General features: G+C 34.9%; 2 long non-coding RNA genes and 4 pseudogenes across 19 annotated transcripts; 5 read left to right on the plus strand and 1 right to left on the minus strand.

The window, feature by feature from the left end:
• The first annotated feature begins 8,389 nt into the window (after positions 1 to 8,389).
• Positions 8,390 to 10,519, plus strand: LOC132637349 (receptor-like protein Cf-9 homolog; annotated as a pseudogene).
• Positions 10,520 to 11,744: 1,225 nt separating this feature from the next.
• Positions 11,745 to 14,536, plus strand: LOC132637350 (receptor-like protein Cf-9; annotated as a pseudogene).
• A 484-nt stretch (positions 14,537 to 15,020) lies between these two features.
• On the plus strand, positions 15,021 to 17,854 carry LOC132635730 (receptor-like protein Cf-9; annotated as a pseudogene).
• Positions 17,855 to 24,134: 6,280 nt separating this feature from the next.
• On the minus strand, positions 24,135 to 29,965 carry LOC132635731 (uncharacterized). 2 transcript variants are annotated; one of them, XR_009580705.1, is made up of 4 exons: positions 29,778 to 29,965; positions 25,499 to 27,289; positions 24,582 to 24,654; positions 24,135 to 24,365 (listed from the first exon to the last, which is right to left on the minus strand). It is a non-coding gene; the product is annotated as an uncharacterized LOC132635731 (long non-coding RNA). The 2 variants fall into 2 exon arrangements; XR_009580704.1 differs by lacking the exon at positions 24,582 to 24,654.
• A 4,468-nt stretch (positions 29,966 to 34,433) lies between these two features.
• LOC132635732 (uncharacterized) lies at positions 34,434 to 44,148 on the plus strand. 17 transcript variants are annotated; one of them, XR_009580721.1, is made up of 7 exons: positions 34,434 to 34,600; positions 35,230 to 36,494; positions 36,587 to 36,637; positions 37,044 to 37,597; positions 38,220 to 41,078; positions 41,759 to 41,874; positions 43,637 to 44,148. It is a non-coding gene; the product is annotated as an uncharacterized LOC132635732 (long non-coding RNA). The 17 variants fall into 17 exon arrangements; XR_009580712.1 differs by adding an exon at positions 41,544 to 41,674 and having other exon boundaries at positions 34,438 to 34,600; positions 37,044 to 41,078; XR_009580718.1 differs by adding an exon at positions 41,544 to 41,674 and having other exon boundaries at positions 34,438 to 34,600; positions 37,044 to 41,078; positions 41,759 to 41,870.
• Positions 44,149 to 50,744: 6,596 nt separating this feature from the next.
• Positions 50,745 to 54,464, plus strand: LOC132635734 (receptor-like protein Cf-9; annotated as a pseudogene).
• The last annotated feature ends 17,625 nt before the right edge of the window (positions 54,465 to 72,089 follow it).

A 72,089-nucleotide genomic window follows, 5' to 3' on the forward strand; every position in this document is an offset into this window, starting at 1 on the left:
GAAGAGTTGCAGGAGTTGTTTGCGGGCTATGCATTGAGGATTTTGTTATTATCGGTATTCAATAGGAACAATTACAATGACATTAGCTATTTAATTTAAACATCTAATTTTATCTTTTAGTTCATTTGAAGGGCAAACCGTGCAATTAAAAGACAAGAAACAAGCTGGAAACAATATTTGACTAAGTCAACAGACCCAAATACAGAAGGTGGAAACTTTAACCAAAAGCAGTAAAACAAAAGCTTAACCCATCTCAAAAAAACAAGTTGAAGGGTAAAAATCAAAGTCCAGCCCATTTGAAGGGTAAAAATCAAAATCCAACCGATTTGAAGGGCAAACCGTGCAATTAAATGAAAATAATGTTAAACATCTGCCCACAGGGTAACTTTGACCCATACCCGTAAAAAAAGGGATCTAAGAATTTTCTTTGTTTAGAAGGGAAAAGCATAGACGAAGTACGTTCTCTCTTCTCTTTGTTTGTTTCAATTCTCCCCAGAATTTTCTTTGTTTATAGATATGCTTGTGGCTCTGAAAAAATCTTGGATAGAGCTTCAAAAAAATCTTAGAAATTTTTCTTAGAAATAATAGTCTCCTTTTTTTGTTTGGTTCTGAAATAATAGTCTTCATGGAATAGTCTAAAATTTTACCGAAAATGACTAGGTGACCTTGGAATTGACTACTCCAAAGCTATAGTAGTAAATTTTTCTTTGCTTTCTGCTATATATAACTCAATGTTATTGAATAGAGGAGCACAGAGCAAAAAATTCTTGATTTCTTCTCTACCAACTTAATTTTTATAATTTTAGTACAGAAATGGGTTATCAAAAACTTGCATTGTTTCTGCTATATACAGCCTTTCTCAGTCAAGTTGTTTCCATCCTTACCTCATTTGATACAATAATCAAAATGAAAATGAAGAAAAAAGGACAAGAAAGTAAAGGATAGATAATTTGACACAACTAAAGACCCAAATTAGCAACCAAAGTTCTTAGATTAACTTGACCTCTAATTTAGGAACTCAAGAGCACCAAACTCTTAGGATGACCAATAGGGATTTGACACCCTAATAATCAATCCTCTCACAAGTTCACAATCTCAAGCTTAGCAAGCTCTCAACACTCAAAAGAGTTTTACAACTTCAAAATATGAATCATCCAAATAGTCTAAGTCTTCCATGAAGAAGAAGAGAACTATTTATACTATGCTAGAAATAAAAGATAGTAAAAATGACATAAACACCCTTAATGAGACAAGGGCCTTGTTTGGCTATTCTCCTTTCTTCAAAATCTTGAATTCTCCTTTGCAAGAATAGCCAACTCTTCATCTTTTATCCATTGTGGTAACTCCCCATTTCCTCTTCTTCTCCCCAAGCAATCTTCATTAACAAATGGACTTGGGATCCAAGGTGCTCATCAAAAGTATACTCAAGAGCCTCCCGCTTCATGAATAGGCTTTGCAAGTGTTGTAGTTCCCGGGCTTGGCTTCTTGTAAATGGCCTTGAGGCAAGTGGGCTTGCATCATTCTCCCCATCTTGAAGAGAATTTGTCCTCAAATTTGATGGCTCGTCACTTTTCATTACCATAGGAGATAGGTCACAAATGTTGAAGGTGCTGTGAACTTGATATTCCGGAGGGAGATCAATTTTGTAGGCATTATCATTAATCCTCACAAGGACTTCAAAGGGACCATCCCCACGCGGCATCAACTTTGTCTTCCTCTTGTTTGGGAATCTTTCTTTTCGAAAGTGCACCCACACCCAATCTCCCGGTTCAAGGACCACCCTTTTTCTCCCTTGGTTTGCCCTTTTCGCCACCTTTTGATTCTTCTTTTCAAGTTGGAACCTTGTCTTTTCATGGATCTTCTTCATAGCTTCAGCTCTCTTGTTACCATCTAAACTCAATACCACATCTTGAGACAAAGGCGTTAGATCCAAGGGGGTTAAAACCATACAACACCTCAAATGGTGACATGCCAATAGTGCTATGAATAACTCTATTATATGCAAATTCTACTAAAGGCAATTGGTCTTCCCAAGAGGCTAGCTTCCATTTTACCATGGCCCGAAGCATAGAACCTAAAGTCCTATTGACAACTTCGGTTTGGCCATCGATTTGTGGGTGGCAAGAGGTGGAAAACAACAACTTCGTTCCAAGCCTACCCCACAATTCTTTCCAAAAGTGGCTAAGGAACTTGGGATCCCTATCGCTTACAATTGTCTTGGGAATGCCATGCAATTTAACCACATTTTCAACAAACAAGGAAGCAATATGGGGAGCATCATCAACCTTATGGCAAGCAATGAAATGGGCCATTTTTTAAAAACGATCAACAACAACAAAGATGCTATTTTTCCCCCTTTTTGTCCTAGGCAATCCCATCACAAAGTCCATGGAAATGTCAAACCAAGGTTGTTGAGGGATGGGGAGGGGAGTGTACAAGCCATGGGGTTGAAGCCTAGATTTAGCTTTTCGGCATTCAAGGCATTGGCCACAAATTCGGGCCACATCCCGCCGTATGTGGGGCCAATAGAATTGCTCCTCAAGAATCCCCATTGTCTTGTCAATCCCAAAGTGTCCCATCAATCCCCCATTGTATGCCTCCCTCACAAATAACTCCCTCCAAGAGCTCATGGGCACACATAGTCGCTTGTTCTTGAACAAGAAACCATCAAACTTAGAATAGGGAGTAGAAGATCTATCCCTAAGCCACCTTTCCCTTTCCCATTCTTCCCATTCTAGAAAGATTTGTGCAAAGAAGAGGTCCTCGGGATACAATGTCTTCAAGCTCTCAAAACCCATCAATTTGGAAGACAAAGTATTGATCAAAACATGTTTCCTTGATAAGGCATCTGCCACTACGTTATCCTTTCCCTTTTTGTATTGGATTACATAAGGGAAGGATTCAAGGAATTCAACCCATTTGGCATGCCTTTTGTTCAACTTACCTTGGGCCTTAAGATGCTTTAATGACTCATGGTCGGTCTGAATTACAAACTCTTTAGGCCACAAGTAGTGTTGCCAATTTCCCAAAGCACGAATTAAGGCATACAACTCAAGATCATAGGTAGTATAATTCAAAGTCGCTCACTTGAGTTTTTCACTAAAATAGGCTATGGGCTTTTGGTCTTGCATTAAAACGGCTCCAATACCCACTTTGCTTGCATCACATTCAATCTCAAATATTTTGTCAAAGTCGGGTAATTGCAACAATGGTGCGGAGCTAAGCATTTGTTTCAAAGTTTCAAAGGCATTAGCTTGCTCCACACCCCAAGAAAAAGGTTTGTCCTTTCGGATTATCTCGATCAAAGGAGCGGCTATGGTACTAAATCCTTTAACAAAACGCCTATAGAAACTAGCCAAGCCATGAAAGCTTCTTACATCTCCAATGGATTTTGGAGTGGGCCAATTTATTATGGCTTCTATTTTGGATTCATCAACCTCAACCCCCCTTGAGCTCACAACAAATCCCAAGAAAACAACTTCATCCACACAAAAGGAACATTTATCAACATTGGCATAAAGTTGTTCTTGTCTAAGCACTTCAAACACACATTTCAAATGAATAACATGCTCATCCATGGTTTTGCTATACACCAAAATATCATCAAAGTAAACAACCACGAATTTGCCAATAAAAGGTTTCATCACATGATTCATCAAACGCATGAAAGTACTAGGAGCGTTAGTGAGACCAAAAGGCATCACCAGCCATTCATATAGACCAAACTTGGTCTTGAATGCGGTTTTCCACTCATCTCCGGGTTTCATCCGGATTTGATGATACCCACTCCTAAGATCTACCTTAGAGAATATGCATGAACCATTCAACTCATCAAGCATGTCATCAAGACGAGGTATGGGATGGCGATACTTTACCATTATCTTGTTGATGGCCCGGAAATCAACACACATACGCCATGATCCATCTTTCTTTGGCACCAAGATCACGGGCACGGCACAAGGACTCATGCTTTCTCTCACAACTCCCTTTTCAAGGAGCTCATCCACTTGCCTTTGAAGCTCCTTAGTGTCATCCGGGTTGGCTCTATAAGTCGGTTTGTTTGGCAATTAAGACCCCGGAACAAAGTCAATTTGGTGTTCAATTCCCCTCAAGGGTGGTAACCCCTTTGGGAGTTCCGTTGGGAACACATCATCAAATTCCTGCAAAAGAGAAGAAATAGAACTAGGAAAAGAAGGGGTTAGTTCATTAGTGTGCAATGCATAGTCCCTATGTATGAGGAGAATCACCGGTTGACGCTCCCCCAATTCCTCCCTAATTTCCCCACAATTCGCCAAAAGCGACACCTTGGTTTTTCCCCTAAGCTCTCCTTTCTTTCCAATCACCTCTTGAGAACTACTCTCCTCTACTCCCTCTTCCCCCACATTCTTCTTTTGTAATGCACTATGACCCTTCTCCTTTAACTCCCTCATTTTGTTATAAATCTCACCCACTTGGGAGGGGGTCATGGGATTCAAGACACGTTTGACACCATTGTGGACAAGGTTGTATTGGTTAGTTCTCCCATTATGGTTGACGGACCTATCATATTGCCATGGTCGGCCAAGTAGAAGATGACACGCTTGCATGGGAACAACATCACACAACACCTCATCGTGATACTTCCCAACCGTGAATTTGATGATAGCTTGCCGAGTCACCTTCAATTCACTACATTCATTAAGCCATTGAAGTTTGTAAGGGTTTGCATGGTGGGTGGTGGGAAGTTTCAAGAAATCAACAAAGGTGGTCCTAGCAACATTGGCACAACTCCCACTATCAATGATCATGATGCTAGTGTTTTGGTTAATGATGCACTTGGAATGGAAGAGATTTTCCCATTGGCTTGGGTCATCCATTGCTTTTCTTATCATGGTCCTTCACACCACATAGAGAGGTACAATAGGCTCACTATCACCTTCAACACCATCCCCTTCACTATCATGATGTTCATTCTCATGATTGCCCTCATCATCCCCTTCCTCACATTCTTCCTCATCCTCACTATAAGTGTCTTTCAAAATAAACGCTCTACGATTAGGGCACTCGCTTGCTCTATGACCGAAGCCATGACATTTAAAGCATTGAATAGGAGTTTTTGTACCTCCTTCTTTTGGAGCAAACTTCGGAGGTTGTTTGTCAACTTGCTTCTCAACTTGAGAATTCTTCACAAATGGTTTCTTGGCTTCTTGCATAGGGCCCTTATTCTTTTGCCAATTGGAGGAGAAAGTTCCTCGTTCTTTGGTATTGTTCCATGAACTCACATAGCCCCTTGATTTATTAATTTTGTCTTTCTTGAGACCCTCCTCTATTTCAATAGCCGCTTGAAGGGTTTCTTCAATGCTCCCATAGTTATGGAGCCTCATTTGTGAGACAATGTCACCATTTAACCCGGCTCGAAACCGAGTCATAGCATTTAACTCATCCTCGGCAAAGTCAATTCTCATCTTGACAATTTGGAACTCATCATAGTATTCTTCCACACTCTTCTTGTTTTGCCTTAAGGTATACACCTTCTTGAGTTGTTCTTGTTTGTAGCGTTCGGTGACATACTTACACCGCATGGCCTTCTTCAACTCATCCCAAGTAGGTGTGGGCGGGAGTCCAATAACTCTTCTTGCTTTCACTTGAGTTTCCCACCATGTGGAGGCATACCTTTCGAATTGAGCAATGGCGTAAGAAGCCTTTTTCACCTCGGACATGTCATTCGTCAAGAAGATTCTATCACAATGCATCACCCAATCAAGGAATGTATTGGGATCACTACTTCCTTTGAAGGTTGGGAGAGTAACCTTTATGGAATTGAGACTCGTGTCTCGCCCTCCGCCATAACCGTGATTCCCATTAAAATCTCCATCGTCGTCATAACCTTGATGGTCACGACCTTGGTACCCTTCACGAGCTTGGTACCCTCTTTGCCCACCCATGTGAGGGTTAGGACCATGCCTTCCACCCCTTCCTCGATAACCTCCTTGGGGTTGCCCTCGTGGCCTCCAACCTTGGTCACCATAACGTTCGTGCTCAAGTATAGCTTCCTCTATCTCTTCCTCATTTGGTTGTTGGATGTTTGGTCGGTTTTGGGGTGGCATTGGTGCATTTGGGTGTGGGTCATTTAGGGGTGGGTCATTTGGAGTTTGATCTTGTTGGGGTGGGTTGTTCCGTTGACCTATAGGAATGTTGTTTGGTGGGGTGAGAGTCGTGTTTTGAGGGGTGTTTTGGGGAGTGTTTTGGGGAGTGGGGTTATATAGATGATGGAAGGTGCCGGGTGACAATGTAAGTGAAGTGCTTCGAGTAGCTCCACTTATGCCACCTTGGTATTGCACTCGGGGCGAATACGAGACCTCCCTACTACCTCCTTCAATTGCTTCCACCCTACTTCCCAAGTTTTCCATTCGACCACCCATACTATTCACCTTATCGTTCAAGGCTTGTAAGGCCCTCATTACATCAACTAGTGTGAGTTCCCCGGTGGGAACTTGTGTTTCATCCTCCGTAGCCATGGTACCTATTAAGACACTCAAAAAAGCAAGCAAACACGTTACATTAGTAAAAGCAACTCACAATCGCTCAAGTATGCGCACCTTTAGTTGCCTCACAAATTGCTTCCGCCAAAGATTGTGTGCTTGTTAATACCGTCTAGTCACAAGGGTTCAAATTCTACTCTTGGTCGGAATAGATTCTTGTTAGACAAAGAAAGATGGACGACTCAATTCAATCTAACGGACTTGAACCAAGAAATTAACAACTAAGCAAAAACGAAGAAAAGCACGAAAGAATTGGCACGAAAGAAATGCGGACACAAGAACTAGCAAACACAAGTAGGAACAACTACTAAATGGCTACTAGTTGAGAGACACAAGAAAATGGAATGCTAAAAATCGGGAAATAAATAAAATTTCGGGCCCGGGTAGGTGATAATTTTGAAACCACGGTCTTGAAGCCCCAATTGATCCAAGGTATCAATTTGAAGTAACGAAAATTTAAAAATTTCTATACTCTGTTTTTTTTTTTTTTTTTTTTGTTCCCTACCAAAGGATTAGGGACACAAGACCACAACTAAGGGATCAAGAAATTTTTTGAGAAATGGAAGTGGGATGAAATGAAATTTGGAATTGAAAATGTACCTCAAATTCACGGATTGGATTGTGGAATTTATATGGTCCGTATATAATTCACGGACCGTAAAAGGTGTCCGTAGAATAGGGACAGAATCTACGAATTTGGACTTCAGATTCACAGAAGGGACTTCTTCAATTATACGGTCCGTATAAAATGTACGGTCCGTATATGGTCACCGTAAATCAGCAACAGTAGCGTAGCAAATTTCACTCCAACCTACGGTTGGGAACTGCTCTCAAATCTATGGACCGTATCTTATTTACGGTCCGTATGTTGCAACCGTAGATCTCCAACAGTGTTTAAATTTTCAAAACATCAATTTGACGTACTGGATTTACGGTCCGTACTTCTTTTACGGTCCGTGAAATTGGACCGTATCTTTGCTTCAGTGACGATGTATTGCACGTATTTTCTTGGATCTTGGGCTAGGTTTGTTGACTTTTTTTGACACAATGGACCCACTCAACCTAGGACCATTCCATTTGGGGCAAAAAAAACACTTTTCCAAAACTTGGGGTATAAACTTTTTGGATCTAACTTTTCTTTTAAGTCTTCTTCTCCACTTGAATCTATGAAGATAGCTCAAGAACACATGAACATTCAAATTTCTAGCTACCTTCAAATCAACTCATTTTATGCCCAAATTTCGGATTTAGGCTCCCTCAACCTAGTAGAACAAAGCCCAATGGTTATCAACTCCCAATTTCGTCACAAATCAAACCCCACCAAGTTGTTCTTCAACTTTTTCTAAAGCTTCAACCCAACAATGGTAGATTCTTCAATATTGACCCGAATGACACGAAATTTGAAGATTTGAAACCCTAACGTACTAAGGAACAAGAATCTAACAACAACACAACAAAACAAACACAAAATTTTTAGGGTTTTTGGTGGAAAATTTCCAGATTTTTGTTTTTGCAACAAACCCTCGGCTAGATTTGATAGAACAAGTCTAATCCAAGCTCTGATACCAATTGATACAATAATCAAAACGAAAATGAAGAAAAAAGGACAAGAAAGTAAAGGATAGATAATTTGACACAACAAAAGACCCAAATTGGCAACCAAAGTTCTTAGATTAACTGACCTCTAATTTAGGAACTCAAGAGCATCAAACTCTTAGGATGACCAATAAGGATTTGACACCCTAATAACCAATCCTCTCACAAGTTTACAATCTCAAGCTTAGCAAGCTCTCAACACTCAAAAGAGTTTTACAACTTCAAAATATAAATCATCCACATAGTCTAAGTCTTCCATGAAGAAGAAGAGAATGTGCCCCAATGATCAAGCCCTTGCTCTTCTTAAATTCAAGCACATGTTTACTATAAATGCTTCTGGTAATTCTGATTGTTTCGACAGTACATTAGGACAATGGATTAATTCATATCCGAAAACACTATCATGGAACAAGAGCACAAATTGTTGCTCATGGGATGGAGTTCGTTGTGAGAAGACGACTGGACAAGTGATTGAGCTTAACCTCACTTGCAGCCAACTTCAAGGCAAGTTTGATTCTAACAGTAGCCTCTTTCAACTCTCCAATCTCAAAAGGCTTGATTTGTCTTTTAATAATTTTTCTGGGTCGTTCATTTCGCCTAAATTTGGGGAGTTTTCTAGTTTGACGCATCTTGATTTGTCAAATTCAAGTTTTTCTGGTCTAATCCCTTCTGAAATCTCTCATCTTTCCAAATTATACGTTCTTCGTATCTGGAATGTTTTCCCATATGAGCTTAGAATTGAACCTCACAATTTTGAACTGCTCCTTAAGAACTTGACCCAATTAAGAGAGCTTGACCTTATCTCTGTGAACATCTCCTCCACCATTCCTCTAAATTTCTCTTCTTTTTTAACAACTCTATGGCTTTCTAACACACAGTTATTTGATATATTTCCCGAAAGAGTTTTCCACCTTTCCAACTTGGAATCTCTTCATTTAGCAGCCAATCCCCAGCTCACTGTTGGGTTTCCCACAACCAAATGGAATAGCAGTGCATCTCTCGTGGAGTTAGCTCTCAGTGGTGTGAATGTTACTGGTTAGATACCTGAATCATTTTGCAATCTAACTTCACTGCTAACATTGTCCATGAGTTTTTCCAATCCCACAGGGCCTTTTCCTAAACCTATATGGAATCTCACTAGCATAGAGTACTTAGATCTTAGCGAAAACAATTTGAATGGCTAAATTGAGTGATTATCTTGTAATCAAAGCTGGACACAACCTGAGATTCTATATCTTTCATCCAATTCCCTAACTGGTCTAATACCTTCTTGTATATTCTCCCTTCATTCACTAATTGATTTAGACTTGAGCAATAACAGGTTCAGTGGCAAAATTCAGGATTCCAAGTCCAAAACATTGGGTATAGTTGTTTTAAAACACAATTAGCTAGAAGGTCCTATTCCAAAGTCACTCCTAAACCAGCAGAGCCTAAAATATCTTCTCCTTTCTCAAAATAATCTCAGGACAGATTGATTCAACTATCTGCAAACCGAAAATAGTGAAAGTGCTAGATTTAGGAAGTAATCATTTAGAGGGAACAATCCCCCAATGTTGGGGTGAGATGAGTGAGCTTTCGATTTTGGATTTAAGCAACAATAGTCTAAGTGGGACAATTAATACAACTTTTAGTATTGAAAACACACTCATGATCATTAAATTGGATGGGAATAAGCTACAGGGGAAAGTGCCACGATCTTTGATCAATTGCAAGTATTTGGAACTCCTTCATTTAGGTAACAATGAGTTGAATGACACATTTCCAAATTGGTTGGGAACCCTACCTGATTTGAAGATTTTAAGTTTGAGATCAAATAAGTTGCATGGCCCTATAAAGATTCAAGGGCTGAAAACTTGTTTGCTCAAATTCGAATAATAGATCTCTCATCCAATGCATTTAGTGGAGAATTACCGGTGAGCCTTTTTGACAATTTCCAAGCTATGAAAATAATTTATGAGAACAGTGGAACCCGAGAGTATGTAGCAGATGCTTCTTATAACACAAGTTCTTTGATAGTGACAACAAAGGGATTGGATTTTGAAGTTCCATATATTTTGACAACAAACATCGTTATCGATCTCTCTAACAATAGATTTGGAGGTTGTATTCGAAGTATTATTGGAGATCTCATTGGGCTTCGTACGTTGAACTTATCTCACAATGGCTTGGAAAGTCATATACCAGCATCACTACAACAACTATCTGTACTTGAATCACTGGATCTCTCATCTAACAAGATTGGCGGAGAAATTCCGCAACAGCTTGCATCCCTCACATCACTTGCAGTCTTAAATCTCTCTCACAATCATCTTGTTGGATGCAACCCCAAAGGAAAACAATTTGATACATTTGAGACGATATATATATATTTATTTATTTATTTTCCTTTTTGTCCTAACTAATCAAAACTTCTAGGAATTTTTGGCTTGTAAGTCAAGGTCTACACCATATAACACTCTTATGCTAACCAATCAAGATTTTAATGGAAATTTTTACTTGAAGTCAAGATACACCAATCACTATTTTTTTTTTAATTTTTGACTTCAAATGTTTTACTCAAGGTCATTACCTAGTGGGTTGTCTCATTCGTTTAAAAAATATATATTTGTTTGGATTTTGTTTTTTTAAAAAAAAGTCTACCCATTTTTTTAAAGGAACCAAACCCGACCACTAGAAAAAAATTACGTCGTGGCAAAAAAAAAAGTCTACTAAAAAAATAGGTAGACTTATCTTTTTAAAGTCGTGTGACATTTTTTAATTAAAAAACAAGTTCTTTAAAAAAATTGTGAGCAAAAAAGGTACATTTGCACTATTTCTGTTGTGGCAAGGGTATATATATGTACTATTTTTTTAACGAGGGACATATCTGCTAGTTGAGGTGTACATTTGCATCTGTTCCATAAATTAAAAATCAACCCATTTCAAGGGCAAAAATCAAAATCCAGCCCATTTGAAGGGCAAACCGTGCAATTAAAAGACAAGAAACAAGCTGGAAACAATATTTGACTAAGTCAACAAACCCAAATAAAGAAGGTGGAAACTTTAACCAAAAGCAGTAAAACAAAAGCTTAACTCATCTCAAAAAAACAACTTGAAGGGTAAAAATCAAAGTCCAACCCATTTGAAGGGTAAAAATCAAAATCTAGCCCATTTGAAGGGCAAACCGTGCAATTAAATGAAAATAATGTTAAACATCTGCCCACAGGGTAACTTTGACCCATACCCGTAAAAAAAGGGATCTAAGAATTTTCTTTGTTTAGAAGGGAAAAGCATAGACGAGACGTTCTCTCTTCTCTTTGTTTGTTTCAATTCTCCCCAGAATTTTCTTTGTTTATAGATATGCTTGTGGCTCTGAAAAAATCTTGGATAGAGCTTCAAAAAAATCTTAGAAATAATAGTCTCCTTTTTTTGTTTGGTTCTGAAATAATAGTCTTCATGAAATAGTCTAAAATTCTACCGAAAATGACTAGGTGACCTTCTTGGAATTGACTACTCCAAAGCTATAGTAGTAACTTTTTCTTTGCTTTATGCTATATATAACTCAATGTTATTGAATAGAGGAGCACAGAGCAAAAAAAATTTGATTTCTTCTCTACCAACTTAATTTTTATAATTTTTAGTATAGAAATGGGTTATCAAAAACTTGCATTGTTTCTGCTATATACACCCTTTCTCAGTCAAGTTGTTTCCTCTTCATCCTTACCTCATTTTGCCCCAATCATCAAGCCCTTGCTCTTCTTCAATTCAAGCACATGTTTACTATAAATGCTTCTGCTAATTCTGACTGTTTCGACAGTACAATAGGCCAATGGATTAATTCATATCCGAAAGCACTATCATGGAACAAGAGCACAGATTGTTGCTCATGGGATGGAGTTCGCTGTGAGAAGACGACTGGACAAGTGATTGAGCTTAACCTCACTTGCAGCCAACTTCAAGGCAAGTTTGATTATAACAGTAGCCTCTTTCAACTCTCCAATCTCAAAAGGCTTGATTTTTCTTTTAATAATTTTTTTGGGTCGTTCATTTCGCCTAAATTTGGTGAGTTTTCTAGTTTGACGCATCTTGATTTGTCAAATTCAAGTTTTTCTGGTCTAATCCCTTCTGAAATCTCTCATCTTTCCAAATTATACGTTCTTCGTATCTGGAATGTTTTCCCATATGAGCTTAGAATTGAACCTCACAATTTTGAACTGCTCCTTAAGAACTTGACCCAATTAAGAGAGCTTGACCTTATCTCTGTGAACATCTCCTCCACCATTCCTCTAAATTTCTCTTCTTTTTTAACAACTCTATGGCTTTCTAACACACAGTTATTTGATATATTTCCCGAAAGAGTTTTCCACCTTTCCAACTTGGAATCTCTTCATTTAGCAGCCAATCCCAGCTCACTGTTGGGTTTCCCACAACCAAATGGAATAGCAGTGCATCTCTCGTGGAGTTAGCTCTCAGTGGTGTGAATGTTACTAGTGAGATACCTGAATCATTTAGCTATCTAACTTCACTGCAAACATTGTCCATGAGTTTTTCCAATCCCACGGGGCCCTTTCCTAAACCTATATGGAATCTCACTAGCATAGAGTACTTAGATCTTAGCGAAAACAACTTGAATGGCCAAATTGAATGATTATCTTGTAATCAAAGCTGGACACAACTTGAGATTCTATATCTTTCATCCAATTCCCTAACTGGTCTAATACCTTCTTCTATATTCTCCCTTCCTTCACTAATTGATTTAGACTTGAGCAATAACAGTTTCAGTGGCAAAATTCAGGATTTCAAGTCCAAAACATTGGGTATAGTTGTTTTAAAACACAATCAGCTGGAAGGTCCTATTCCAAAGTCCCTCCTAAACCAGCAGAGCCTAAAATATCTTCTCCTTTCTCAAAATAATCTCAGGACAGATTGATTCAACTATCTGCAAACTGAAAACAGTGAAAGTGCTAGATTTGGGAAGTAATCATTTGGAGGGAACAATCCCCCAATGTTGGGGTGAGATGAGTGAGCTTTCGATTTTGGATTTAAGCAACAATAGTCTAAGTGGGACAATTAATACAACTTTTAGTATTGAAAACACACTCATGATCATTAAATTGGATGGGAATAAGCTACAGGGGAAAGTGCCACGATCTTTGATCAATTGCAAGTATTTGGAACTCCTTCATTTAGGTAACAATGAGTTGAATGACACATTTCCAAATTGGTTGGGAACCCTACCTGATTTGAAGATTTTAAGTTTGAGATCAAATAAGTTGCATGGCCCTATAAAAGATTCAAGGGCTGAAAACTTGTTTGCTCAAATTCGAATAATACATCTCCCATCCAATGGATTTAGTGGAGAATTACCGGTGAGCCTTTTTGAGAATTTCCAAGCTATGAAAATAATTTATGAGAACTGTGGAACCCGAGAGTATGTAGGAGATGCTTCCTATTACACAAATTCTTTCATAGTGGCAACAAAGGGATTGGATTTTGAACTTCCTTATATTTTGACAACAAATATAGTTATCGATCTCTCTAACAATAGATTTGGAGGTTGTATTCGAAGTATTATTGGAGATCTCATTGGGCTTCGTACGTTGAACTTATCTCACAATGGCTTGGAAGGTCATATACCAGCATCACTACAACAACTATCTGTACATGAATCACTGGATCTCTCATCTAACAAAATTGGCGGAGAAATTCCGCAACAGCTTGCATCCCTCATATCACTTGCAGTCTTAGATCTCTCTCACAATCATCTTGTTGGATGCATCCCAAAAGGAAAACAATTTGATACATTTGAGACGATATATATATATATTTATTTATTTATTTTCCTTTTTGTTCTAACTAATCAAAACTTCTATGAATTTGTGGCTTGTAAGTCAAGGTCTACACCATATCACACTCTTATGCTAACCAATCAAGATTTTAATGGAAATTTTTACTTGAAGTCAAGATACACCAATCACTATTTTTTTTTTTAATTTTTGACTTCAAATGTTTTACTCAAGGTCATTACCTAGTGGGTTGTCTCATTCATTTAAAAATATATATATTTGTTTGGATTTTTTTTTTTAAAAAAAAAAAAAGTCAACCCATTTTTTTAAACGAACCAAACCCGACCATTAGAAAAAAATTACATCGTGGCAAAAAAAAAAGTCTACTAAAAAAATAGGTAGACTTATCTTTTTAAAGTCATGTGACATTTTTTAATTAAAAAACAAGTTCTTTAAAAAAATTGTGAGCAAAAAGGGTACATTTGCACTATTTCTGTTGTGGCAAGGGTATATATATGTACTATTTTTTTAACGAGGGATATATCTGCTAGTTGAGGTGTACATTTGCATCTGTTCCATAAATTAAAAATCAACCCATTTGAAGGGCAAACCGTGCAATTAAAAGACAAGAAACAAGCTGGAAACAATATTTGACTAAGTCAAAAGACCCAAATAAAGAAGGTGGAAATTTAACCAAAAGCAGTAAAACAAAAGCTTAACCCATCTCAAAAAAACAAGTTGAAGGGTAAAAATCAAAGTCCAACCCATTTGAAGGGTAAAAATCAAAATCCAGCCCATTTGAAGGGCAAACCGTGCAATTAAATGAAAATAATGTTAAACATCTGCCCACAGGGTAACTTTGACCCATACCCGTAAAAAAAAGGGATCTAAGAATTTTCCTTATTTAGAAGGGAAAAGCATAGACGAAGTACGTTCTCTCTTCTCTTTGTTTGTTTCAATTCTCCCCAGAATTTTCTTTGTTTATAGATATGCTTGTGGCTCTGAAAAAATCTTGGATAGAGCTTCAAAAAAATCTTAGAAATAATAGTCTCCTTTTTTTGTTTGGTTCTGAAATAATAGTCTTCATGAAATAGTCTAAAATTTTACCGAAAATGACTAGGTGACCTTCTTGGAATTGACTACTCCAAAGCTATAGTAGTAACTTTTTCTTTGCTTTATGCTATATATAACTCAATGTTATTGAATAGAGGAGCACAGAGCAAAAAAAATTTGATTTCTTCTCTACCAACTTAATTTTTATAATTTTTAGTATAGAAATGGGTTATCAAAAACTTGCATTGTTTCTGCTATATACACCCTTTCTCAGTCAAGTTGTTTCCTCTTCATCCTTACCTCATTTTGCCCCAATCATCAAGCCCTTGCTCTTCTTCAATTCAAGCACATGTTTACTATAAATGCTTCTGCTAATTCTGACTGTTTCGACAGTACAATAGGCCAATGGATTAATTCATATCCGAAAGCACTATCATGGAACAAGAGCACAGATTGTTGCTCATGGGATGGAGTTCGCTGTGAGAAGACGACTGGACAAGTGATTGAGCTTAACCTCTCTTGCAGCCAACTTCAAGGCAAGTTTGATTATAACAGTAGCCTCTTTCAACTCTCCAATCTCAAAAGGCTTGATTTGTCTTTTAATAATTTTTCTGGGTCGTTCATTTCGCCTAAATTTGGTGAGTTTTCTAGTTTGACGCATCTTGATTTGTCAAATTCAAATTTTTCTGGTCTAATCCCTTCTGAAATCTCTCATCTTTCCAAATTATACGTTCTTCGTATCTGGAATGTTTTCCCATATGAGCTTAGAATTGAACCTCACAATTTTGAACTGCTCCTTAAGAACTTGACCCAATTAAGAGAGCTTGACCTTATCTCTGTGAACATCTCCTCCACCATTCCTCTAAATTTCTCTTCTTTTTTAACAACTCTATGGCTTTCTAACACACAGTTATTTGATATATTTCCCGAAAGAGTTTTCCACCTTTCCAACTTGGAATCTCTTCATTTAGCAGCCAATCCCCAGCTCAATGTTGGGTTTCCCACAACCAAATGGAATAGCAATGCATCTCTCGTGGAGTTAGCTCTCAATGGTGTGAATGTTACTAGTGAGATACCTGAATCATTTAGCTATCTAACTTCACTGCAAACATTGTCCATGAGTTTTTCCAATCCCACGGGGCCCTTTCCTAAACCTATATGGAATCTCACTAGCATAGAGTACTTAGATCTTAGCGAAAACAACTTGAATGGCCAAATTGAATGATTATCTTATAATCAAAGCTGGACACAACTTGAGATTCTATATCTTTCATCCAATTCCCTAACTGGTCTAATACCTTCTTCTATATTCTCCCTTCCTTCACTAATTGATTTAGACTTGAGCAATAACAGTTTCAGTGGCAAAATTCAAGATTTCAAGTCCAAAACATTGGGTATAGTTGTTTTAAAACACAATCAGCTGGAAGGTCCTATTCCAAAGTCACTCCTAAACCAGCAGAGCCTAAAATATCTTTTCCTTTCTCAAAATAATCTCAGGACAGATTGATTCAACTATCTGCAAACTGAAAACAGTGAAAGTGCTAGATTTAGGAAGTAATCATTTGGAGGGAACAATCCCCCAATGTTGGGGTGAGATGAGTGAGCTTTCAATTTTGGATTTAAGCAACAATAGTCTAAGTGGGACAATTAATACAACTTTTAGTATTGAAAACACACTCATGATCATTAAATTGGATGGGAATAAGCTACAGGGGAAAGTGCCACGATCTTTGATCAATTGCAAGTATTTGGAACTCCTTCATTTAGGTAACAATGAGTTGAATGACACATTTCCAAATTGATTGGGAACCCTACCTGATTTGAAGATTTTAAGTTTGAGATCAAATAAGTTGCATGGCCCTATAAAGATTCAAGGGCTGAAAACTTGTTTGCTCAAATTCGAATAATAGATCTCCCATCCAATGGATTTAGTGGAGAATTACCGGTGAGCCTTTTTGAGAATTTCCAAGCTATGAAAATAATTTATGAGAACAGTGGAACCCGAGAGTATGTAGCAGATGCTTCGTATTACACAAGTTCTTTGATAGTGGCAACAAAGGGATTGGATTTTGAACTTCCTTATATTTTGACAACAAATATAGTTATCGATCTCTCTAACAACAGATTTGGAGGTTGTATTCGAAGTATTATTGGAGATCTCATTGGGCTTCGTACGTTGAACTTATCTCACAATGGCTTGGAAGGTCATATACCAGCATCACTACAACAACTATCTATATTTGAATCACTGGATCTCTCATCTAACAAGATTGGCGGAGAAATTCCGCAACAGCTTGCATCCCTCACATCACTTGCAGTCTTAGATCTCTCTCACAATCATCTTGTTGGATGCATCCCAAAAGGAAAACAATTTGATACATTTGAGTTCATACCAAGGGAATGATGGATTACATGGATTTCCACTCTCAAAATATTGTTGCGGTGATGATGGGGTACCACAAGCGACAACTCCAGTTGAGCTAGATCAAGGAGAAGGAGATTCAGCCATGATCAGTTGGCAAGCGTTTCTCATGGGTTATGGTTGTGGTCTAATTATTTTATTGTCTATAATATACATAATGTTGGCAACCCAAATTCTAGCATGGTTTTCGAGGATGGTTGAAGAATTGGAACATAGAATTATTACGAGAATGAAAAGACACAAGAAAAGAAATTAGTGTGTAACATCCAGGTATTCAACTTGATTTCTATCCTTCAAATATTATTTTTTATTTATCGGTGTGTTTTCTACCTCCTTCATCCTTAAAGCTCTTAATTAACTTTAATTCTCCATTTTTGAAAATTGCAGGATTCAAGTCTAATATATTGCTGGTGATGCAAATATAAGCCTTAATCTTCATAGTTAGTGATTTTTCTGAAGTGTTTGTTACCCTATGAATAAAGACATTTGTTTTCTTCCTTTGAGACTCAAAAAAAATTGTTTTCATTTATTTAAAGTGTTAGATTATTACTAGAGTTAATGGCCTCAACTTGTACAATTCATCCTCATTATAATTAGTTTAGTAATTGGGCTCAAGCATAAAGCCAGTTAATAAATACTTGAGGTTATCTTGACCTTTGGTATTTCTATCTATATATTATAAGCCACAGTTTGGTGGGACGAACACAACACTCAAAAATTGTACAACAAGCAATACAAATTGTACTATAGGGTTGGGCCTAACTCAACACGTGTATCTTTCTTCTGTAATTCAGTCTGCTCAACTTTTGAATACACAATGCGCCCATTCACTCGAAGACACATCTCTGTCTGTGAGTATCTCAGCTTCCTTCTTTTGTTTTCTTTGTACTTCAATCTTTCACTTTGAAATTCTTTTGTTGATGGGTATGTAATTTTTTATCTTTGTTGTACTTGTGATGTCTGGTGAGTTTTACTTATTCTCTTTCTTTCTTCTTTGTTGTACCCCATTTCTTGGTGATGGCATTTTCACCAATCTGATTTAATTTTCTTCATATCTTGGATTTTCTTTTGGTGAATTCTTACATGCAGGTCGGTATTTCTGCTCCTTTTGCTTAGGATTTTTCGGAAAGATACTTGATGTGTGTACTAGAATACATTTCTGTTTTCTGATTGATATCTGGGTGAAAGGTTGCAAGTGAGTTAAATAGAGGAAGAAGAAACCACGTAATGACTTCCTCTCTCAGATTACTTGAAATGAATAATCCAGTTAAAGCCTGAAGCATCTCCATTATGTAATTGGAAATTAAGTTCTCATTCTAATCAGAATCAAGTTACTTAAATTTCTTCCTGAGGCTGCATTGGTGATGAATCATGAATGTTGTTTAGCCCATACATGGAATAAATCTGGTTTAGCTAGAGAATAGTGCATTTATGATCTATTTATATCTACTATATCCATTAAAACACGACAATGTCGTTGCAAATTGAATGTTGAGATGACAGAAAAATACAGAGCTTGGACAGCAAAGACTTTCTATGTCTATGAACTAATTTACATGCCTTTTTTAGCAGCTGGTGACATATAAACTCTGCAATACTTTTGATTCCTAAACTGGCACCTAGAAAGGTACTGCCTAGTTTCTAGGCTCTTTTATTTTTCTTCAAAATCTGCTTAGTTTTCTATTCCTTCTCCAGGTGTTCTGTGTTTTCTGGCATTAGTTTCGAGCTTCTCATAAGTTATGTCAATGCGATCGGAATAGGGATATGGAACTAAGCAAATCATGGTCACACGTAAATAGAATGGAGACTATGTAAACCAGTGATTTCAGAATATATCGGTGAACAGTATGATCTATTGCTGGTAAATGTTTAGCAGCTGCAACTCCATTGCTTCTTTCGGGCACACACGCAGTATGCTTGGTAGAACTTGATATAGTTGAGGTATACACTATGTACTACATTGAATACGTTCATAATGAGAATGTTGAATTACTCTTTAAGTGATTAAATGCTTAATAAATTGCCCACTGCAATCAATATAGTGTGGCCTTTCTTGGTTTGTGTTTCCTAAAGAAGAGTCCAGCAGTAACCGACTTTGATCATATTACTGGAGAATGTCACATCTGAATATATGTAAATGGATATAACCTCATAAGTTGATGAATACTTGGAACATTCAGCAAAAAAGTGGTTCCAGAAGCTTCAGGTTGATAGGGTTCAGATAATGATTAACCAATAACTACAAGGCATTATTTTATCAATTCTCGCATGTGAGCTGGAAAAGTGGTTTCTGCAAGTTATGTCTAGCTTTAAACATTTAGTGCAGCGTCCGTGCTCCAAATTGATGTGGAATATATTTTAGGTTCATTTCCAGTGAAGCAAGATTCATTTCCTTAGGTATTGGAAGGACATGCCTATAATAGTGCTATAAGCTCAGCATGTGTAAGTAGCTTTTGTATGCCTCATGAAAGATTCCACGAAACTGTCCATGTCTATTCCCTTTTGATGTTTTATTGTTTCACTCTCTCCGAAGTAGCATAAAATTCTTATAGATTTTCTGTAGTCGGTATCCTTATATTATTTCCATATTGGGCATTTGTCATTTTGCAGTGTACGAGTATGGCAGAGAATGATGTTCCATGTACAGAGAATGCTAAAAACCCACTCTCCCTGTTCTTTAGAGATATAATCATATAAGGTAGTTGTAAAGTTTTTGCTTTTCCTTTTTCTCTTCTTGGTCATCAATTTACATTCTGGTATGACCGTACGAGCAAGAATTTTAAGGTTTGTCATTTCTTTCCGAGAAGAAATGCGGGATTCTTTATTGCCATAGTAAACAAGATTTTGCTTCTTTTCTTCTCCTTTGAGCGGATTAATTTTTAAATTGAATGAGCTTGGCCAAGAATAGGAAGGATTGCCCTAAATGCTGCTTTAGCTTTAACAGCAGATCCTATTGCACCTCTGTCACCTTTGTTTGATACGACATACAACTACTTTTGTAGTAAAAAGATTCAAAATCTGGAATATCTTGATCTATATTTAGGTGTCAAAGTCTTTAGCTTCTACTTAATACAAGATACGATTTTAAAAGTATTAGCATGTCCTCTTTATGTACCAAAAAATTAACCGCTCAATCTTATACTTCAGAATTTCAAAATGCCACAAACAGTTGGATATATCCAAGAGCTCTTCTCTGCTTTCCATATTTCAACTCATGTATCTGTATGTTCATAGTTGATTAGCGTTTACTTGCTATTGAAAGTCATATAAAACTTATTAGTGTTTACTTGCTATCGAAGGCAATATAAAACTTCCCTAAAGCTGCTGAATTGTTCACCTATGCTGTTGTTTTTGGATGCATGAGTGACTGATGAGGTCGCACTGTAGCTGATATTCATAAAAGAATGATTGGTTAAATAATGCACTTAAAGACACATATGGTGAATCTTTCTAAATCCTCTTTGCAGCTATATCATACAGAAAATTATCCTGCAAGATTGTTGTACTTATCATCATAATGTGTGTTATTCTTGTAGCAACAAGGTGACTTAACAATGTTAAATTTTATTTTATTTTTCCAGTCTTTATTTAGGTTTTGCAAATCTACGGTCTTCGACCGTTTATCAAACAAGCAAATTCTATCTCTTTTCTCCTTTAATTATAACTAAAATGATGATTAAATACATTTTGTTTCGTTGATATTATAATGCAATGATGATCAGAATGTTATTACCCTTTACGGAAACTATAGCTAAACCAGAATGATGTTCCTGTGCACTGCACGGGCATTCCATGCTAGTTCTACTATATTAGAAATGAAATTTGGGGTGGGACGAACACGGTACGAACAAGGTATACAGGTAATATTGCATTTTTAAGTAGGGGCAAATCAGTAATTCCATCATTTCCATAGAGACATATGTACTCACAAAAGTAACACACGTGTACCTCCATCTGTTTTCATCATATAATGGTCTTATTCTCACACTCTTTCATTCCATTCCATTGTCCGCTCTTCAGCTTCTCACATTTCTTCTTCTCCTCCTCTGCTCTCAAATCTCAATGAAGCTCTTCTTTTTGGTGAGTTTTTCTGCAATATCACTGTTGTTCTTGCACTTTTCTGTTTGTAGTTGGAATATGGGTATTCACTCTTCAAATTTTATCCATTTTATTCTATTTATTTTCTGGTTTGACCACTGTTTTGGGGATATTTCTTCGTTTTATTGCAGCTTCTTTTCTGGCAATTTAAATTTGGTGGGTATATGATAGTTTCTATCTTTTGAATGAAATTTCTAGCAAGAAATTGTTCTTGTGTGTCACTTATTATACCTAATTTATTTTACCTTATATTTTCATCAAGGAATTTGGAAATTTACCTAGGGAACATGTGTTGGCGGCTCATTAAAAAAATATTTTATTTGAAAGATAAGGGATGAACTTCATACTACCTAGGTAAAATATAAGAAGTTTTTGTGGTTTAAATTAATTTTACTTATGGAGTTAAGGATAGCTATGATATTTTGTTGATTGGAAGAATAAAGTTATAGTGTATGAAAATATTTTGGTAGATACTTTCTGGCTTCACAGGATCATTGGTACCCTGAGGAAATGACTGCTGGAAGACAGGCCTATTTAATGATATTGAGGTATTCCGTTATTCTATCTTTGAGCTTGCGGGAATAATGTATTACTTGCAGGGTGCTATACGTTTTACGTCTTGAAATTCATATTCTGTTAATTAAACTGAAAAGAAGGCAGTAGTTGAATGAATTGCTAATATAAGATTTTAGGTGCATGTGCATATTAAGTTGTTCAGTTGCACAAACTATTTAGTAAAAACTCTGTATTGATCTGCTTCTAATGACTCATGATGAAAGGAAATTAGACCATTTTATGTACTTGGGGCTGATGTTAGCGACAGAGGAGTTCGACGAACTTGATAAATGAAAGGATGAATTCTGTAGAGAGCAACCTCATTCACTTTTAATCAATAGCCAGATTGATTCGATGTAAGAATAAGTGGGTTGTAAATGTCAAATCCTTGAACTGATGGAATAACATCAAACAAGTACAAGTTTTTCATCCATAATCTTTGTTCTATCTCCTTATCTATTTGTACTTTTCTGTGTTGTATAATCAGTCATATCGCTACAAAACTCAGCTATGATAATGACTGATGTTGATGCCAAATATCTCAATATAATTTTTTTCTTAGTTTGCTTAGGAACTTTGCTCTGCTATTTTTGCTACTTGTGACAAATAAAGCAGCTGTTGTGTTCTTTGGCGTTCTTCCTTTTACCATCACTAGAACTACTTTGTAATTTTTCCTTCATTTGTGTTTTACAATTTTCTTGGCCAAAAAATAATTCCATGCTCAACGTGTTATTTTAAAAGGAGTCCTATGAGAAAACTTAGCAAGTAACGACTTAAATTTCTGATTGTGACTTTGTGAGAAACTTCCTTTCAAGGTCGTTTAATCCGAAAATACAGCAAATGTTATATGCCATTATTCAGTGTCCTAACTCTCTTTTACCATATAATGTGGATCGAAGGGAGTATTGAATTAATCTCTACATTATTTGTCTTTATACATTTTGGTAAAATTAGCCAACTTTGGAGCCACATTTTCGTATTCAGCTGGAGATTTGTTAGATCTTACTAATTACTCTTCTGTTTTAACTTATGTGAAAAAATTAGTTTTTTCGGACGAACTCAGCAGTGGATAATTGTACTAAAAGTATCATGAATTGTACTATGAAGTTGGCTTATCTCACTGGTAATTGGATACATGTCCTGCACCTTCTAATTTAGGAATCCACGTGTATCACTTTAGATTAACTCGGCAATCTCCATTTCGTTCACCCTTATTCTCTTTCTTCTTCATCGTTCTCTACAAACTCTATTTTCTTCCTCGAAGTATCATCAAGTTTTCGGGTGAGTTTCTCAATTTTCTTCCTCTCTTCTTCACTCTCTCAGTGTTAAATTCTGTATTTTTCTGTTGATGCTTTGTCTCTTTTGTTAACTGATGTTCTTCTGCTGCTATATACAAGTTATGAAAAGGTAGGTTATAGGGTTCTTCATCTTTTTTCTTTTTCTCTATTTTCCTCTATTCTGAGGTTTTTTAATGTTACTTCTTTGCGTTCGTGAAGTGTTGCACATATAAATTTCCTTTAGTTTATACTTCTACTTGGAAATTTGAGATTTTTACTTAACGTTTGAAATTGGGGATTTTTAGAGCGAATCCGTCTGTAAGTAAGAGATGGGCCAAACAATTGAAAGCTCCAAATGCACATAGGGCTTTTTTGGGAGTTCAAGTCAAACAAAAGGGCAAAGACGACAAAGAAACGGATGCATGTGATCTATGAGTAGCTCATATTTAGTGGTAAGGAATGAACTCCTCACTTCCCGAGAAAACCATAAGAGTTTTTGCGCTTACTTAATTTTCATATCGGTGGTCATGTTATTTCGTTAACTATTTTATCTCTCTTCCTTCTTAACTCTTTCAATGTCAGAATCTCTGTAGTTTTCCCATTGATCGTCTGTGATGTTCTTCTTCTGCTATATAAGTTGAGAAAGAGTAGATTTGGGATTCTTGACTTCCAATTTGTGCAGCAACATTCCTACATGTGCTGGTTTTAGTGAGTCAATTCTTTTGGCTGATTTGAGATATAGAGTTTTAGCTATTCCGGGTTTTAGGAAGGTGCTTAAAAGTTCATTTCTGCATAACCATCGTCTTAAGCTAAATAGCATGTTCTTAATAGAGTAGAAGAGTACCAGTGATAGATAATAATGATGTTACTCTTAATGTTAAGAAGACACCAGGTCATGGAAATAAGACTTGCTTAACAAAAACGCAATAGCAGAGGAGAAAAGAGAGGCCAACAGAAACTAATCACCACTTGAAGCTTGTCAAGTGGCATAAAGTGTAGCCTATTCCACCGAATGATAAGGGCCGACATTTGCACCGTCCACCACAGCATCAAATGACCATGCTTCTGAAGCCACCTCCTGAAATTACACAAAATTAGCAAAAAAAAAAAAACTTCTCCGTTTATGAAGTTCAATAGTCCATCTCAGTCCAACCATTCTTTTTTTTTTCCTTTTTTTTTCCCCCTGAGCATTACAAATGCTAGCACAGTTGAGCTACAAGTGCGCCGTTGAATAGTCTTTCAAATTTTTTCAGATAAATCTATAGAAATTGTCAGTTGCTAAAAGTAATATTACTTCTATGGTGACAAGTATTTTCTGGTGTCAATCTTTCGAACAAAGTCCAACACAATCATCCATCTTTTCACACCTGGAAAAAAAAAAGATATTCAAGATGATACAAAAATTTTGGTACTATTATATTGAATGGAAAATTACAAATCCTTTAAAGTTTAAACAGAGAGATTTTTTTCAAAAAGAAAGACTACCGAGCGATGGACCTTGAAAGTTATCGAATTGAAGATGGAGTGACGACATATTGACGAGTTTCCAAAATCAGAGCGAGAGAGCCACTAATACTGTTAAGTCCTTTATTTTTCTGAATTCTATTGGCTAATTAATCTTCGAAATGCGTATTTACTACTGTTTTATCTTTAGTCTATCTTGTGATTAGGAGAAGAGACTTGAAGCACAATTGGTGCATAAAACATTATGATCCAGATGAAATCAAATTCACATGAACACTGTAATATGCAGTGATTAAGTTTTGTTTGTTGGTCAACTTTATTTAAAAATTCTATTATCTACACAAAGACTTATTGACTTGTGAACAATGTGAAACTCTTGGTATTTCTTTTCACTTTTTTCGATCGAGTACTACAAAAGCAGTGAGGCGTCAAAAAGAGATCTTCCATTTAAACAATAACTTGCATAAAGACACCTAAAAAATCTGGGATTGGGGTAATGTTTAAAGCCTTAACTGAGATAGACATGAACACACAATTTAGTGATAGAATTGCTAGTGACTGAAAGCCATGTGGATTTGACACTTCAATCAGGAAGGATACAAACAGAACCGTTTGTCTTTAAATGATGTTTATATATTGTAATCAATATTGTTCAGATTAATCAATTAGCAAACTGCTCCACAATTTTAAATTCCGGGGCAAAGAAAAAGATGCAGAAAAACAAAAGTAGAAAACAAAAAGAAATACCTCATCAAACAGACTCTGGAACCAGGTTTGCCGTGAATTCTCACGAAAATTTATCATCTCCTTGATTTGTCTAGCTATGTTAGCTTGAGCTCACAGACCAATTCAAAATAAAAGATTGATGAATGTTTATCTACTAAGACTGCAACAACAACATACCCATATGCGCAAAACCCATATGCAGTGCTTCAATCTCTGTGCAAAAACCATATGCAGTCTCCTTCTTTAGCTGATTTTGATTAGTCGAGATTTCATCACCAAACAGGCTCATTTATAACTGTGCAAATAAAAGCTGCTGCAGTCATCAGCTCTACTAAATAAAACTGTGAGCTGGAACCTTGTGTATTCCAGCATCTAACATTGCTTTTCTCAAGGCAGCAGCATGGTCCCACCTCTCTACCCCAGCATATATGTTTGAGAGTTGCACATATCACCCAGAATAACCCGGTTGCGACTTAAGCAATAGTTGTCCTACTTCATTTCCCAACTCGATAGCTCCATGAAGTCTCATTTGGCTTCAATAAACCGCGCTTCACATCCTCGCGTACCCTCATTTTCTCGAAAAACTTGGCAGCAACCTCAGAGCATCCGTTCATCATGTACCCATGAATCATACGGCATGTGAGAAGACATCGAAAACCCCAAACCCATATCCCTGTTCTTCCCACAAGCATCAAGCATCAAGCATCGCATTATACGAGACAACACACGGTTCAGGAATTTCATCGAACACTTTATGTGCACACCCAAGTTAACCCGCGTGCTAGTACAACCCGATAAAAGACGTACACACATACGGGTCACTCAAGACCCCTCTTCTCAAGACTTGAGAATGGAGCCTATATATGAAGTGTGACCAGGTATTCAACTTGTTATCTATGTACTTTTTTTTTGGTTTGACTTAGCTATTAGCATTTTCATTTAATCATGCTTGTTATATTATCTACTAACATATGCTATAGTCTCTAGAAAGCATTTTCCTCAATCTTTTTTGGTGAATTGTTGAAGCCTTGACTAACCATTATTTTATTTTTCTATGAAAAGGGTCGTCGATGTTTTATAATCTATCCATTTCAATCTTTTTGAATATTTTCTTTTACAAGTATTTATTATCTCATTCAACTCTTCCTAAATTCTTCATTTTTGAGAAATGCAGGTTTCAAGTCTAATAAGTTATTGGGGATGCAAATATAAGCCTTTATCTTTCATTGTTTGTCATGTTTCAGAAGTGTTCGTTACCCTATTAATAAAGACACGTGTTATCTTAAGTTCCCATCATGAACTAGTACATGACCACAAAGCCAAAAAGGGCCACAAACTCTTGTCTTTCTTTCTTTCTTTTTTGTTTGTGAGAAGGGAAACAATCTTGAAAATGAAAAACCTGATCAAGAAATAAAATGAATTTAACGGAAGTTACTAATGAAAGAAAAGTAAAATCGCTATCCATAGGAAAGGCCACAATAGCACGAGGATTAACTAAGCACCTTCGCTATAAAGGGTTAAAAGCAGTTACCTATCAATCCTCAAGAAAAAAAAAAGTCTCAAACTTATAGCAACCAGATTATTTCAAAATGGGTTCAAAGAATATCGGCACTCACTTGTTCTTCCTAAAAGCATCAGCGTTCTCGAAAGGCTTGTCCTTCCCCAACAAGTAATTCATTCCAGTTGGCAGCAGCATTTGGAGTTCCTTCAGTGATCCATTGGTGTGAAGGTGCAGGAATTGGAGTATCGGCGCTCACTTGTTCTTTCTCAGCACTTCCGAGAGAGACTGCTTCGACCTCAGTGGTTGAAACCCTGTGACAGAACATACAACATTATTTACAATCAAACTCTAGCTATTCAAACAAAAAAAAATGACAAAAACAGTCCTTATGTTTTAGGGTAGGTTTAAAATATGCACTTAACAGTTTTGGTCCTTCAAGTTTGCCAAAAGTTGACACTTGTAGTTTCCGCCAAATATGTACCGATATATTTGACAGGAACTATGAGGAAAAAAGGAAATTAGTGGTAACTTACATTTAGAGATACAATTTTGTAGTTTCTGTTATTTTCCAAGTCCAGTGCAGCTTTTTGAGGTTTATTTTTTGCTATTTTTTTTTATATCTTTTTAGTATCTAGTGTAGTGTTTTGTGTTGCATACTTTAGGATTTGATGACACTTTCTTAGTGTTTATAGTTAAATCTTTTTTTACATATTTTCCATCAAATCTTACCGACGGAGTTTGATAAATACTTGACGGAGATTAGTAGTGTACATGACCACACAGCCAAAAAGGGTAAAAAAAAAACTCTTTCTCTTGTTTTCTTTATGAGAAGGAAAACAATCTTGAAAACTAAAAACCTGATAAAGAGATAAATTAAATTTAACAGGTTAATTTCCAGACTGAATGTACTAAAATCATAATCCATAAGAACGGAGACAAAAGCATGAGATTAACCAAGCATCTTCGAACACAAGATTAAAGCATTTTTTCCCCTATAAACATCACAGGCTTCACGATGTTGGAACAAAACCAATGCAAATACAGGATAGAACCAACAACCTGTACCAAAAAAACAGGGCAAAACATTCGCTAATAGGGGGAAAAAGCATTTCTAAATATGAGTGGGCACAAAAAAGAAAACCACTTATGCAGGTTATTTCAGGAAGAATAGTCAATCCCCGCCATATCATTATGGAACATAAAATTGAAACGTACATAGGATTTCAACATAGAATTTCATCAAATGCAAAAGGATAAAAACCTAATCCTCAAGAAAACAAAAAGTTCCAAAAGTTAACAATCAGAAATTTTCAAAATGGGAAAGTCACCTATTTTTGTTTGTGAAACATGAAATTAGCAGAGAAGACGAGCTTATTAAACCATAGAAACCCTATAAATGCAAAAGAAACAAAACTGAAACCCCAGAGAAGCATAAAATTTCAAACTTGAAGCAAACCTCAGAATCTTTATAAATAAAGTTTAAACAAACATTTACCTACATACATTTATCTTGGTTTTCAGTACCAAGATACACCCTTTTCACTTCTTCAATACTTCAAAACATCTCATTTACTATCAAATAAGCTGCAAATCATTGAACTTTAACCAAATGGGGTTTCCTTACTATGCTTTTGAAAGTAAAAAAAATTATCCCTTTTAGCTTTACTGGTTTTAGTGATGAATTACTGCCGGTAATCTGTGTGTGCCCAATTTAAAAGCCGAATTGGTCCCCCAACCTTTCCTTTATGTGAAGTTTGTCCCCTATAAAATTAAAACATATGAGGATCGTGTAAGACATAGGACTTGATCAAATGCAACAGGGTGTCAAAACAGAACCCCCCACAAACAAACCAAAAAGTTCAAACTTCAACAAAGAGTCAGAAAATCTTAAATGCAAAAGGATAAAGAAAACATTATACAACCACTTTCCAAGATGCTATTAGTTATTTTCCCTGTGAAAAATGAAATTAGCAAACAAGACAAGCGTATTAAGCCATCAAATGCAAAAAGGTTAAAAACATAATCCTCAAGGAAACAATAAAGTCTCAAACTTTTAAAAATCATAATTTTCCAAAATGGGTTCAAAGAATAAGTTAACCCATTCACAAAATTCATGAGAAAGTCAGCTATTTTTGTTTGTGACACATCAAATTGCCAAAAAGATCCAAACTTTGAAGCAAAAAGAGCTGTTGAGCAAAAAGCTTCGCCTTTTTCACTTTCAAAATTCAATAATGACAAAAAAAAAAATCTCGTTATACTATCAAACAAAGACATGCAATTAGCACATTTGTAAGGAAGAAAAAAAATTATCTTTAAGCTGCAAATTGTTGAATTTTAACTAAATGGGGTTTATCTAATATGCTTTTTAAACTTTAAAAAAAAAAAAAAAAAAAAAACTTTTTGCTCCTCTGATTTCACTGATGGATGGCTCATTTTCTTGATGATATTATTGCTATGAAACATGAAATAAGCAAACAAAACAAAAAAAAAAAATCTTTAAGCTGCAAATTCTTGAATTTTAACTAAAATGAGGTTTCTTATACCGTGTATATACTATATAAATAATATACTACATATATGCTTTGTATAACAATGTATAAATATTGTATAAACAAAAGACAATAGTTAACAAGCATCCAAATAAGAGTAAAATTGAAGCTCAGAACTGTGATAAGACAAGAAAATAAAGACATCATTTTTCTTTCTTAGTTTTCACCATAAAAATCCCAACTTCTCAGAGAGATTAGTAACCAAACACTAATGAAATTCATCATAAAGGAAAACATTTTTCCTTCATACCAAACACACCCTTGATCTCAGTTGCTGCAACTTCTTGAATTTTAGCCAAATGGGGTTTCTCTAATATGCTTTTGAAACTTCAAAAAAAAAAAAAAAATCCCTTTTTTGGTCGACTGATTTGAGTGATGAATTAGGGGTTCAATAATCAAATTGGGTAATGGGAAATAATCTCCCCTTGGGATAAAGTAGAGAAAAGGACAAAAATGGTCCTAGGTTCAAAATAGTCTAACTATGCACTTAACGGTTTTAATCCTTTAAGTTTGTTACAAGTTAATAAAAATGGTCCTTTAACTATGAGAGTAGGTTCAAAATAGTCCCTTAACTATGAACTTAACGGTTTTGGTCCTTTAAATTTGTCATAAGTTGACAAAATGATCCCTTAACTATGAGAGTTGGTTAAAAATAGTCCCTTAAGTATGCTTAACGGTTTGATAATGTCAGAAAATGGTGTCTCGAAACACAAAGACCGACGGACTCTATCGATTAAAACTGAGGGACTCCATCGACTAAATAAAATACACTAGACTTTAGAAATAAATTAGAAATAGCAGAAACTAAAAAAATTGTCACTACCAAAAACAAGCGAAAAAAATGATGGACGGAAATCGAGGGACACTATTTTTTTTTTAATTTTTATTGTTTTTTACGAAAACCAACGGAAGTCCATCGGTTATTTTTGAGAAAAAATGCGCGGAAACTATTTAAAAAAAAAAAAAAAACACTACATTGGAAGTATTTAGTTTTCTCTAGTTTTCAGTAAAAACGAATCTAGTGTATTTTACTTAGCGAATGGACTCCCTCAATTTTAATCGACATAATCCGTCGGTCTTTATGCTCCGAGACACTATTTTTTGGCATTATCAAGTCTGTAGGTTTTTCCTCAGTTTTTTCCTATAACCAACTAACGTCCGTCGGTTTTGTCCCGAGTTATTTGACCGATCTAGAGTTCTCACTAATTTTTCTCTTTTTTTCATAGTTCTCGTCAAATCTAACAAATAGAGTTCGATGAATATTTTGTCGAGACTAAAACTGTCAACTTATGGCAAACTTAAAGGACCAAAACCATTAAGTGCATAGTTAAGGGACTATTTTGAACCTACTCTCATAGTTAAGGGACCGTTTTTGTTAACTTGTAACAAACTTAAAGGACTAAAACCGTTAAGTGCATAGTTAAGGGACTATTTTGAACCTACTATCATAGTTAAGAGACCATTTTTATCCTTTTCTCGGATAAAGTATCCCTAATCTTTTCTTTATGTGAAGTCTGTCCCCTTCAGTATCTAGAAGTAATTTTTATCTGAAGAGTCAAAATTGTTTTTTCCTAAATAATTTTAAAAGATTAACAATGAATGTTGAACCATTTGACTACTCACTCCATCCCAATTTATGTTGAACCATTTGATTAGGCACAGAGTTTAAGAAAGAATTTGAAATTTGTGGTCCAAATTAAGCTTTGGATATTTACATGACTGTAAATTATCTCATAAAGTTAAATTATTCCAAAAGGCGTTAATTTTTTTTTATCAGACCAAAAAACATAGTGTGTCACATAAATTAGGACTGATGGAGTACTAATTTGAACTCGGAGCCAAGGGCCTATCGGAAACATCCTCCATACCTCACAAAATTAGGGGCTTAGTCTGCATACATCCTACGCTCCCCAAACCCCACTCGTGGGATCATAATGGGTTTGTTGTTGTTGTTGTAATACTAATTTGAACTCAATCAGTACTTTATCGGGTAGAGTTCAAATTTTGAGACACAAACGAGTATTTCTTTAATCGTGAATTTTTCATGTGCCTACTATTATTTTGAACTAGTGAACTTACCGCGCTTCACGCTGTTATGAATGATCTCGTTATATTTATGAAATCATTTTTTCCTGATATTCAAATACTTATTAACAAAGTGAACGGGAAAGATAAAAGAAAATCATCTCTTAATTTCCTTTGCATAAAGTATTCATTATTTACTTTGTTGGTTGTTTGACAGAAACCAAGATAGATGCGTTCTCATCTTAGTCTAATTTTTAAGTAATAAAATTGAATGAATAGGCTTTTTCCACTTTCAACTTTCTACCCTTTCATTTCCCACATAAAAAGGAAATAAACAAAAAGAAAATTTTACTTTTACTTACTTTGTAGCTTATAGGATTTTTAATATAGTTTATAAATATATAAAATTTATTTCAAAGAACTTTGAAGATTACAGCGAAATTCGAATTTACAGTGAAATTAATTAGACGATTTTACCCTCGTAAATTGAATTATATTGTACAAAGTGAAATAAAAGCAAATATTTTGTGTGTTCTGCTTTTGAAATAAAATAAAATATATCAAATTATAAATTCAATTTTCATTGAACCTCTTTACAAAAATAATAACCTAAAATCAAAATATAAACTAACACAAAAAACTCAATACAACAACGAATGTACTTATGATTAGGGGTGTACAAAGTAAACCTACAATCCACAACAAACCAATAAATCGAGTCAAATCGAGAAAAAAAAATCGACTAGTAGTTTGATTTGACTTGTTTTAGTGTTGAAAAAAAAAAGGGACCATAATTGGTTTAGTTTGGTTTGGTTTTAGCTAAAAAAAGTCAAACCGAACCAAACTAACCAACCCGACATTACATGTATTCAATTTTTAAAATATTTTATACATAAAAATATTTATTTGTATTGTAATTTATAAATATTTCTTAAATTTTTTCGTAAATTTTTATCTATTATCATATTATTCAAGTTTGAGCTTAGAATTTGAAATGTCAATAAGTTTTATATCATATGAATGTTAGTAATTCATATAAAGTTCAAACTAAAACCAACTCAACACTAACACTAACAAAAGAAATTCAATTTACCACTAGTAATGACAATAATGTTGGATATCTATTCTTTAGGTTTGCATAATTGGTTTAGAGAGTGAAAATACATAACTTAAGTTTTTTTTTTCTTGTCATGTAATTAATACTTATTAGTTGTACTTATTTGAGCATGACTTAGTATTTTTAGATTATGGTCATTTTCTTTATGGCTTATTAATTAGCAATATTTATTTTAACCAATTTTATTATCTTTTGTTGAATATTTTAATACAATGTCATCACTCTTCACATTTTGTGTTATTTTCTTATGATCAAACACCTTAATTATATAGTTGTATCTTACTAGGACTAAAGAAATATACGAAGTAAAAGTTACTATATATGTTTTGTATCAAGACTATTCCCAAAAAAAATCTGAAAAATTCGAGAAAACCGAATAACCCGAGAAAAGCCGAGGTTGAAAACTCGAATTTTATTGATTTGGTTTAATGTATAAATTTAAAAACCCGACGCAATTGATTTAGTTTGATGTTTAAAAAATCTGAATCAATCCGGTCTATGTACACCCCTCCTTATGATTATCATCTAAGCTGGGGATAAACATTGTAACCAAAGGCTTTAGCGTAAAAAAGCAACAAATTTACAACGTCTTTGACATATATCACTTTATAAGCATATGATGACCCCAAATTTGATGCCATTTCCTTTCTTGTTTTTTTCTTGCACGTCTTTACCTCCTTCGCAGTGAACATGAATATTATGCATGATTTGAACAAATTTATATAAAAATAAGATTGATGATAACCCACTTTTGTCATTTTTTGGTTTCACTATAACTTTGGTTAATGATATCTAGCATCTTGCTTGCCATGAATATGAGTTTAACCGCACACTGTGATATAGCTTCTCACTAAGGTGCACATATTCACATAGTAATACATTAAGTTATAAGATGATAACTGATATTAAGATAAAAGAAATGAACCATTAGCAGGATTAATAACTTATTCAAAGTGGTCTTCATCAATATCTTCTATACATTTACCCAATATCATGAAAAGACTTAATTACGAAGTAAGCAAGGGAACATAAGAAATTAAAATTATATACCCATTTTCGTGTAAATCACCAGAATGAAATATGTTGCGAGAAACTAACATTTGAAAAGAAAAGTTTGCAATTGGGAGATGGTAACCCATCATAGACAATTTAAATTAAAAAAAAAAAACTTACAAAAGAATACATGGTGAAACATCATAAAATATCATTAATTTAAACATTAAATATTTGGGGTTATGGGAATGAAAAACATGGGAGTTATGGTTGTATTTGTTATTAAGAGTAGAAGTTGAAGAGGTGTGAGTTATGGAGGTGAGATTTTTTAAAATAAGTTAAATAAAAAAATAAGAGAAAAATGCCCAAAAAAGGAGAAAAAAAGATAAATGGGATTCATGGCCAAAGAGAGGTGCACATCATTCTTCTTTTGCTTAGCTTTATATTATATATAGATTACACACTACGAGAAAATTGTCTTTTTCCGACTACCAATTCTGATATCAGTCGCAATTTTCCGACTACTGTAAATGGAAAATTCAATTTTATGTTTTATTTTTTTTAAAAAAATATTTATCCGACACCGCTTCCGACCACTGTAATGTAATGTCTGGCAGGAAATTTCGGGAATAAAATATTCCGACTACAATAGTCGGACAAGTCATATAAAAATAGTCGACATAATTTTGACCAAACATCCCGACAACGTAGTCGAAACACCTTTAAAAAGTTAATTAAAAATATTAGGCAAAACCACAACAGAGTGACAAGTGTCCGTATCAGAAAATTTCAATTTTAAAATATAAAATAAAAATAAAAATGGAAATACGCAAAACTGTACGGTTACAAATTCCCAGCACTTGGTCCCTTCAGAAATGGGTTGGCTTTCATTTCTTCAACTGCAATCTCTTCATCCTCTTAGCAACAATAACCCAAAGGTATCCATTACCTTTTTCCCTCAAAATTTCTACTTTTGCACTTTGAAACTCTAATTTTTTTTGAAGATCGAAGAATTTGTTCATCTGGGTTTTCGTTTTTTCTTCTTTTGTTTTGGTTCTCAGAGTTTCAATCTTTGCACTTAGAAAAGTGAAAGGTGATGAAATCCAGAATTTGATCATCTGGGTTCGTTGTTTTTTTTTTTTGGGTCTTTCTTTGACAGTTTTTCTGTAAAATTAATGTGATGAAGCTTGCTCTGTAAAGGTTTTCTTTTGGGTCTGTCTTTGTTTTGATGCTAATGTTTACGTGGGTATGGGTGATGTTGGTAATTGTATTATTAATATTTTGGGTTTTTGATTGAATCTCTGATTTGCAAATTTGCCTAATTAATTTGCTTATTCAAATCAGTTATTGCCTAAATTCCGCCCTGAAGTCATCAATTTACACATCTATCACATTTCTATACTTAACTTGCTTGCTTTCATGGTTGAAGAGTTTATTCTCTTGGAAATCCTACCCTTATATTGTCTTACTACGCTTTACATTGAATCCGAAGAATGTTGCATTTGTGCAGAAACATTAACTTCTACTTATTATCAGCTTAATAAACTTTAACTTGTAATTTTTTCAGCTACACATGATAGATGTATTTTCGTGATATTTTCAATATATCATGAAAATCGAAAGAGGTAAGATTTTGTTTAGCGGGGTTAATAGAAAGAGGTGAGATTTTCTTCTCCTTTTACATTACTCAATTTGTCATATTTATATTTCATTTCTACTTTTTCTTCTGGAATTTCAAAATTTAGCAGTCCTCTTTGTTTTTGTTTTTCCTTTTTATTTTTATTTTTTGGCTCCTTTTTGCCACTTTTGTTTTGAATCTGGTATATTGACTACAAATGCGAAGGTATTCCTAGCGTGTAAAGGTTGTTGGAATAAAATTAGTGGTTTTAAGGTCTCTCTAACAATTGGAAAGGTTTCTATGATACTTAGTGTAAAGTAAGCAAAGTAAGTGAATCAACAGGAGGAAAGATCACATTTGGTCTAGGAGCCGAAAGAGCTCAACTGACTTAGTTGTAGAGGGCGACTGAAAAGGAGGCTAGACACAGTGAGAGCGGTGGACAGAGAGAGATTGTGAATGAGTAAAGGAAAAGTCATCTCATGACCAAAACTAAAACCAGTCAACTTGCCAATCAACTGACCTGCTTTCCTACCCTTTCAATTTCACTGTTTGGGAGTAGAAGATCAGGAGATTCAAGAGAATGGTTTGAAAGCCTCACTTTGTGGAGAGGACTGGGTACAATGGACATAATTTAGTGTCGCGATATAAGTGCTAGAACATTTGAGACAAGTTCTTAAATTTGTTTACAGTGCATTCTTTTAATTCCATTTGAATCTAAAGTTTACAAGTATCTACGGAAAAAGAATATTCATCGGTAGATTTGACGTTCACCTATTGCAAGCCAATATGCTAAAGTTTTTGGTAGCTGGATGAAAATGATGCAATATGCGTTAAAGCTTTTTTTAGTTGAATTACTTCTTTAGCAAAGTATACTTATTTTGTTCTTTGCTATTGCCCATCTTTTCCTTTTTTGTTCGTTGGTCGAGGAAATTGTTGGCTCAACTGTTCATTTTTTTGTAAAAAGGAAAGGCATATAGTAGAATCTCTTTGTATAAATATTGTACAAGCACTAATGTGTGCTCTTTCAGTTTTCGTCCAGGTATTGGCATGGGGTCACTTGGCAGTAATCTCAGCTTCGAGCGAAGCTCTTCCTACTCTTATGGCATGTGTTCTTCTTAGCAGTGTTAGAGCATCCATTACAGAAAATATGACATTTACTACTTTGACTAATGCGGGTGTGACACAAGAAGTTTGTTCCTACAAATACAATTGGTGTACTGGTTCTATGCTCTAATATTTTCTCCTAATAGGTTTCATCATTCTTTTTCCCTTCTTGCTCAGGCGTATTGCTTCAATTATCTTGCAGAGTTTGTCGCCAAAACATGGGACCTGTTTCCACTCAAACTAAGGTCTATAGGTGAGTGCTTCTTACTTCTTCGTATTTGATTGAGTTATATCAAATTAAAGTAATACAAAAATAGTAGATTATTATATTAGGAATAGGTTTATAAAGCAATTGTTGTTCTTATGTAGAATACACGTAAAAAATGTTGAATATTAATATTGGAAGTTTAGGTGATGTGAAGCATGACCTTGGATAACCAACTTCAAATACACCTCCGCGCATGATAAACTGGCCTGTCCTGCTACTCTTACTATTTTTTGTCCTATAAACATTTCTTAACCTCCTCTTTAACTTCTAGCAAAATGACATTATTTGTGCTAACTATTTTAGAACAGGTTGCAAAGGATTATCTAAATTGGATTAAAACGAGTACTACATAGTAAATTGAGTAAACTCAGATCTTTTGGACTTTTTTCAGGAGATAATGATGACCAACAATTTTAAAGGAAGTTGGCCTGGATAGCTCTTCAACATGTCCTTATGATTCTGTAGTTTCAGATTGGCTGAGGAAGCAGCCTGTAGGAGGTATTCCCTTCCAAATTCATACAAAAAATCCCTCTTCCTCCCGTCCCCTAAAAACAAAAAAGGTTCAATAAAGAAGTTGAAAACATTAAAACATCATCCTCAGCCTCTGCATTTGTAATAAATGTAAAGGTTGAAAGTTTTCTGTGGAAATAGAATGTTTAAATTTATTTTAATTTTGATTAACAGCAGCCTCATTGTGCTTTAACATGGAATATTCTATTGAACATTTTACTTATTTCCTTTTTCTGGAGAGACCAAGGGGCTGATGGGCCTTTTTGATCTGCTATTTTGCTGATTGATGACATTGGTCTCTGTTAGTAGATAAGTTCCCTCCCAGCTTGATAGTGCCACTCTCTCTAAAAGACCTACTTCAATAAGGTGAAGACCCTCAAGGCTGCAATTTATGCTGACAAGTTTCCATCGGAGGTTAACGCTGGTGGAATTTATGTATGATAAGTTTTTGAATTTAATAAAGAGCTCCATTATCGTATCAGTTTATCTTGCCAAATGTCATTCAGAAAGATGGCATACTACATTCATCTTTCTGAAATATTCTTTGATTACAAATAATTGTTTCGCCTATTAACAGAAGGAGCATCTATATAATGGTTGAACAAAATAAATTTTGTTTAGTATTAGTTCAAAAAACCAAAGCAAGTTGCTCTGTAATAATTATAGGTTTGCAGCTCCCAAGTTGTAAATCACGTCTCCTTTCTGAAACTATAGTTTTTATTTTTTAGATTCTTATTTCAGTTCAGATGTCAAGCATTTTGGTCTTTGTTGGTGGTGTATATAATGTAGCATTAGCTGAGGTTTAAAGAGGGTGATCTCATGTTAGGATTGTGTCAATTCTTCAACTTTGATTTAGAGGGTTATCTCTTGAACCTTGATTTGGGAACTCTGTGATCTGATGTTGCTGATTTGTTGCTAAATTTTAGAGGTCCTAACTGACCCTTATACATGATTCTGAGCTGGGAATATCCTATAGTGTGGACTATGTCCTTTATAAAAAAAATATATGTGCCATTGTGTGGACTATAACAGTTTTTCTTTAATGTGTGTCTTTCAGGGGTGCTGCAACAAGGAGAGGGAAAAGATTAAAAAACTGTTCTGAAAACATATGATTAATGTTAATTGCCCTTGGGGATCCCAATGCTAGCTATAATATAATGACATTATATGGTTAAATAGTATGACAAACTTGGTCATTTGTTGAAAATTTTGCAGATTAATGATGGTTGCCAATGGAGAAAATGTGGTCAGAAAATGACAAAAGAGAATTCATATTCACGAGCTTATTGTTTTTGCACAAGGCTGTTGGAAGAATAAGAAAAAAGCACATGTCTGAAATTATTCAATTTCATAGTGGATATTACCGTTTATTGGATAAACTTTTTTGTTTCTTATAGTCTTTTGGTTCAAATTAAGTGCATTGGTTATTTGCTTACCTGTAAAGTATTACTTTAGGAAGACAATTTGTTATGATTTAATAAAATATTAGTGTTTTAATTATAGAAATATTTTTATTGCTTTGATTATTATTATTATTATTATGAATGAACCGGTTTAGTTAGTGATTATTTTAAAATCCATATTAGTTGTAATTTAATTATACAAAAAAATGTAGAACTCAAATTTTGTCAAATTTTCTGGTGAAGTGTAAAAATTAAAAAAAATAGCGGAGGTTATGACGCCCAGAAAATGAAGTAAAAATGTTATTTGTAAGTTCTATTCTAATAAAAATGTTTATATTTGTAATTGGCTACATGAAATTTTAATTTTCATGTGCATTTATAGGATACATTGAAATATATTCTACCCTAATAAATTTACAACAATATCAAATAATTTAATATAAAAATATCACTTATTATAAAATTACTAATGTCATCTAGAACCGCTCTTCGTACAACCACTTCAATATTTTAGCACCATATGATATATTTATTTCCTTTAAACAAAATAATTTTTAAATATTTTATTAAAATATTATGGTTTAATATACTCTAAAAATAGAATTAAAAATTATAACCTAAAGAAAGAAATCAATTCTTAAAGTAACTTACTACGGTGATTGAATGAATTCCAGCATTATTAACTGAGTGTAGATATTAAGGTTGCCTATGATGGTAAACAAATTATTTATATCCGGTATTTACATTAAATTATACTAACTTACAGTGTTAAGTTATAAATTAAAAAGAAAATATGTAACTAATTAATTATTAGTGATAACAATGTATATAAATATATGTGTCAACTAATTTCTTTTGATACCGATCATGCATCGTGCGGATACGAATATTAATATATGTAAAAAAATAGTTATTATCCCGACAGCAGTAGTGGGGAGGTTAAAAAGGTTATTGGGAGTAGTGTTAGGTCTTTAAAACATTTCACGTCTCCGCACTCTAATAGAGTTTCACTTCCTCTCCGATCAAACCACCAAATTGATGGTTAGAGCTTGGTTTCTCTTTCTCTTCGGTATATTTGATTGGATTTGTTTTGGTTGAATTCATTTTTATTAGTACGGTAATGAGTTTTGTAATGCCCTAGCCTATTGAATTCACTAAAAGTAATTAGTACAACTTGTTGTAACTTTACAACTCGTCTTATTGAATTCTTTGTCAAGACATTAGGACTAGCTGAGAATGAATATCTACATGTTGAATACACTCTTTTAGTCTTACTAGTAGTCTGTCCAAAATATAAGAGAATATAACTCTTAGCCTATTCACCTTCAATTTGATTTAATGACATAAAAATAAGTAGAATCTATTGTGCATGAAAGTAGAATGTTTGCTGTTGAAGGATTGATAGCAGATATGAGCAGTTGTGAAGGATGTATAATAGGACTTATCCTAATCATTTGTTTGCTGTTGTGAAGCAGTGTTGTCGAAGGCACGCTTAAGCCCTGAAGCGAGGCTCAAAACATGTTGAGCGCTTCGCCGGGCTTTATGTGCGCTTTAGGGTCATCATCAAGGCTCTATGACTACTTTTCCTTGCCAATGACCCTCTCTTGAAGAAGTGACACTAGATATATGATATTTCACTTTATCGTAATGTTTTTATAATTTCTTTGTCCATAAATTTGTTATTCATGCTTACTGCTATTAGTCTTGGTCTAAGCATCTATATATATATATATATATATATTTGTATTTTTGCACCATTGCGCCTTTTTTCATTAAAGCCTACACTTTATTTGCGCTTCGCGCTTAAAGCCCCAACTGACATTAGAGCTTTTTTGCGCTTTTCGCTTTTGATAACATTGTTGTGAAGGATGTATACTGGTTTTCTCTCTTTCTCAGTTCTATGCTCAATAGGCTCTATTGCTGAAGCAGAGCTGGAATAAGATAGTTACTTTAGGAACCCCTGTTGCTTCGTAAAAGGATTAACTCTAGCCTACATAAATTAGCACCCATTTCCTTGCAGCTATTGGCTATTCTGATGAAACCTCATTTAACTGGAAGAATAGACTAAAAGGTTGAAAACTTAAAGGTGGATGGAGGTTCTTACAATTTAAGTTGGTTAATTAAGAAATGCACTAGAAGTTCTTAGTTTTTTTTTTTTTTTTTTGATGACATGGGAACCCGCAGCCGCTACCCCTCGGGTGTGCACAGGGTAAACCCAGCTCCTGTGCAATAGCTCGCAAACCACACAGGAGAGGTAACCCGCACTATATCCCCATTTATTGTTGAAATGGTGAAGATTAAGTGTCTGGTGAAGGGTAAGTAATCCTTATGTTTTTCCTTAATTTGTTGAAAGTACAAAAATTAAGATGGTTTAATTTTAATGCAGGTTCAATCCCTCATATGCCGGGAATATGATTACAGCATCATTGAACCATTTTTCCGTGATGCTTGGGGTAGATAGATACAAGGACTTTCCATACGATGTTAGAATGCTAATGTGGACTCAGTTTAAGGTACATGGCAGACAAAGTGTATTTATGTAATACTTGATTTAGTGCTTTTAAATGCATGAATTTGGCATGTTGTGGAATTTGATTTTACTCCAGAGGGAGAACACACTGGATGTTAAAAAGAAATGGTTTTCTCATGTTTCCTAAAAATCAGAAAGTTTAGATATGCTCCTTTTGCTTTTTTTAGTTGGAGCCATCGCTGAATATGGTTTCTTAAAAGAAACGAAAATCCACTTTCTGATAGAATAATTGATATTGCACATAATTTTTCATGTGTTGCAGCCTGCTGTTTGTCAGTTTTAAGAATTCCTTTTAACATTCATGCTTCATGAACTTCCTTTTCTCTTGTCCTTTGGCCCATTCCGGGGACGCAACTGTAATCTTAATTTGTCTGTGACGAAGGTCTTAATGATATAAGGTTTTCAAAAATGAGTTTCTTCTAATGATTTTAGTAATTTGCTGTCAAAGTGTACATGGCAGTCTCGTTATGAAAATGAAATAAATACCATTTTCGACAAGAAAGTATCTTTGTGGATTAAAGAACACTTGTATTGCACACCGGAGATTCCATGAGTTTTGCGGGCCACCTACGAAGATTGGTACTTTAGGCAATTAATTTCCTTCATTTAAATTATCTAAATACGATTAAACTTTTATCCAACTTTTATTTTTTAATTTTGCAGCGAAAGTTAAACGGGGGACAGGCTGTGCCTCTTTTTGAGGTCTTCGAGGAGACACATTAGGAGAAGGAGGACAGTACAAGAGAAGGTTGGTCGAGCCGCGTGCTAAGGAGACGTATGTAAGATTTTGACCTTAATTTGAAATTAAACTTTGGGCTTGTAGGAACTGACATGGGCATTAGGCTACTACTCGACTCATAAACACTTAACCACTAAAAAATGATTACAACACTTCTTTTCAGAAATAGGAATGCACAAATATGCACTGATTCTGGAAAGAAGAACTTAAATTCCCCTCATCTCTTTAACCCTCCTGCTAAATTTTACAAATTCCAAAGATCAATCCTTTAACAAAATCAAACAGATACAACTATTCCGCCTGTCTTAACTAAGTGATATTAACTAATCACTTCATGTTAGTATCTATTATTTATTTTTTCACTATTATAGAAGAGCCAGTTGAGACTCAAGATCGACATGGCTGCTTCATGGTGTTTAATTTTATTTTGAGGGCATAATTGACTTTTGACAGAATAACCTCATCAACGTGTCCTTTCGCTATGTAGTTGAACATCCAATTCATTATCTGTTCACTTTCCCATTTATCTTGCTCTGCTCAAATGTTCTATATCTTCATTTTCTCCATCAAGTTTCATACTTTCTAGCTTGCTTTGATCATTGGCCTTCTCTGTTGTCTCTTACCCTGTTCGAGTGCGCATATATCCTCAAAGTTCATCCCTTTGCTTCCGTTGCTCACAATATAGTAAGAAAAGTTTTATGGGGGTGTAAACTTGTAATGTGTTTTTTTGAAATTGGATTTGCAGATTTTGTTGGAATATCAAGATGGGATTTGACTTCCTGAATAAGCTAGCTAAGCTAATCTTAGATTTGTGCTAATTTTGCAGGTGGCTATATTTTTGTATTAGAACCATGCATTAGTGTGAGTGATCATAAACTGTATAGTTGAACCACATATTGTATATACACAGTTTTGTAACTTTGATAGAAATGCAAAGTACATGACTGAAGGATTGTACTACAAATTAGCAGGAGAGGATATTAAGAGAGAGCTCCTGATCTAATCAAGAACCTAAATGTCCTTTCCCAATCTATGTTCCAAGCTGTCAAGTTGAGCCTCAAATGTTTCCAGCCTGGTTTCTATGTTTGTGTTTTCTTCTTGGCCTTTACATGCGATTCTTCCCTTTGGTACCAATCTTGAAACCAATGACCATTTAGATTACGTAGACTTTTAACAGTGGCACATATAAGAACTGCAAAAGCATTTTGAAATTAAATTGCATACTGTGTTGGCTTCGCTAAGTGCTCTGATCACGGTTATACTATCCTGATTTGTATCTAGAAGACTAGAACGACGCTCAATCCGTTAGTCTATACCTGAAAATATAGGACTATAATAAATGCTATTTGAATTGATTGAATTGTAATTGTGTTTATGTAATACTTAAAACTTTCATAATTTTGTTACTAAACTGACTCATATTCCGTGTTGGGCCCGGCCGTGCTTGCACGGGTTTACCATCATCTAGTCAAGAGAAGAGCTGAGGTAAGCACACTCGGAGAGTTTAGGAGAAACAACAACAATCCCTAACTCAGAATCCATTACAACATATTAATGTATAATCAGTTATCCTAACTGCATTTCTTTATAAATTTCCCGAAGAAGTCAAATCTGTTGGTGCTCTATCAAATGGCTGCTACTTATTTATTTATCTACAGGTATATTTTGAAAATGCATGTTGCTTGTTTTAGCTCTTCTACTTGATATTTCTTTTGTCAAACACAAGAAACCACATTTAATTTCTCCAGCCTTCATTGCCTTTAGTGTAAGTAATATAAGAAAATGTATTTATATTACTTCAGGAAGGATTTCAAAAAGGTTTGGAAGATTGGCATCAGACCCAGCCTGCTTCAGAGGATGGTACCACAGTCCGACCATCGCCTGCGGATATGACTTCAATATGGACACAGGTGGCAGGTGGTCCCAAAAAAGGTAGAGTCTACGGGCTTGGAGTTCTGCGTTCCTCATCTAGTCCTTCGCCGTTGTTGTCTAATGCTTCTACTTCGCAAAATACGAAAGCGATGCAAAGCCGAATTGCAGAGCTGAAGCAGAAGTGTGAAACTTCCGATGCTAAGCTTGCTAAAATTGAGAAGTTTATGAGGAAGCACATGCCTCAAATGTCTGATGATGAGGAAGAGACCGAATCCGATGACAATTAGATTGTAGTAGCTGGTTATTGTTTTTTATTGTGACTTTAGACTTTTTAGACTTAAGTTTCAGGTAGTGATTGGTTTGGGATGTTTAAACTATTTTGAATTTGATGTTTCAAATGTTTAGACTATTTCTTCATATTTGATTGGTGCAGCTAATAAAATAGCAATTTGCTGTAAAAAGAATGGGAAATTTTGACTACAGTAGTTGGAAAATTCAAAAAATTATTTTGCAAAAAATTAAGATTTCTGACTACATCGAGGTTCTGGGTATGAACCCCGGCTCAGTTAAAAAAAAAATGCAAGGCGGAGTTTCGTTGCAAAAGTAGGCCTATTCGGGCAATTCAAGCTGGGGTTTTTTTTTTTTTTTTGGGGGCCTTAAGGCAAACCCAGAATTAAGGCAGACTTTTCGTGAAGTCTTGCCTTGTGAAATTATATTCTTTTGACTGAGTGAGGGTTCGAACCCCGATTCAAAATATTTTCTATCATTTTTTAAAGCGAAAGACAAAAATTAAAGACCAGCAATTTGAGGGACAAAAATTAAAGATCAACGCCTTTGAAGGAAAATCCATGCAAAAAAATGTATATCAAGGACCAAAAGTCAAACCCAATATATTAAGGACCATTTTCTCATTTCTTAAACATTTGCCCAATATCTACACAACCCGCCAGTTAACTTTGACCCCGAAAAAAACGGGTCTAAGTATAGTGTTTATTTTATCAAATAAATTCTTATCTTTTTTCAACTTAGTTCAATTGAAATCAATTATCAATTCTTGAATGAAACACAGGACCCACTTAACTAAATCAATACTTTTCTACAAAGTACGTTCTCTCTCCTCTTTTATCTCTCTATTTGTTTTATTTATTTTTCTGTGCCCCTTTGCTTGTTTAAATTCACCACAATTTTTGTGTTTGTTCTTTGCTTGATGCTTTTGTTTCATATGAAATTTATAGTTGTTCTGATTCTTTTTGCTTCGGGTCAGTTTTAAAACGAGTGGTTTGCAAGGGCGGAGTTAGCATTTTGATTTTGTGGGTTCTCGTTGTGAATTAAATTATTTCGACATATTTAATGTTCAAATACATATTTGAACTTCAAATACATATCTGAACTATCACTTTTTCGCTAGTTTCACTTGCGATTTAAAGCAGATATGCCCTCGTTAAGAAACTAGTGTCTATATCTGTCATTACACAAATGGTGCAAATATACCTATTTTGTTGCCAGTTTTTTTTAAAAAAAAATCATTTAGCTTATCTTTTAATTAAGAAATTGTCATGTGACTTTAAAAAAATAAGTCTATCTATTTTTATATTGGACTTATTTTTTAAAGCCACGAGACAAATTTTTTTGCTAGTGGGTTGTCTCGTTTGTTTGAAAAAAACATCTGCTTGGCTTTAATAAAAAATAAGCCTACAATTTTTTTTAAACAAACCAGACTCGATCACTAGAAAAAAATTACGTCGTGGCTTTAAAAGAAATAGGTAGACTTATCTTTTTAAAGTCATGTGGCATTTTTTAATTAAAAACAAGCTCTTAAAAAAATTATGTCAGCGAAAAAAGTATATTTACATTATTTTTGTAGTGACAAGGATATATATGCACCACTTTTTTAAAGAGAAATATATAAGCTAGTTGAGGGGTATATCTGTAGCTATTCCCAAAATTAAAAATCAACCCATTTGAAGGGCAAAAATCAAAGTCCAGCCCATTTGAAGGGGAAACCGTGCAGTTAAATGAAAAGAAAGTTATACATCTGCCCAATTATCTATACAACCCACAAGGTAACTTTGACCCAATACCCGAAAGAAAAGGGAAAACGATGGTGTATGTTGTTGCAAAAGGGAAAACGATGCCGCTTAACAAAGTACGTTCTCTCTTCTCTTTTATCTCTCTATTATTTATTTTTGTTTGTTTCAATTCTCCACACAATTTTCTTTGATTTAAATGGAACAATATCAAGTTAAATGGAACCTTGCAATAATACTGTGTGCTGATGGAAAATATCAGGAACCTTCTCTGAGCTTGATTAAAGAAAAAGTATGTTATTCTTTGTTTAGCACTGTATTTGACTCGTAGACAGTGTCTACTTTGATTTAAATGGAACCTTACAATAATATTGTGTGCTGATGGAAAACGTTAGGCAGATTGTTGACTTTTATAGAGAAAGCAAAGTAAATAATACTGTGTGCTGATGGAAAATACTAGGCAGATTGTTGACTTTTATATAGAAAGCAGATTAAAGGAAAAATATGTTATTCTGTAAGTCAAGGTCTTTACCCAACTGACACTCTCATCCTAACTAGGGGTGACAATTTTGGCCCAGGCCCAATTGACCCGCCCAGATTTTCATGGGTTTGGGCATGACATACAATTATGATGGGCTAAGTTTAGGCTAGCCCAACTTAACCCATTTTTCCAAGGTAGCCCAAAGCAGCCCATTACTTTAGCCCAAATTGACCCATTCATTATTAGAAAAATGACATAAGCTACCTACTTAAAACACTTTATTACAAACATAATGATACTTTTTCTTATTTACAAAACATAACACTACAAAATATAAAAAATTTTATTTTTTATTTTTTTTAAAAAAATATTTTTTTAATTTTTTTTAAAAATTAATTTTTTATTTTTATTTTTTTGTTCAATGCTTAAAATAATCAGTCAAAACTTTGTGTATGAAAAATTGAGGAGGCACTATGTTAAAATTTGAGTATAGCTTGAAAAAATAAATTTATAATTTGTTTTTAAAAAATATTGATTTTTGATTTGTCTAAAAGTTATGAATATTGTAATGAATTGAGTCAACCTGGGCGGGTTGGGTTACGGCCCATTATTTAGCCCATCTTAACTCAGCCCATTCTGGCCCAAATGCTCTTTGGGCAGGGTTGGACATTAGCCCATCTATCTATTCAACGCATCTTGATTAGCCCAACCTCAGCCAAAATGACCCATTTTCCACCCCTAATCCTAACCAATCAAATTTTTAAACGATTTTCTATTTGAAATGTCTTGCAGTTACTTGGTAGATCTTTAGTAATGATAGATTAAACGGAAAAGGACCAAAATTACCCCTGAACTTTGAAAAATAGTTCATCCATGCCCTTCGTTATACTTTAGGGCCAATTATACCCTTACCGTTATACTTTGGACCAAATATGCCCTTGAGTATAACAGAGTGCCACGTGTCGGTCTCTCAGTGGCCAACTTATTTCCCCTCTTATTTTTTCATCCGGATCAAACAAATACAGATCCGACCCAATCAATTTAGTACCCGACCCGTCAATAACATATCATACCCAAATAAACCTAAACCTAACCCATCAATAACGCTACTCTCTCTCTCTGCTCTCTCTCTCTCTAAAAAAAACGCAGACCATCTCTCTATCGTCTTCAACCTCCATAACTGACTTCTCTATTAGAAACCCTAGGTTTTTCATGTTCCGAATTCAGTCCATTTAAAGGCTCAAGAAGGTAGTGATTGTACATATATGCGTTCAACTGATGCTGTTGTTATTGCTTCCTTTTCCATTTTAAATTCGGGTCCATTTCTTGGTTTGTTTGTTGATTCTAGTAGCAGCACCCCATTTCCTAACTTTGAATATCCTTCAGTTGAGGAAGATGATGAAGACCCTTTTCTAAGGCCCATAGTGATTTCTGAATTTTTCACAAGACTTCAAATGAGGCAGAAAGCACAAGAACCAACAGGTAGAAGGGCAATAAGCTTTAAAGGTGACCACAATGGTGTTAGTGAGGCAAACAATCTTCCAGTCTCATTAACAAGCTTAACTTGGCAAGGGAATGATGCAGTTACTACCAGCCAGTTGGAGGCTAAAGCTCAAGAGAGGATTGGGAAATTGAATCCAAGAAGGGGACCTAACAATTGATTTAGCTTTATGAAATGTTATTGTTTTTTGTGAATTATGGTGATGTATTTACTGCTTAAAATAGTACTCTTAGTTTGCTAATTATGTAATGGTCAAACTAAATGGATGCCACATTATGACTTGGGGTGTATTAGTTTTTGGGGTTATAGTGTGGCATCCATACAACTATTGGCTTATTTTGTGTTGTGGTTGACAGTTTCTTTAGCATATGTATGGTGTTTGAAATGTCCAGTTGTTTTGTCGAATTGAATTATGTTTAGTTTTACTGAAATGTTGATGAATGTCTAGTTGTGTTGTTGAGTTGAAATATGTAGTTGTAGTGTGCAAAAACTGCAGTTGTGCAGTTGAAATGTGTATGAAGTGTAGTAAATTGAGATGTGCAGAAAGTGTGCAAAACTGTGTTGAAATGCACAAAACTGTGGTAAAATGTGCAGAAACTGTGTTGGTTATGTGCAGAAACTGTGTTGAAATGTGCAGAAACTGTGTTGGTTATGTGCAGAAACTGTGTTGAAATGTGCAGAAACTGTGTTGGTTATGTGCAGAAACTGTGTTGAAATGTGCAGAAATTGTGTTAAAATGTGCAGAAACTGTGTTAAAATGTGCAGAAACTGTGTTGAAATGTGCCAAAATTGTGTTAAAATGTGCAGAAACTGTGTTAAAATGTGCAAAGACTGTGTTAAAATGTGCAGAAACTGTGTTGTTTAACACCTTCAAATCCTGGTAGGATATTCTATAAGTGTCCTAAACCTAATGTAAGTGTTATTATTGAATTATTTGTCCGGAGTCTTATTTTTGTTGTTTCATTAAAGTGTTGGCCCTAAAGTATAACGAAGAGCATGGATGAACTATTTTTCAAAGTTCAGGGGTGATTTTGGCCCTTTTCCGTAGATTAAATAATAGTCTCCTTTTTTTGTTTGGTTCTGAAATAATAGTCTTCATGGAATAAGTCTAATTTTTACTGAAAATGACTAAGTGATGTGGAAGAGACCGAATCCGATGACAATTAGATTGTAGTTGCTGGTTATTGTTTTTTATTGTGACTTTAGACTTTTTAGACTTAAGTTTCAGGTAGTGATTGGTTTGGGATGTTTAAACTATTTTGAATTTGATGTTTCAAATGTTTAGACTATTTCTTCATATTTGGTTGGTTGCTTTAACTGTTATAGTTTGGTTGAATTCTTAGGTTCTATAGTATTGTGGTTGCAAGCAGGTGCAGCTAATAAAATAGCAATTTGCTGTAAAATGAATGGGAAATTCCGACTACAGTAGTCGAAAAATTCAAAAAATTATTTTGCAGAAAATTAAGATTTCCGACTACACCGAGGTTTTGGGTATGAACCCCGGCTCAGTAATTTTTTATTTTTTTTTTGCCTTAAGACAGACTTTTCGTGAAGCCTTGCCTTGTGAAATTATATTCTTTTGACTGAGCGAGGGTTCGAACCCATATTCAGTTTAAAGGAAAAGACAAAAATTAAAGACCGGCAATTTGAGGGACAAAAATTAAAGATCAGCGCCATTGAAGGAAAATCCATGCAAAAAAATGTATATCAAGGACCAAAAGTCAAGCCCAATATATTAAGGACCATTTTCTGATTTCTTAAACATTTGCCCAATAGCTACACAACCCACCAATTAACTTTGACCCCATACCCGAAAAAAAGGGGTCTAAGTATAGTATTTATTTGATCAAATAAATTCTTATCTTTTTTCAACTTAGTTCAATTGAAATCAATTATCAATTCTTTGAATGAAACAGAGGACTCACTTAACTAAATCAATACTTTTTTACAAAGTACATTCTCTCTCCTCTTTTATCTCTCTATTTGTTTTATTTATTTTTCTGTGCCCCTTTGCTTGTTTAAATTCACCACAGTTTTTGTGTTTGTTCTTTGCTTGATGCTTTTGTTTCATATGAAATTTATAATTGTTCCGATTCTTTTTATTTCGGGTCAGTGTTAAAACGGGTGGTTTGCAAGGGCGGAGTTAGGATTTTGAGTTTGTGGGTTCTCGTTATGAATTAAATTATTTTGACATATTTAATGTTCAAAAACATATCTGAACTATCACTTTTTCGCTAGTTTCACTTGCGATTTAGAGCAGATATGCCCTCGTTAAGAAAATAGTGCATATATCTACCGTTACACAAATTGTGCAAATATACCCATTTTGCTGCCAGATTTTTTTTTAAAATCATTTAGCTTATCTTTTAATTAAGAAATTGTCGCGTGACTTTGAAAAATAAGTCTTATCTATTTTTATATTGGGCTTATTTTTTAAAGCCACGAGACAAATTTTTTGCTAGCGGGTTCTCTCGTTTATTTTAAAAAAATATCTGCTTGGCTTTAAGCAAAAATAAGGCAACCTATTTTTTCAATCGAACCAAACTCGACCACTAGAAAAAAAATTACGTCATGGCTTTAAAAGAAATAGGTAGACTTATCTTTTTAAAGTCACGGGGCATTTTTTAATTAAAAAACAAGCTCTTCAAAAAAATTGTCATAAAAAGGGTATATTTGCATTATTTTTGTAGTGGCAAGGGTATATATGCACTATTTTTTTAACGAGGGATATATATGCTAGTTGAGGGGTATATCTGCAGCTATTCCCAAAATTAAACATCAACCCATTTGAAGGGCAAAAATCAAAGTCCATCCCATTTGAAGGGGAAACCGTGCAGTTAAATGAAAAGAAAGTAGTTAAAGGAAAGTAAGTTAAATGAAAAGAAAGTTATACATCTGCCCAATAGATACACAACTCACAGGGTAACTTTGACCCAATACCCGAAAGAAAAGGGAAAACCATGGTGTATGCTGTTGCAGAAGGAAAAAGGATGCCGCTTAGCAAAGTACGTTCTCTCTCCTCTTTTATCTCTCTATTTATTTTTGTTTGTTTCAATTCTCCACATAATTTTCTTTGTTTAGGACTATATTTGAATCGTAGACGGTTTGTACTTTGATTTAAATGGAACCTTGCAATAAAATTGTGTGCTGATGGAAAATATTAGGCAGATTGTTGACTTGTATAGAGAAAGCAGAGTAAAGGAAAAGTATGTTATTCTGTAAGTCAAGGTCTTTACCCCAACTTACACTCTCATCCTAACCAATCAAATTTTTAAACGATTTTCTATTTGGAATGTCTTGGAGTTACTTGGCAGATCTTTAGTAATGATAGATTAAATAATAGTCTCCTTTTTTTGTTTAGTTCTGAAATAATAGTCTTCATGGAATAAGTCTACATTTTACCGAAAATGACTAGGTGACCTTCTTATTGAGTACTCCAAAGCTACAGTAGTAAATTTTTCTTTGCTTTCTGCTATATATAACTCCATATTATTGAATAGAGGAGCAGAGCAAAAAATTATTGATTTCTTCTCTACCAACTTAATTTTTTATAATTTTAGTACAAAAATGGGTTATCACAAACTTGCATTGTTTCTGCTATATATAGCCTTTCTCAGTCAACTTGTTTCCTCTTCATCCTTACCTCATTTGTGCCCCAATGATCAAGCCCTTGCTCTTCTTCAATTCAAGCACATGTTTACCATAAATCCTAATGCTTCTGAATATTGTGAGTTTTCTCATCCAAAAACAGTTACGTGGAACAAGAGCACAGATTGCTGCGAATGGGATGGAGTTTATTGTGAGGAGACGACTAGACAAGTGATTGAGCTCAACCTCACTTGCAGCCAACTTCAAGGCAAGTTTCATTCCAACAGTAGCCTCTTCCAACTCTCCAATCTCAAAAGGCTTGATTTGTCTTATAATGTTTTTCTGGGTCGCTCGTTTCTAAATTCGGTGAGTTTTCTAGTTTGACACATCTTGATTTGGGGGGTTCACGTTTTTCTAGTCTAATCCCTTCTGAAATCTCTCATCTTTCAAAATTATACGTTCTTCGTATCTTTAGTTATTTCCCATATGAGCTTAGAATTGAACCTCACAATTTTGAATTGCTCCTTAAGAACTTGACCCAATTAAGATAGCTTGACCTTATCTCTGTGAACACCTCTTCCACCATTCCTCTAAATTTCTCTTCTTTTTTAACAACTCTAGAGCTTGAGGACACACAGTTATTTGGTATATTGCCCGAAAGAGTTTTCCACATTTCCAACTTGGAATTTCTTTATTTATCATACAATCCCCATCTCACTATTGGGTTTCCCGCAACCAAATGGCATAGCAGTGTATCTCTCATGAAGTTATTTCTCGATGTTGTGAATTTTACTGGTAGGATACCTGAATCATTTAGGTATTTAACTTCATTGCAATCATTGTACATGAGATCTTCAAATCTCTCAGGGCCCTTTCCTAAAACTATATGGAATCTTACCAGCATAAATGAGTTATATCTTGGGGGAAACAACTTGAATGGACAAATTGAGTGCTTATCTCGTAATCAAAGCTGGACACAACTTCGGGACTTAGATTTTTCATCCAATTCCCTAACTGGTCAAATACCGTCTTGTATATTCTCCCTTCCTTCACTAACTAATTTAGCCTTGACCAATAACAATTTCACTAGCAAAATTCAGGATTTCAAGTCCAAAACATTGGATACAGTTGTTTTAAAACACAATCAGCTGCAAGGTCCTATTCCAAAGTCACTCCTAAACCAGCAGAGCCTAATTTATCTTCTCCTTTCTCAAAATAATTTTAGCGGACAGATTGATTCAACTATCTGCAATCTGAAAACAGTGAAAGTGCTAGATTTGGGAAGTAATAATTTGGAGGGAACAATCCCTCGTTGTTTGGGTGAGATGAGTGAGCTTTGGGTTTTGGATTTAAGCAACAATAGTCTAAGTGGGACAATTAATATTGGAAACACACTCCAGATCATTAAATTGAAGGGGAATAAGCTACAAGGGAAAGTGCCCCGTTCTTTAATCAATTGCAAGTATTTGGAAATCCTTGATTTAGGTAACAATAAGTTGAATGACACATTTCCAAATTGGTTGGGAACCCTATCTGATTTGAATATTTTAAGTTTGAGATCAAATAAGTTGCATGGCCCTATAAAATATTCAAGGGCTGAAAACTTGTTTGCTCAAATTTGAATAATAGATCTCTCATCCAATGGATTTAGTGGAGAATTACCGGTGAGCCTTTTTTAGAATTTCCAAGCTATGAAAATAATTGATGAGAACAATGGAACCCAAGCGTATGTAGCAGGAGCTGCTCATTACACAAATTCTTTGATAGTGACAACAAAGGGATTGGATTTTGAACTTCCTGGTGTTTTGACAACAAACATAGTTATCGATCTCTCTAACAATAGATTTGGAGGTCATATTCCAAGCATTATTGGAGATCTCGTTGGACTTCGTACGTTGAACTTATCTCACAATGACTTGGAAGGTCCTATACCAGCATCACTACAGCAGCTATCCGTACTTGAATCGCTAGATCTCTCATCTAACATAATTGGCGGAGAAATTCCGCAACAGCTTGCATCCCTCACATCACTTGAAGTCTTAAATCTCTCTCACAATCATCTTGTTGGATGCATCCCTAGTGGAAAACAATTTAATACATTTGATGATAACAGTTCATATCAAGGGAATGTTGGATTACGTGGATTTCCACTTTCAAGGGATTGTGGTGATGATGAGGCAGCACAAGTGACAACTCCAGTTGAGCTAGATGAAGGAGAAGAAGGAGATTCAACAATGTTCAGCTGGCAGGCGGTTCTCATGGGTTACGGTGGTGGTCTAATTATTGGATTGTCCATAATATACATAATGTTGGCAACCCAAAATCCAGCATGGTTTTCGAGGATGGTTGAAGAATTGGAACACAAAATTATTACGAGGATGCAAAAGCGCAAGAAAAGAATTTAGTGTGTAACCTCCAGGTATTAACTTGATCTTTATCTTTGAGGAGATTTTGTTTAAAAAAAATCAACGTATATATTTGAGCTGCTTCAAACTTAAAGCTGTTAACTTTAATTCATCATTTTTGCAAATTGCAGGATTCAAGTCTACTGAGTTGCTGGGATGCAAATAAAAGTTTTTACTTTCCTAGTTTGTGATGTTCATGAAGTGTTCGTTACCCTATGAATAAAGACATGAATTTTCGTTTATCAATAGTTTGTTACATATTCGGCCTATATTATTAGTTAGCTCATTGGATTCCGCTGCAAAGTTCAGTTAATAAATTCATGAAGTTATCTTATCTTTTTCTTAATTTCATTAATTAATTTCAATAGCAAGGCAAACGCTTACCTATTAAGTTTGTCCTTGAAGATATGATTAATTGGCTTAAATATCCTTATGGTGTTAACTTGATGGATAAAGATTGCTCCAAAGTTCAAGCATATTACTTCTAAATATGAGCATTTAATCCAAAATCTTAAGGCAATCGAGAAAGTAACTCAGGACTAATAAATCTCTATGCATAGGAATGTTTCAAGTTTTCGGATGAATCAGTTTTGGAGCTTATTTTTCAATGCAATGAAGGCATTAGTACGCTGAATCAAAACCAAAGGAAAAATATGTTCTTGTATCGTTCGAAACTCGGCACAGGCAAAATATGAGCTCTAAAGTTCATCACCAACTTCATAAACAGAATTTTCTTTGTTTAGGCACAAGTAGAGATATGCTTGTAGCTCCGACCTGGTGGGTTGTTTAGATATTGGGTAGAACTTCAAAAAAATCTTAGAAATAATAGTCTCCTTTTTTTGTTTGGTTCTAAAATAATAGTCTTCATGGAATAAGTCTAAATTTTACTGAAAATGACTAGGTGACCTTCCTGGAATTGAGTACTCCAAAGCTACAGTAGTAAACTTTTCTTTGCTTTCTGCTATATATAACTCAATATTATTGAATAGAGGTAAGCAAAAACTTTAGTCCACTAGTTTTGACATTGGTCTTGCGCACTTCTAATTAGCTTTCTCTGAAAATTCTAACTTCTGTTAACTGCATTATCTCTGTTGTTTACAGGTTTTCTTGGGACAAAGTGGAGGGCTTGACAGTGATGGAAATGAGTTGCCTCGACTAGTGTATGTTTCTCGTGAAAAGCGTCCTGGCTTCCAACATCACAAAAAGGCTGGTGCCATGAATGCACTGGTAAGTTGTTAAATATTAGTATGTTTTCTTTTTCTCTTTCCACCTACGATCTTGACTTTAAATGTGGACATATTTATCATGAATTATTATTTGCTTTTGTTTGTTTTAAAAAAAAGAAAAAAAAGTAGTTTTTTTTTCTTTTATTTTTTTGTAACAAAAATTGTACACTCATGGTAGGGATAGGGATATTCTTATTAGTATTAAGATGTTATCAGAAAGAACTAAAATCTTGGTAGGGTAATACGGGGAGGTTCCTATAGAGCCATCGGAGAAATATTGAGGACTCTTTTAGAAGGTTAAAAACTTGTTCGGCCAAGTTTTTGAGAAATCAAAAGTGTTTTTTTTTTTTAAATTTTTTTTTTTACAGAGTTGAGATGTTTGGTCAAGATTTTTGTAAAAGATAAGTGCTTTTGATTAGCGACAAAGTGTTTTTCCGAAACTAAATTTCTCCATAAGCACTTTTGAAATCTTGACCAATTGCAAAAATTAGAAGAAGTTGCACCACTTGCACATCAAACGGGATGGTCTTTAATTTTGGGGGGAAACGTAGATGTTCCCTGAAAACAATATAATTACCCGCCCATACCCTTTTACTTTCATGCGACAAAACTATTTATGCGAAATGCCCCAAAAATTATGATACCAACATGGTATTACCATGTCTCTTATATACCATGATAGGATCACAGATGACTTCTTTTATTTCTTCAAAAACACTCATTAGCCCTCTATGAAACCCATATAGTATATATAATATATTGACATGATATCATAGAAGATCATGTTCATTTATTCAAAAAACACACTTTCCTAGAAAGAAAATCTATATGATATCATCATCTAATGTACATATAGTGAGGTGGTATTATGGAGGACTACTTCAATCCTTGAATAAGACACTCCTCGGTCTTCCATGATACCATCATGATATATTCCATATGCTGAGATAGTAGTTTTTGGAAAATCAAAAGTGCTTTTTTTTTTAATTTTAGAGAGTTGAGGTGTTTGGCCAAGACTTTTTGGAAAAGGTAAGTGCTTTCGAGTAGCAACAAAGTTGTTTTTCAGACTAAATTTTTCTAGAAGCACTTTTGAAACTTTGACCAATTGCAAAAATTAGAAGAAATTGCACGATTTGCACATCAAACGGGCTAGGCTTTAATTTTGGGGGGAAAATGTAGATGCTCCGTGAAAACAAAATAATTACCCGCCCATATCCTTTTGCTTTCATGCCCCAAAACTATTTATCCGAAATGCCCCCAAGATTATGATACCAATATGGTATTATCCTGTCTCTTATATACCATGATAGTATCACAGATGACTTCTTTTATTAATTTCTTTAAAAACACTCATCAGCCCTCTATGAAACCCATATAGTATATATAATATATTGACATGGTATCATAGAAGATCATGTTCATTTATTCAAAAAACACACTTTCCTAAAAAGAAAATCTATATGATATCATCATCTTATATACATATAGTGAGGTGGTATTGTGGAGGACTACTTCAATCCTTGAATAAGATACTCCTTGATCTTCCATGATACCATCATGATATATTCCATATGCTGATATGGTAGTTTTTGGGAAATCAAAAGTGCTTATTTTCTTTTCTTTTCTTTTTTTAATTTTAGAGAGTTGAGGTGTTTGGTCAAGATTTTTGGAAAAGATAAGTGCTTTTGTGTAGCAACAAAGTTGTTTTTCAGAAGCTAAATTTCTCCAGAAGCACTTTTGAAACCTTGACCAATTCCAAAAATTAGAAGAAATTGCACGACTTGCACATCAAACGAGCTGCGCTTTATTTTTTTTTGGGGGGGGGGGGGGGGGGGAACGTAGATGCTCCCTGAAAATAAAAGAATTACCCGCCCATACCCTCTTACTTTCATTCCCCCAAAACTATTTATTCGAAATGCCCCCAAAATTATGATCCCAACATGGTATTTCCTTGTCTCTTATATACCATGATAGTATCACAGATGATTTTTATTTCTTCAAAAACACTCAGCAGCCCTCTATGAAACCCATTTAGTATATATAATATACTGACATGGTATCATAGAAAACCATGGGCATTTATTCAAAAAACACACTTTCCTAAAAAGAAAATTTATATGATATCATCATCTTATATAGATATAGTGAGGTGGTATTATGGAGGACTACTTCAATCCTTGAATAAGACACTCCTCGGACTTCCATGCTATCATCATGATATTCCATATGTTGAGATGGTATTATGGAGGACTACTTCAGTCCTTCAATGAGGCACTGTCTGAGTCCCCTATGATACCATCATGGTATATAAATATATTGAGATGGTATCATAGAGGACTACTTTAGTCCTTCTCTCAATCCTCCATAATACCATCGTGGTATATAAATATACTGAGATAGTATCATGGAGGAAGAGTTTTGGGCGAGGAGGTAATCGGCTAAATATTTTACGTGGCTGGGTAAAAGTGAAATTAGTTTAGGAGGCGGCATGAGTGGGTAAACATTTTGCATTTTAGGGGTATTTTGCGTTGTTTTTCGTTTAATTTTTTGCCTTCAAATGGACCAGTCTTTAAGTTTTTCCCTTTAGCAATGCATACGTTCTTTAATGGCATACCTTGTGAGATATTATGATGTGAAAATATAAACTTATACCCCGCGAAGAAGTTATTTATTATGAGCAACAAAAATTAAAGGCCAACACAAAATAGGGACAAAAGTGCAAATGACCTCACAAGTTACTGCTCTAGTATCGTCAAGAGTATTTTTGAAATTGATTAGTCAAACATAAACTGCTATTTTGAAAAATTACTCTTCCATTTTGACCAAAAAAATACTTTAAAAAATAAATAAATTTCTATAGTTTGACCAAACAAGCTATACGCCTATGAAGCACCACATTTGGTCTTAACTCTTAATACTCCTAATGTTCCAATATATTTGAAGTTTTGAACTAAAGTTTTGGAGGCCTTTCTTATAAATTTGGTTCTGGGAATATATTTGAACATAAAATATTTCTTATCTATGTTTGAAAACGTATGATATCTGAGAAGTAGGTTTTGCACTTGTGTGGTATTGTTAAATTCCTAATCTAATACGTTGGTTATTGTGTTCCAATCATGATTTCAATAAATCATCCCCCTTAAGATCAAATTCGTATTTTTCCTCACTCATATCACTATCATCATTATCCATTTTGTCTCAATTTTCAGCTTCATTCTACTCTTAGTTTCTTATCACCTCTCGACAAAAGGTTGTCCGCTTCAAGTTTTTATTAGAAAAGATATTACTTTGTCATTTTGTATAACTTAGATTATAACACCTCAATTTTAAATTCAGATGCTTCCAAGTTCCTAAATCTCATCAACTCATAAAAATGATAATCGCTCTTTATCTTTAATTTTAGTTTGAATTAATGATGTATAGAAATAAATGGCTAAGGTTAGGGGTGTACATGGACCGGGTTGGTTCGAATTTTTCAAATACCAAACCAAACCAAATGCGTCGGGTTTTTTAATTTATAAACCAAACCAAACCAATAAAATTCAGGTTTTTCAACTTAGGATTTTCTCCGGTTATTCGGTTTATTCGGGTTTTTTTTTTTCGAAAAAGTCTTCATACAAAACATATGACTTTTACTTCAAATATTTCTTTAGTCCTAGTAAGATACAACTATATAACTAAGGTGTTTCTTAAGAAAATAACACAAAATGTGAGATGGGTAATGACATCGTATTCAAATATTCAACAAAAAAGATAATAAAATCGGTTAAAATAAGTATTGCTAGCTAATAAGCCATAAACAAAATTACTTTAATCTAAATACTAGGTTATGCTAAATAAGTATGGTTAATAAATATTAATTACATGTTAAAGAAAAAAAATTAATGTCATCTTTAAGACGGCAAAGATGCCCGAAGAATGGCGATGCAGTACAATGATTCCATTGTACAAGAACAAGGGCGACATTCAAAGTTGCAACAACTACAGAGGGATCAAGCTGCTAAGACACACTATGAAAGTGTGGGAAAGGGTGGTGGAGATGAGGGTGCGGAGAGACGTGTCCATTTCAGAGAACCAGTTCGGATTCATGCCGGGGCGCTCTACCACAGAAGCTATTCATCTTGTACGGAGACTGGTGGAGCAGTATAGGGAGAGGAAGAGGGACTTACACATGGTGTTCATCGACCTAGAAAAGGCATACGACAAAGTGCCGAGAGAGGTTCTGTGGAGATGCTTGGAGGCTAGAGGTGTACCTGTGGCGTACAGTAGGGCGATCAAGGACATGTATGATGGGCCCAAGACCAGGGTAAGGACTATGGGAGGAGACTCGGAGCACTTTCCAGTTATGATGCGGTTGCACCAGGGATCAGCTCTTAGCCCATTTTTATTTTCCTTGGTGATGGATGGATTGACGTGGCAAATTCAAGGTGAGGTGCCATGTTGTATGCTATTCGCGGATGACATAGTCCTGATTGACGAGACTCGCAGTGGAGTTAATGCTAAGCTGGAGGTTTGGAGACAAACTCTAGAGTCTAAAGGGTTCAAGTTGAGTAGGACCAAGACAAAATACTTGGAGTGCAAGTTCAGCGATATGGTGCATGAGGCTGACGTGGAAGCGAAGCTTGGCACCCAGGTCATACAGAAGATAGATAGTTTCAAGTATCTTGGGTCTATTATACAAGGAAATAGGGAGATTGATGATGACGTCACACACCATATTGGTGCAGGGTGGATGAAATGGAGGCTTGCCTCCGGAGTGTTGTGCGACAAGAAGGTGCCACCAAAACTCAAAGGTAAGTTCTACAAAGTGGTGGTTAGGCCGACTATGTTGTATGGGGTGGAGTGTTGGCCAGTCAAGAAGTCTCACGTTCAGAAGATGAAAGTGGCGGAAATGAGAATGCTACGATGGATGTGTGGGAACACTAGGAGCGATAGGATTAGGAATGAAGTTATCCGAGATAAAGTAGGAGTAGCCTCGGTGGAGGACAAGATGCAGGAAACGGGGCTGAGATGGTTTGGGCATGTGATGCGGAGAGACACAAATGCCCCAGTGCGGAGGTGCGAGAGGCTGACAATGGACGGTTTCAGAAGAGGTATAGGTAGGCCGAAGAAGTATTGGAGAGAGGTGATTAGACTGGACATGGCGCATCTTCAGTTTACCGAGGACATGACCTTAGATAGGAGGGTATGGAGGGCTCAGATTAGGGTAGAAGGTTAGTAGGTAGTCGCGTTTATCCTTTCTTGCGAGTAGTTGCATTGATCTTTAGTTTCTTGCCCCTTGATTTCTGCGAGTATCTGTTTGCACAGAATGGTTTATCATAGCTTATTCACTTTCGTTATTTTCATTTTCATAATTGCTTTGAATTGTTTATTCATATCTAACCTTTCCTATGCTTTTTCTTGAGCTGAGGGTCTTCCCGAAACAGCCTCCCTACCTAAGGTAGGGATAAGGTCTACGTACAATCTACCCTCCCCAGACCCCACATTGTAGGACTCACTGGGTATGTTGTTGTTGTTGTCAAAGAAAAAAAATTAAGTTATGTATTTTTACGCTCTAAACCAATTATGCTAGACTAAAGAATAGATATCCAACACTACTGTCATTCCTACTATTAGAATTGAATTTCTTTTGTTAGCATTAGTGTTGAGTTGATTTTGATTTGGAATTTATTTGAGTTATTAACATCCATGGGATATAAAACTTATTGGCATTCAAAATTCTAAGTTCAAGCTTAAAATAATATGATAAAAGACAAAAAACTATGAAAAATTTTAGGAAATATTTACAAATTACATTACAAGTAAATATTTTTATGTATAAAATATTTTAAAAATCGAATACACGTAATGTCGGGTCGGTTTGGTTCAGTTTGACTTTTTTTAGCTAAAACACAACCAAACAAATTATGGTCGGGTTTTTTTTTCCAACACCAAACCAAGTCAAACCAAACCACTAGTCGGGTTTTTTTCTCGGTTTGACTCGGTTTATCGGTTTGGTGCGGTTTGTCGGTTTGCTTTGTACACCCCTAGCTAAGGTCAACAAGAATGCTCAATATCATGTCCTTAACCCAAAAGATTTGGCACCATTTCAATATCTCAAAATCAATTGCCCAATAGCTGTGATTGGCTTCAAAAAGGATTGGGAGACAGGAACTGAGTTGTGCACTAAAGGCACAGTTTCATTAGCAGATTAAGGTGACTGGGATTTGAATTGAATGGAGCTGGATTATGGTCAAATTGGGAATTTTTAAGGAGTGGAATTCACCCTTGATGGCTGAAGACACTACTGAAAAACTGCCAAAATTCGGCGGACAAAAAATCGACAGACTGCGTCGCTTAGAAAAACCGACGGAAAACCAATGCAGTGTGACGGTTTTGTGTATTTCTAATTTTTTAAATTAAAAAGCCGACAGAAAACGTCGGTTTTTCCCGCAGAATTTTGAAATTATCCGAAATTTTTTTTACAAAAACCGACGTCCCACGTCAGTTTTATTAAAAAAAATTAATTAATTAAAAACAGACGGACAACGTCGGTTTTTAATTTTTTTTGGTCAAAGGCTGTTCAACATTTTAAAAAAACTGATGGACCGCGTTGGTTTTTTCGTTGTTTTTTTTTTTAACAATATGATAGAAACGGGTTTGGCATATCATTTGCCATCTTCCCCAAAAGAATTACCCACTTCTCTCTAGAATAAAAATCCTAACCTGCCGCCCACCTCCCTCCGCCCACGCTTGCCACCTACTGCTAGCCACCGCCCACCCGCCGCTACCTGCGCAGTCCAACCCCACCTACCCCAGCCCCGTTTTTAACTTGTATTTTGAGGTAGTTTTTTTTAAATTGGGGCTTTTAAAATTCTTTCAATCTTAGTTTTATTTGTAGATTTTAGGCCTAATGTTAGTCTATTTAGCTTTGTTAGTGAATAAATGTAAACTTTATTTGACTAGTTTACTTTTCTTTTCTTTTTTTTTTTGCTTGAGATTTTGTTATATTTTATGTTCATTGTCAATGTATTTGTGTTAGCTTAGTTATCATTGTTTGTAATATGATAGATGTTGAATTCATGTAAAAATGTATACTTTATTTGACCAGTTTTTTTTTTTTTTGGGGGGGGGGGGGGGGGGGATTGTGCTATTTGTTAGAATCCATTAGTTAGTAGAATTTTTATTAAGCATTCAAAATTAGAATTGGTTGAGATTGTGCTTTTCAAAGTTAGAATTGTTAAGTTATAGTATTTCTATAACCTCAAAACTAAAGTGTAGATTTTATTTGACCAGATTTACTTTTCAATTTTTAGAATTGGTTGGGATTGTGCTTTTCAAAGTTATATTAAAGTTAGAATCCATAAGTTATTAAAGTTAGAATTGTTATTGAGAATTCAAAGTTAGAATTGGTTGGGATTGTGCTTTTCAAGGTTAGAATGTTAAGTTATAATATTTCTATAACCTTAAAACTAAAATGTAGACTTTATTTGGCTAGATTTACTTTTTAACTTTTAGAATTGATTGAGATTGTGCTTTTCAAAGTTTTATTAAAGTTAGAATCCATAAGTTATTAAAGTTAGAATCCATAAGTTATTAAAGTTAGAATTGTTATTGAGAATTCAAAGTTAGAATTGGCAGTGATTGTGCTTTTTTCAAATTTAGAATTGTTAAGTCATAATATTTCTATAACCTCTAAACTAAAACGTAGACTTTATTTGACTAGGTTTACTTTTTAATTTTTAGAAATAAAGTTAGAATCCATAAGTTATTAAAGTTAGAATTGATTGTGCTTTTCAAAGTTAGAATTGGTTGGGATTGTGCTTGTCAAAGTTATATTAAAGTTACAATCCATAAGTTATTAAAGTTAGAATTGTTATTGAGAATTCAAAGTTAGAATTGGTTGGGATTGTACTTTTAAAAATTATTGATGTTGAATTTGCGAAAAAATGTAAACTTTATTTGACTAGTTTACTTTTCACACACACATATATATATATATATATATATATAGTGCTATTTTTTATGTTCATTGTCAATGTATTTGTGTTAGCTTAGTTAGAATTGGTTGGGATTATGCTTTTCCAAGTTATATTAAAGTTAGAATCCATAAGTTATTAAAGTTAGAATTGTTATTGAGAATTCAAAGTTAGAATTGGTTGTGATTGTACTTTTTTCAAAGTTAGAATTGTTAAGTCATAATATTTCTATAACCTCTAAACTAAAACGTTGACTTTATTTGACTAGATTTACTTTTTAATTTTTAGAAATAAAGTTAGAATCCATAAGTTATTAAAGTTAGAATTGATTGTGCTTTTCAAAGTTAGAATTAGTTGAGATTGTGCTTGTCAAAGTTATATTAAAGTTAGAATCCATAAGTTATTAAAGTTAGAATTTTTATTGAGAATTCAAAGTTAGAATTGGTTGAGATTGTGCTTTTAAAAATTATTGATGTTGAATTTGTGAAAAAATATAAACTTTATTTGACTAGTTTACTTTTCATATATATATATATATATATATATATATATATATATATATATATATATATATATATATATATATATATATACATACATACATACATATATTTGCTTGAGATTGTGCTATTTTTTATGTTCAGTGTCAATGTATTTATGTTAGCTTAGTTAGAATTGGTTGGGATTGTGCTTTTCCAAGTTATAGTAAAGTTAGAATTGTTATTAAGAATTCAAAGTTAGAATTGGTTGTGATTGTGCTTTTCAAAGTTAGAATTGTTAAGCCATGATATTTCTATAAACTCTAAACTAAAATGTAGACTTTACTTGACTAGATTTACTTTTCAATTTTTAGAATTAAAGTTAGAATCCATAAGTTATTAAAGTTAGAATTGTTATTGAGAATTCAAAGTTAGAATTTGTTGGGATTGTGCTTTTAAAAGTTATATTAAAGTTAGAATCCAAAGTTATTAAAGTTAGAATTGTTATTGAGAATTCAAAGTTAGAATTGGTTGGGATTGTGTTTTCTTAAGTTATATTTTAAGTTAGAATCCTTAAGTTAAAATATATTTCTATAACCTCAACAATTTGTGGGCATATTTTTGTAGATCGATCGTATGTGGATGTATAATATAAATAATAGTGATCGTGTGGGTGTACATGATGAATTTGTTGACAAGTGTATCACACATGCAATGTCACTTCACCCTTTTCAAAATGAAGAGGTAATTAGGTGTGCTTGTTCTCGTTGCCGGTGTAACAAGTAATTGAAACCGGAACCGGTTAGGGTTCATTTATATAGTCGTGGGACTTATGTTTTAGTTTGGATTTCATAATAGACTTATGTTTTATGCTTTATGGACTTATGTTAAAACTATGTAGAACTAGTTAATGGTACTTTTGGTTGGACATTTAAATATTTTTGAACTTTGAAGGTCTATTTAGATCGTATTTGATGTGTTTAGATAGTGTTTGATTGTTACTTAGGGTGATTTTATGTGTTGTACCTCTTTCAGAATTGATTTGGAGCATTTTAGTGCTGGTTTTGAGCAGCTTTTGGTGCTGGTTTTTGTATTGGTTTTGTGCAGGTGTGGCTGTAGAAAATGCAGCAATTGCATGCACGAAATTTTCCAGAAAAGCGACGCAGTCCGTCGGTTTTCTGGAAATTAATTCTGTAAAATTTCTAGAAAATCGACGGACTGCATCGGTTTTTTATTTTAAAAAAAAAATAAAAAAAATCGACGCACTGCGTCGGTTTTTTTTATAAAATTTATATTATTTCTTTTTAAATTAAAAAAATTAAAAATTAAAAAAACTGACTCGATTTTTTTTTTATTTTTTATTATTGGATAAAAAACAGACGGACCGCGTAAGCGAAGTAGTCCGTCGCTTTTCAAAAAGAGCGACGCTATGAAAATCGATGGACCGTGATGGGTCAGTTTCCCGTCGGTTTCAATGAAAAAACCGACGCGGGCTGTCGGTTTTTTTCCATTGGTATTTTGACAATTTTTTAGTAGTGAGATCCGGAAGGGTTCTAGATATCATATTGAGAATGATCGATAAAGGTCTTAAAGAGGGATTTCATTGTATACCTAATAAATTACCCCATCCTATTGGTGGTGAATAGATCATCTTTGAGGTTCTGTTAAGTAAAATCGACTGCTTGTCCTTTTCAACTTTGCACTTGGATTCCATTGCTTCCTTCAATTCCTTTAAGGAGTGTCCATGCACCAGTTCGAGTTGATATTGTTGCACAACCACTTTATCCAAGAGACTCAAGACTTATTGCAAATCACCAGTTATAGCGTCGTACGCCACAGAGCACGAAAGTGCTCTGATACCATAGAGCAGAAAGATGATGATGATTTGCAGAAAAAGAAAAGGTATAAAAAAATGTCACCAATAATGCTCCTTGAGATGAGTTACACTTGTGATATAGTGGAAATGTCAAGACTTAGGCTTACAATTGGCTGAAATGCAATAAAGCAAAATAGGAAATAATAATAAAAGAGAGGCTATTCCATAATTAAACAAAGCTTTGTAACCACCACAACTAACAACTTCTATTCCCTGCACTTCAGCCAATTTGTAACACTCCCCTTCTTCAAGCTCGTGTTCTCCCTTCATCTGAGTTGTACTATTTCCCCAAGTCGTTTTGAATAATGTTTGTTGTTTTATTTTGATCTAAACTATGAAGATCATATATAGTAATTTTTTATTTCACCCATGTAGTGACTAAAGACTAATTATGACAAAGAAAACAAAATTTTATTTTATTGAAATTACTATTTAGATTATTCAAACCCTATGTCTATACATCCAATTGCTTAAATTAATTTAAATCTATAATCATACGATAATATAAGGGAGTTGATAAGAATAAGAATAAGAATCTTATATGAGATTTTTTGTGATCAAGGGAAATTTTTTACTTTGGGTGAGACACAACCAACAAAAGGTACGGTGCATGAGGCTCACCCTGTGTTAGACAGGTGGAATTCGTAAGCTCCACCAATGACTTGCTTTTCACAACTTTTTCTCTTCATTTGCTCTCCCATTTTACTATTGAGTACCAAAATGCTCATTGGTGTATTATGAAATTATATGCAAAAAAGTTGTAAAACAAAATACTTACAGTACCACTTGATACTTTTTGTTCACCTTTTACTTTGAGGAAAAAAAAATACATCCACATACTCTCTACCTTCAACTCATAAATGAAATATCATAATATATTTGGGCCCCAAAATAATTAGGCCCTAAGCCATTGCCTTATCTGCCTTATGGTTTAGCCGGCTCTGAACAACATCATCATGGCTTGTGTTTATGAAACAACATGAAGTAAGTGTTCTAAGGGTGGGATTCTCTCTGTCACCGAGTTTTATGATAGTGAAAACATTAGCCTAGCCCTGAAGAGGATTGCTAGAGGCTATATGTCCACCAAACAAAGTATATAGAGAGACCTGGTTGCTACCAGTTCCCTCAAATAGTGCAGTAAGAGAATAACATAAGATTTTTTACATGAAAAACTCCTTGCTCAAGGGATTAAAAATTACGACCTACCCCAATAGGATTTCAACTCCTCTAATCGAACAAACTAAGGTTACAACTCTATTGCAAGCTAGAAGTTAACTCCCATAACCACTCACTCTTACTATAATACTTATGCAACCCTCACACTTGACTACCCCTAGCCAACCACACTAATACACCTAGACTAACTCTAGCCTAGTGTACCACTCATAGTTCTTGTGAAGATACTCTTCCAACAAGCAACCTTACAGAATTCAACTAATACTCATAGACTAACTCTAGCCTAACGTACCACTAAAAGGCACCCTTTGAGAATTCACCACAGTGACTAACACTAGCCACCCATACACTAATACAACTAAGCTAACTCTAGCCTAGTGTACCACTCAAAGTCTTAAGGAAACACACTTCCAACAAGCAACTTTTGAGACTTTAAAACACCTACAGACAAATTCTTTTTATGGAAGAGTAGGTTTACATTTTAAGCACAAAAGAAAAAAGACTCAACAACTAAGGAACACCTTGAAAGGTGGAGACTTGCACTTAGGATGGAGCAATTTTGGATTATAAAAGTATACTTCTTTATTTGAGCATGGAGTTGTATATATAGAGGGAAAAGGGTGAGAAGGTGACAGCCAATACTGGTCCTCTGCTGCTGCACTACTGTACTGCTACAGTGTCGACAACTTTATAGCTGTAGAATTGACTTTTCAACGATCCAGGGACCTGGTGTCTCATCTGGAGGAACCTGGTCCCTCATCTGTTCTTGAATGGGCTGCAACAACTCTGCTGCTCTGCTACTACACTGTTGCAATGTCAATCTATTTACAGTTGTACAGTTGACCAAGAAATAGCTAGGGACCTGATCTCATCTGGTCCCTCTGAATCTGTATCTGGTCCTTCATATATGAATATATCCTGCTGGGAATCTAATCTCATCTGGTTCCTCTGAAAACATATCTGGTCCTTCATATATGAGCATATCCTGCAGCTTGTGTAGTGAGACTGATTGCATCTGTTTCTTCAAGGAGCATGTAAATATAGCAGCACATGAGATATCTGGTTCCTTAGGGTTTGTCAAATCATCAAAACATAAGGTATCATAACTCATCAATTTTCCCCTTTTTGATGATAACAAAGAAACCTACTCTGTATTTCCCCTGAGGACCATATTTCTTACTTGTTCCCCCTCAAGCTCAGACCGTCTTCTCACTTGTTCCCCTCAAGCTCAGACCGCAGGACGCGTAGTTGTATTCTGGTTCCTTGAGTAAGGTTTGTCAAATCATCAAAACATAATATAGCATAACGCATCAATTTTCCCCTTTTTGATGATGACAAACATATACTTGATAGTCTCTCAAAGAACCAGATCCCACTTGTTCTCCCTGCGGATCAGACCTACATTTGCCTAGCTTACAGACCTCTTCCCCCTTGCACCTTTCCCTCTTTCTGCATGTCTCTCCCATATATATTAATTTGTTCCTTGAGGCTGTAAGATGTACAGAGGGGATACATTGAAGACCGCGCCCCTCTCTCGTTCTGCACACAGTTTGATAATCATTAAAACATGAAGCGTGTCAGAATCATTTTCCTCCTTTTTTTATGATGACAAACTCATAGACTATGTTCCCCCTGAGAGCCAGATCCTATTTGTTGGTAGCAGCAACCAACTATCAATCTCCCTCTACATACAGATCTATCTCATAACAACATGTTGGTAGCAGCAACCTACTATCAATCTTATTCAGATCTGTCTCATAACAATATGTTGGTGGCAGCAACCAACTATCAATCCCAGATCTATCTCATAACAACATATTAGTAGCAGCAGCAGCAACGAATTATCAATCCCCCACCCGAAATACAAGCAGGAACCAACTATCAATCCCAGATCTATTTCATAGCAACATGTTACTAGCAGCAACAACAACTAACTATCAATCCCCCACCTGAAATACTTCCCCTTTTTGGCATCATCGAAAAAAGTAAATACGGTAGCACAAGCAAAAAGAAGTTCAGCAACATTAACTCATGGCCACTGGGGCAACACAACATAGGAAATACTCAATCACAAACAAGTTAAATAACATTGCATAGATTAGAGAAAATGCCCAATGTGATTTTAGCAGTGCCAACAATACAAAATGTGATGATTAAACTACTATAAGCGCCATAGTAAAAAAGGGTCAAAACATTCATAAAGGGCATAGAAGAAAGGGGTTATATGAGATAGGAGATACGATGGAAGGAAATGAACTGCTAGGAGGAAGGATCAAGTCAATGGATCAGCTTGAGGAGCTTGTCGATTCTCTCATTTGTAGTTCACTGGTCATAGACTAGGTGCCTGTTCAGTTCTTCCACTTATGCCTTCAGTTTTTTGTGTTCTCTGCAGTGACTCAAAGGCCCCAGGTTCCTCACCTCCCATTCAACACTTTTGAAGGTTAATATATAGAGTCTTAGCTTTCTTTGCCTCTGACTTTACATTCTCAGCAGGTTCTTGTGCAGCAACCACTATTGTCTTTCCTGGCCTAAATTTTTCGCTCTTTTACAAACAAACAAAAAAAAATTATAACATCAACACCAGGTCCCTGTGCAAACTGTTGACACCCAATTTCTTCCTTCCTTCTTTTCAATTTATTTCCTGGAGCTTCTAAATTTATTGACGAGCTAAACACTTTATTTTCACTATTATTTTTTATTGCTACTACTATTAATATCGTTACTTTCATTTTCACTATTTTACTATCAACATTACTAGCATTACTTTATCACAAATTACAAAAGGGTTCGTCATCATTTTATTTTCGAATTTTGTACTCGTTAAATTAATTATACTTTATCAAGTCCTTTATTTTCTACATATTAATCACTAATTATCATAATTGTATATTGTCCTAGTTATTAAATTAGAAACCCAAAAAATAATCAAAATAAAGGAGGAAGGATCAATATTTTTCAACCAATTAATGGCCCAAATGATCAAGCCCATAAATCCGGAATAGCCCACTTACCCGATCCAGCCCACACTACCCACTTACCCGATCCGGCCCACACCCGCTTCTTACCCGATCCGGCCCAATGAATTAATACATTTCAACCTCTACAGCTAAACCTAATCCCTAACGCCGCACCCCTCTCGCTCAGCTTCTCCTCTCTCCCTACTCTCTCTTTCCCTTCCATTTTAGCAAATTTCAGTTTCCCTTTAGCCATGAACAGACCTTGTATGGCTAAATCGGGAGGGATAATTAATGGGTTGTCACGGGTTCAATATTGAAGAAGCGTTTCACCCTTGTTCTGTTTTTTGTCTCGATCTGAAGCTTTAATGGCTTCTTGTCCATTGTAAGATCGAATCTCATCTTATCAGCTTTTTTGACTCTTCGAGTACAAGTTTTAATGGAGCTTTGTCTCCTTCTTCTGTTGTTTCTGATCGGGGTCAGAACAAACCCTAACGTTCTGATTTGAAATGATTTTGAACTTCAAATCCCGCCCAAAAATGAGTGAAACCCTAGTTTTTCGTCTGTTATAAAATGGCCTTAAGCCCATAGCCGAAGGAGATTTTTTTGGGGGGTTAGTCCACAGCTTACTCAAAATTCCATACGACTTGGTAAATTATTTGGGTTTGCTCTTGAACACTTCTGATAGAGAAGAACTTCTGGTTTGTTTCAATCCGAAATTTGAAATTATTCGTGAGTAAGAGAGTAGTTTCGACGCCAACGACTCAATTCACTATACCCAAAACAGGTCGGCATCGTCTCTCTTCTACTCTATCTGTTCAAGTAATATACCCTGTTATAAATGTAATCTGCTTGGGTTTGGATGCGATGAAATGACTATATGACATGTCGATATTGGTTGTCGATTTAATTTGGTCTCAAGTCTGTGTTCTATGCTCAGTTCTGTTAGCAACCATGTATTAGGCCTAGTTCTATTTTCAGTTTGATTAGTATGTCTATATGAAAATAAACATGTCTTAGACCCTGATACCAGTTATATCCGAGTGTGTTGTTTATGAAAATTCATGAAATAAATCATATCAAGACCATTTCTAGTGATCTGTTCATTTGTTTCAATGGGTTCCCTGATGGACCTTTGTTGTATGATCACTATATAGTTGGAAGCTCTGTGCCCATCTAGCCCTGTGCATCCGTCATGCCTCTTGCCTTATGATTAATTCATTTTGTTTATGTTTTCGATATGACTTGAATCATTTTTTTTTATTGTTTGAATCCCTCTTTGTCTTTTAATTTTTCTGTGTTTGTTAGTTTGTTTTGTTTTGCTGTCTACATATGCTTAGTTAAGTATACTTTAGTTGGTTATTTATTGATTCATTTACTGTTTATATGCCTAATATGCCTAGTTAGGTGTAGTTAGTTGTTTATTGGTTTTTCCTGTTATGTGCTTAATAGGTTTACTAATGGCAGCTTAGTGGGTTTGGTTAGTCTATCCTAATTATAGCATTCTATCATGTCTGCTTGTTTATCTTCTGAGCCTAATTTCATTATGTGATAGTTCTTATGCTGATCATGTTTAGTAATGGTAGTATTTTAGTTAGTCATTGTGTCATGTATAGTGCAGCCTAGTGAGACTAGTCTTAATCCAAACTGTTTTTTAACTTAGTTGTCTTATGTGTTCTTGGTATAAGCTCATTATTTCATAATAGTACATTCTGTTTTGGACCTACTAATGTTGGAATAAGGCTGATGAATGGGTTTCAGTCCATTAAGTGGCTTGGCCCTGCTATGTATTCATCTTGTTCCTAATACTTAAAACCAGTGTGATTGTTGATGCACTTATGTCAAGATGTCTATTTGATTTAGTTACATTATGTGTCCCATGATAGTCTTCGAGTTTGGTAAGTTTAAACTGGATATGGATGATAGCTAATTCCTAAGGAATGGCATAAGGCTTGAACTAAGTCTCAGAAGACTGTTAAAGTCTACCCAAGGCATATTTATTCGTAAAAATCTGGCTGGTCTGATTCTTTATTGAATAAGCATGTAAACAATAGGAGGAATGAACCTTGATCCAACAACACCTACGTACTGTTGTCCACTTAGTATCACGTTTTCCCCTTTTCTTTCACTGCCTCCTCGCGAGTCTGTTGGGCTACGAGCTGTTTTTTTTTTATCTGTGATTGTAGGTGCTGGGCCTGTTGGGTCGCATGTACATTTTTTTAAGCCTTAACAGCTTGTTTGTCATCATGAATTATTTCTTAAGTGTATGTTTAAGGTTTCGATTCCCTTGTTACTAATCTTTACTTTCTTTCTCTCGCATGTACACTTCGGGAGCGAAATGGAGTCTTCATAAGACTCATTATCCAAGCAGTCTCATTTTGAGACTATACGGCATTTGGACCTTATATGCATATCCTCATTTCTTTCTCACCCTCGTCATGCTCAAACAGCGAGATACCGAAGAGAATCGTTGCTCGTGTTGAACCCGAACATACCCCTTTTGATTGTTGAATTTATTTTTGCTTGTTTGCTTATTTATGTTGGTGGTCGACCGTTATTTATATTATATGCTTGCTGTTAGGAGGGTTAGATTGGTTATATAATGCCTCCTCCGTAGACTCGCTGGTTTTTTAGACTCTCTGTTTTTTTTTATGTCATCTATTTTAGAACCCATAACTCAATAATCCCTTACCTCTCATTAGTTTTTTTTTA

The sequence above is a fragment of the Lycium barbarum genome, chromosome 4, assembly GCF_019175385.1.
Source record: "Lycium barbarum isolate Lr01 chromosome 4, ASM1917538v2, whole genome shotgun sequence".
NCBI lineage: Eukaryota > Viridiplantae > Streptophyta > Magnoliopsida > Solanales > Solanaceae > Lycium > Lycium barbarum.